Source organism: Cucumis sativus, chromosome 1 (genome assembly GCF_000004075.3).
Source record: "Cucumis sativus cultivar 9930 chromosome 1, Cucumber_9930_V3, whole genome shotgun sequence".
Classification (NCBI taxonomy): domain Eukaryota; kingdom Viridiplantae; phylum Streptophyta; class Magnoliopsida; order Cucurbitales; family Cucurbitaceae; genus Cucumis; species Cucumis sativus.
The window spans coordinates 16846957-16917343 of record NC_026655.2 but is presented as its reverse complement, the minus strand read 5'-3'; the positions used below and the strand labels follow the sequence as shown (position 1 = coordinate 16917343).

Below are 70387 nucleotides of genomic sequence, written 5' to 3'. Positions count from 1 at the left end.
TGCTTGATGCTACGCCATACCATAGCTCTCCCATTTAGGGGTGAACACTAATTTCGTCGTGGATTTCCTAGAATTCTTATCGGTTTGAAAATCAGAGTTAGAGTATCCTGTAAGGATCAAATCTTTAGGTTCATACATAATCATGTAGTCTCTCGTTCTCCTAACATACTTTAGAATAATTTTAACTGTCATCCACTAGTCTAATCCTAGGTTGGCTTGATATCTACTGTCTATTACCACTACATAAAAAATGTTTGGCCTACCACAAAGCATAACATAACATACATTAAGCTGCCACAACTGAGGCATAGAGAGCTCCAAATTAGATTACACAATGTTTTTCATCAAAGTTTCATTGTTTTGAAGTTTAGAACTACCACATTGAAGTTCCTCAATGATCCTAAATTTTGTATCTTCTTTCTTTCTTGTAGCATAAGAGGATTACGGGATATATATGATGAAATTAAAGAGTTAAGTCAAAGTTTTAATAACCTTATTCTTTTTTGTCTATTTGGTGAAAGTGAACCTTTAAATTTTGAAAAAGCTTTGAAAAATGACAAATCGAATATTACTATGGATGAAGAGATAAAATGCATAAAAATGAACGATACATGTGAACTTTATACTCTTCCAAATGAAAAGAAAGCAGCAGGTGTTAAATGAGTGGTCAAGATAAAAAGAAATAAAAAGGGAGAAGTGGAGAGATACGAAGCAAGATTAGTTGCAAAAGGTTATTTTGAAAAAAAGGCATTGCTCATTTGGAAACCATAAGATTGTTAATTGCACTTGTCGCTCAAAGTAATTGGAAGATCTTTCAGATGGATAGCAAATTAACATTTTTGAATGGATATCTAGAAGAAGAAGTCTACTTAGAACAACCTCTCATTTTCTGTGAAAAGCCAAGAGGATAAAGTTTTAAAATTGAAGAAGGCATTATAAGGATTGAAACAAGCACCAAGAATATGGAATAGAAGAATCAACAAATATTTCCTTGATAATGGGTATTTAAGTTGTTCTTATGAACATTCTCTTTATATTAAAACTAATGGTCATGAAGACATTTTGGTGGTTTGTTTGTACGTGGATGACTTAATTTGTACAAGAAATTGTGCAAGTATGTTTGAAGATCTCAAGAAGGCGATGATCTAAGAATTTGAAATGACAGATATAGGGCTAATGTGATATTATCTTGGCATTGAGGTGAAGCAGTTAGAGAAAGATATTTTCATCTTCTAAGATCGATATACTAGACAAATTCTAGAGAAGTTCAATATGATCAATTCTAAGTCTATCACAACTCCGATTCAAATTGAGACCAAACTGTCCAAATATGAAGAAGGAGATATTGATCCTTCATATTTCAAAAGTTTGGTTAGGAGTTTGAGATATTTGACTTGCACACGACCAAATATTCATTTCAGCGTTGGATTGGTGAGTTGATTTATGGAATCTCCTACAACTACTCATAGCTTCTCTAATACTTTTTCCTTTGGAAGCTTATGGTAAGATCAACCAGAGATTTCATCTATTTATAGACTTTTTCTGATGGTATTCCCCATGCCACAATAATTATTATTACTGGCGGCAATGAGAGGTCCAATTTCAGAATGTCACGTGTCTCTGTCATTTTCTTATCATAAATTCAGATTGGGTGTCAAGGTCAGATCGTCCACCGACTTTCTTATGTGTTGTAAGCCCTTCTCGCGGTGAGAGTTCTCGGTATAGTCTCTTCATCGTGTAATGCTTCTTATTGCATGAGGTAACTCGCGATTTGATCCTTACATCATGGCGTTAAGTAAAACACAATAATGATTTAATTATACTCTTTTTGCTGACGCCTTGCATGTACACATTGGGAGTTCTATGGTTATTCTCTCACAACGCTCGATGTTTTAGATGCAACGTCGACAATGAGTGAGGTCGCCGATGCTCACCTGTACACATCGGGAGTTTTATGGTTATTATCTCACAACGCTCGATGTTTTAGATGCAACGTCGACAATGAGTGAGGTCGCCGATGCTCACGCGACGGCATTGGATGAGACCCTATCTCCTGACGCGCTAAATCTCGACACTCAAGAAAAGCGTCAGAATATCTCCAATTTCTTGTATTGTATGATATAGACCTAAAGCATTTTGTTACTTAAACATGGATATTGATTGACACAACATCGAAGTGTCATGTACAAATGGTAATGGTGTTATAAGAAGCCAAAGTATGTATGTGGTTGATGAACTTCATGAATACAAACTGTGACTGATGTCAAGGAGGAGCAAAAAAACATTCGATGAGCAATCCTACACCTTTTTTACCCAATTTTGTCGATTATTTTTTTTATTTGCTTCCTTTTCCAGTTTCTTCTTATGGGTTGACATTATAATATAGCTGAATATTGGTAGAATAAATTTTATCAGCTGGTTTCATGATTTGATTTCGCAGAAAGAGAGAGATAGACAAAATATAGTTTTGAACATAGTAAATGCTTGTAGCTATGGAGTTTGTAGGATCATGGATGAAGCCTCCATTTTTTGTTGATGAAGATATAAGCCAAAAAAATGAAAAGCCTTTGCCTTTCTTGATAGGGTAATGTTATTTCCTTCTTTTCATATATATATGGGCTTGCATCATTAGCAAAAAAAATGGATTTTTTTTAAAAATAATGTGTTTTTGAAAAGTATTTACAAAATTAGGGTAGTTGGGAAAGTAATTTAAAAAATAGGTGACTAAAGTCGTGTACGGGGTACACGACTTCAGTAAATCCCAATGGTGTCGTGGACCGGGCCTACGATATCTGACTGGAGTCGTGGACCCGACCCACGTTTTTTGATCCATACAACTGGCACATTTTGTCGCGTGGTGGTTGAAGTCGTGTACGGGGTACACGACTTCCATACGGTCAGTCAACGGTCAACAATCCAGTCAACCATAAGGTTCACGGGTGGATGTAGGCTTCACGGGAGTAACCACGTGTCGCACATGCAGAAAGTCGTGTATCCCGTACACGACTTCGACCATTTTAAAAACCCTAAAAAACCTTCATTCTGCCTTAATTCCTTCTCAATTTCCTTTTTTTCCTGTTCCTCTTTCCTTCTCCCTCCTTCCATCATCTTTTCTCTTCCTAATTTCTTATTTCTTTTTTCTCTCTTCATCTTTCCTCTTCCTAATTTATTCTCCCTCCCAATCTCAAATTTCCTCTTCCTCTCTTCATCTTTTCTCTTCCTATTTCATTCTCCCTCCCAATTTCAAAATTTCTCTTCCTCTCTTCACCTTTCCTCTTCTCTTTTGTTCATCTATTTTTTCGGTTGTGTATTTTCGTCATAAAGGTTTATTTTTTAAAAAAATTGTGGATCGGGTACACGATTTTGTATTATTTTATTTTTTATTATGTTGATAAAATAATTTAATTTTTGTTGTACGTTTCTTAAATCCTCCATTGTCTCCTTCCGCTTCACATGTATGTTTGTTGCTGCTGTTGTTGGTGTTGTTGTTGGTGTTGTTGTTGGGGTTGTTGTTGGTGTTGTTGTTGTTGTTGTTGCTGTTGTTGTTGCTGTTGTTGTTGCTGCTGCTGTTGCTGTTGTTGTTGTTGTTGTTGTTGTTGTTGTGGTTGTGGTTGTTGTGGTTGTTGTTGTGGTTGTTGTTGTTGTTGTTGCTGTTGTTGTTGTTGTTGTTGTTGTTGTTGTTGTTGTTGTTGTTGTTGTTGTTGTGGTTGTGGTTGTTGTGGTTGTTGTTGTGGTTGTTGTTGTTGTTGTTGTTGTTGTTGCTGCTGTTGTTGTTGTTGCTGTTGTTGTTGTTGTTGTGGTTGTTGTTGTTGTTGTTGTTGTTGTTGTTGTTGTTGTTGCTGTGGTTGTTGTTGTTGTTGTTGTTGTTGTTGTGGTTGTTGTTGTTGTTGTTGTTGTTGTTTGCGTTGTTGTTGTGGTTGTTGTTTTGGTTGTTGTTGTTGTTGTGGTTGTTGTTGTTGTTGTTGTTGTTGTTGTTGTTGTTGTTGTTGTTGTGGTTGTTGTGGTTGTTGTTGTTGTTGTTGCTGTTGTTGTTGTTGTTGTTGTTGTTGTTGTTGTGGTGGTGGTTGTTGTTGTGGTTGTTGTTGTTCCTGTTGTTGTTGTTGTTGTTGTTGTTGTTGTTGTTGTTGTTGTTGTTGTTGCTGCTGTTGTTGTTGCTGTTGTTGTTGTTGTTGTTGTTGTTAATAAAAATCTAAAAGGGAAACATAATTAATGCACCTTTAATGTACTTTTCTTCTTTTTTAATGCACCACCTAAACTTATTTAATGAACCCTAATAACAATAATAATAATTATTATTATTATTATTTAAAAATATAATTATTAATAAAAACCTAAAAGAAAAAACCAAAGCCAAATCATATTTAACTAAATAAAAATCCAAGAGTAAACCCTACATTATTGTGTACACTACATTACTAATAAAATAAATAGATACATTAAATTGGTGATCGTTTTCATATTTAACAGCTAATTAAATATGTCGTTGCGACCTGAAGATTTAGTTATTCTTGAACCTGATAATGATGGAGATAGTGATATAGATGTAGAAGTCGATGAACTATTTGGTAATGAAGAAAATATAGAGGAAGAAAATGAAATGATCTCGTCCGATATATTTACACAAATAGATTGGGACATTGCGAATTCTGTTTGTGAATAAGGCTCTACATTGGCAAATAGAAACGTATTTGTTGACACATCTTGTTTAATACATAAGGGAATGATCTTTGACTGTAAGGAAGATCTTCTGTTGGCTGTTAAAAGGTATTGTGTGACACAACACTATGAAATTGTTGTAGTCGAATCAAACCAACATTTGTGGAATATTCGATGCAAACAGTGGAGTAATGGCTACAACTGGAGGTTACGTGCTACAAAGCGTAAGAGCCACAGATTGTTTGAAATAACTAAGCTCTAAGGAGAGCACACTCGTGTCCGTACTCAAATTTAACACAAGATCACTCACAGCTAGATTCAAATTTCATGAGTGTTCAAATTCAAAATATGGTGAAAGCTGATGTCTGTGCTTATGGAATCATAAAACAACAATACGGTTACAATGTTAAGTATGGACGATTTTGACAAGCGAAGAAAAAAGCTTTGATTGTTGTTTTTGGTGATTGAGAGAAATCATATAATGAGCTTCCATACTGGTTGAGTGTCGTTGTACATTATAATCCGGGAACTCGAGTTGATTGGTTTTTTCTTCCATCCGATGTACCAGGTACAACCATTTTTTGAAGGGTTTTCTGGTCATTTGGTCCTACAATAGAAGGGTTCAAGTATTGTAGACCATTAATTCAGATCGACGGAACCCATTTGTATGGAAAGTATAAGGGAAAAATGTTAACTGCCTTATCTATTGATGCAAATGATCATATATTCCTCTTGCATTTGCTATAGTGGAAGGGGAAAACACGTCTAGTTGGTCATGGTTTCTTCATGCACTTTGCGAATACGTTACTGATCGATATGGTATTTGCTTGATCTCTGACAGATATAGGGGCATTCTTTCTGCCATTAACAATGAAGAGGTAGGTTGGAGTGAACCTCGAGCTATCCATCGATATTGTCTTCGTCATGTTGCTAGCAACTTCAATCAGAAATATAAATCGAAGCAACTAAAAGATTTGGTGTTTAGGGCAGGTAATCAACACCAAAGGCACAAATTTATAAAAATAATGAAAGTACTACAACGATTGAACCCAGAGTGTCTTGAGTTTTTTGAAGATATTGACGTGGAAAAATGGACTCAGTCCCATGACAATGGGTCTCGATATGAGTGGAAGACAAGCAATGCAGCTGAATGTATGAACGATGTATTTAAAGGAGCTTGAATGTTACCCATAACTTCTTTGGTTAGACTAACATTTTATCGCACAATCCTTTATTTTAAACGTCGACGAGCTGAGATAAGTGAAGCACTCGATCGTGGTGATATTTATACAGAATATATGATAAGAAAGCTTAAGAAGTGGGAAAAACGAGCTTCTGCACATTCAGTGACATCCAATGATAGAGAAACCCAGACGTTTGAGGTTCACATGGGTATGAGTATGATTTCTCCATACAAAGACCAACACACACAGGTAGTAAGTTTGATGGAAGGGACATGTTCTTGCAATAACTGGCAGTCGTTTAAGATTCCGTGTTCGCATGTAATTGCAGTTTGTAATTACATGCACTTGACATACGTACCATACATTGATGAATGCTACTTGTTGTCGACATTCAAACGTTGTTATGACGGTCGCTTCCATCAAATCCAACACTCAGATTATTGGCCAGAGATATCATTCACTGAAGTTCGCCCCAATGCAGACTTACTTAAAGGACCCGGTCGACCAAGAACTACAAGGATCCAAAATGAAATGGATTGGAAAGAGTCTAGTCAATCAATCAGATGCACGGTCTGTAAAGTAGAAGGACATAACATTCGTACTTGTCCTCAACGTGCTTCTTCTTCTTCAAGACACTAATATGTAATTATTTTAGGGTTTGATGTAATTATTAATGCATGACTTCTATGTAATTGTTTGATGTATATCTTAGTCTTTGATGAATACTTTAATTATAATTTATTGATATGTAAAATTAACAACTTAAATTTATAATATTGCAATCACGTAATGGAATTTGGGTCAATTGATCCTCGTAGTATTTCGATATTTTTTAGGTTATTTGCATAATGGAACCTGGGCCGAGTGATCCTACACACCTATATCTACAACCATCCCATCGTTCACAGTCTATATGGGAGGCCTCCTCCACAGTTGTTTTGAGTTGTCAACGAAGAGAGGCAACATCTCAGCGCCCGATCCCATTCGATCAACGTATTTTACCATATTTAGAGGCTGCTGGATTTCTAGGGGCTTCCCAGATAGGATTTATGCAGTTGGACTGGCATTTGATTACTGCTCTGGTCGAGCGTTGGAGACCAGAGACCCACACATTTCATATGCCTTGTGAGGAATGCACGATCACCCTACATGATGTTGCAGTTCAGTTAGGGTTACCTATGGATGGTGAGCCTGTGGTAGGGTCGTTATTATATGAATGGAATGTACTCTATGAGGATTACTTGGGAGTTCGTCCACCTGAAATGAAAGGTCAACGGTTGAGCCTTCCTTGGTTGGCAGAACAGTTCACAGAATTGCCACCGGATGCTGATGTAGTGAGCGTTCAAAGATACGCTCGTGCATACATTATGCAGTTAATTGGAGGCTTTCTATTTGCAAACAAATCAAACACCCTGGTCCACTGTATGTTCCTCCCGCTTTTAATTAATTTTGACCAGGATGGTACGTATGCTTGGGGCGTTGCATGCCTCACGTGGTTGTATAGGGAATTGTGTTGAGCAAGTAATGCACGATCTTTAGAGATTGCTGGCCTATTAATATTGTTACAAGTATGGGCGTATGACAGATTTCATATTCTGACACCACAAGTATCAGTTGAGGTGTCAGTTGGTCGACCTTTGAGTTTCAAGTATTTTATATATATATATATATATATATATATATATATATATATATATATATATTATTTTTTAGTAAAATTTGCAGGGTTTATAACTTATTAATGATTCATTTCTCACATTAGATGGAACGGTGTTATACCATCGTCAGAACTGTCAGCAAATATGTTGATCACGTACCGAATGTTTTTTGATCGGCTGATCAACTCTCAGGTAGTAAAATATTATACCAATATTGCGTAGACATGTTTTTTGTTGCTTCCTTATGTTTGATTTTTTTAACAGATTAATTGGACACCATACACGCCCAACATTATGACATTGCTTCCACATCAATGTCATAACGGTCAAGCGACGTGGACATATGTGGGTCCTATGATTTGCTTTCATCTCGTTGAGAAGCATCAAACATATCGTGTATTGCGACAGTTCCATATGCTACAAACACCACCAGAGTTTTGCTCCACAGATCAGGGCCTACACCAAATTTATTTAAGAGGCAAGCACGATCAAGGTTGGAGTAGGATTCATGCAGAGCATATAGCAATGTGGCATTCACGAAATAATTTTTGTGCCGAAGCAGAAGCAACACAAAAGCCGACAATATCAAATAACTACTTTTCCTGGTACACGTCAATTACAAGACCCTTCATGACACCTGATGGCGCTTACTGTTATCGCATGGTAATAGTTTTAATATGATTTATAAATTTAATACAAGCATGAACATTTTTTAATAATATTATTTACAATCGTTCAGAATAATTTTGTTGAAGACGTACGTCAAGTGTCCATGGAAAACAATTTTGAAATTTTTAGACCAATGTGTGACGAAGTCATGGGAGATATAGACCACCTTGTTCAGCAGACTCGACGTTTAAATGTTGCCGACACAGATCGTAGACGCATTCGACGCGACGACGACAAGGCGATGATGTCGTAGAGGGAGATGAGGAAGATTCTTAAGTTGTATAATTTAAGTGTTTTTAAAATTTGCTAGAACTTATTCAAGTTGTATAAATAAAAAATTGGACTTTTTAAAATTAATTATAAATTAGAAGTTGCTAATACGTGATTTAGATGTAGGAGTATTCTTAATAATATCAATATATAATATATTTTTTAAAAAAATAGAGAACCAAGTATTAAAAAAACGTTCAAAATATTTTTTTCTCAATCTATCTTAAGCCACAAGATTTTTTAAATAAATTAACAAAAATTCTTATAAGATATCACTAATAATGTATTTTACCTTTGGTTTTTTGTTTTACCACTTACCATAATCAAAATTTTGTTTTTATTTTTTTTAAATTTGTTTAGAACTCAATTCTTAAATAAACATAAATTACCAAAAATTTGGACATTTAAACAAAAACTAAAATTTTCACATATTTAAAGTTGGACATTTAAACAAAAACATAAATTCCCAACTACCCTAATTTTGTGAATACTTTTTAAAAACACATTATTTTTTTAAAAAAAATCCGTCTTTCACAAATGTTTTTATCCTAAAAATAGTTAATCTTTTAAAATATAATAATTAAAAAAAATTATTTAGGAAGTCATGTACCCGGTACACGACTTCAGTCCACGTGGGTCAAACTCGTCCATACGTAGAGCAAACTGGTCAAATGTGCTGACGTGTACATTCAGGAAGTCGTGTACCCCGTACACGACTTCGTCCAATTTCAAAAAATGTGTTGACTGTACATTCTGGAAGTCGTGTACCCCGTACACGACTTCGTCCAATTTGAGAAAAACACCTATTTTTTAGAATAGTTTTGGAAACAACCTTATTCTTATAATTTCTTATTAAACAACCCTATTTTTCAAAATATTTACACAAAACACGTTATTTTTAAAAAAAATCCCAAAAAAGTTAACTAGTTAAATTAAGATCACGTCACTTGAATTTTTAAATTGACAAATTCAATCAGCCTAATCCAATTTTGTTGATGAGCTTAAAGTAAAAGGTCCAAAACATCCCTCATTTTCCAACAAGTCTAGTCATTTGATTACCTTCACTCATTACCACCATTTAACTGTCTCATTTCCATCATCGGATCACCTTCTTCTTTTTTTCTTTTTCAATTTTAGTTCCGCATTTGATTACCTTTTAATTGTCATCTAATTTTAGTTAGTCTTTTGAAATACTCATGGATTACTTTTGGATTACCATTTGATTACTTTTTTTGTCACATAAATTTTTATGTTAATTGTGGTTGTTACTTGATTTAGTATTGATTGTTATTTAATTGCAAATGAAATTGATTGCTACATCTAATTATCTTACATTTATTTTTTATAATTGTTAAGAATTTGAGTATTATGTCATTGTTACGATTGTTATAGAATTGCTAATGATATCAATTATATATAATTACTCTATGATAATTAGTCAATAATATTGATTATTATCTAATTACTATATAGTACATATTCTTAATGTTTGAAATATAATTTGATAATAATTGATACTTGTCTAATTGTTATTTTGATAATAATAGTTATATTTGATTGATATAGATTACTCGTTAGTTATTCACTAATTATCTGATTTGTTGATTGATTAAAATATGTAAAGATTTTGTTTTTGGTTGAAGTTAAATGGAATTAAAGAAAGGAAAATGGAAGAAATGTAAATGTAGGTTTCAGTTATTATTACGTTTAAAACAGAGTAGTTAAATTTTTTTAAAGAATTGGGTCAGTAGAAGTTTTGTCATTATTTTTTAAGAAGAAAAGAAAAAAAAAAAACAATACAATTTTAATAAAGAAGGGCGGTGGAGTGTTTTTTTTTTTTTTTATATATATAGCTCTTTTAAAAGAATCTAAAACTCTATAATTGCATTAATTGGGTGAATCTAAAACCTATAAACCCACCTAGATAAAAAAAAAAAAAAAAAAAGGTGAATTTTGCTATAAACACAAAATAAAAAAAATTGAAAAATCACGGTTGTAAATATATAAATATGTTTTGCTATAAAATGCAATTTCTCTATAATATTTGTAGTCAAAGAATAAAGACTATAAATGAAGCTTTCTACCTATAACAAAATTATGTATCTACCCCATAAATGAAGCTTCCTACCTATAACAGAATTATGTATCTACCTTTTAAATATGCTTACATTAATCTTTAAGGGAGATGAATTTGAAGAGTACAGTAAGAATGTTGCCTTCCTCAATTGGACTTGAGAATTTAAACCACGATGAATTACACAAGTTTAATTGCTCTTCCAAGTGAAACTCATTTGCTAAAATGTCTTATTCGACTTCACCTTCATGGGCCTAATTTCCCAAGAGACTAGCAGAAAAGTGGTCTACGATGACAGTTATTTAATGTCATAAACGAAATTCGCGACAATTATTTTCAGTCATAAAAACGAGAGTCATGGAAAATCCTTCGATGACAGTTTTTAAAAACTGTGGCAATAAGTTATTTTATGACATGAAATAAATGTCGTTAATCAGAATTCAACGACGTCAAATAACTGTCACATTTTATTTTATGACAACAAATAACTATCATCATTTGTGTATTAACAACGGTTAAATAAATGTCGCAAATTCATTTATTATGACATTTTCTAATTGTCATGAATATGTTAACCGCGACAGTTTTTTTTTTTGTATAAAAATGTCATTGTTTTGCTATTGATGACATTTTTTTCCTGTCACATATAGGGCAATCGTGACAATTTATTTTATTAAACAACTGTCATTCTTTTCGGATTGACAACAATTAATAACTGTCACAAATTCATTTATTACGTCATTTATTTTCTTTTGCAAATTTCTCAATTTACTACAGTTTTTTCCTGTTCTCCTTGCCGCTCCACCATTACACGAACCATTTGAATGACAATAATGTAATTGAGAATGACAATTTTGAATTTATAATATTGACACCCATATAGAAAAAAGTAGCCAACACTTAAATATATATACGATATAATACAATTTATAATATTCGTACATTTCCAATCAAGTGTCAACAATTTACAAGTACGGAATCCCAACCCTTAATCAAAAAATATTTTAAATAGCATTATAATACATCTAACAAGATTTTCTGCAGAAGCATAAACGACCAACCGAGAATGTTCGTCTCTGAAAATGTTCTTTGAAAGTAAACTTATGAAGTTGTCGACTCCAGTTGAACCTACAAAGACAACATGAATATAAGCATCCATCATAGGACAAGAGAGTACAACTCTTATAGAAACTTTCAACATTGAGCATTACCTATCACTACATGCGTCGATAAGAGAAACAACTACATAGCAGAGCACAAATGTAGAATAACAACATCACCGTAACATCCATTTGGTCTACAATATTGAAACTTTTTACAAATTACAACTCTTGTATCATTGCTCTTTAGAAAATTTACCTGGATATAAATAAGTAATCTACAAGGAAATTATTGAATAAGTAATCATAAGTAATAATCGAGATGAATGAAACTTAAGAATCCATTATTAGTTCACTGTCAATAAGGTTGGAAGAAACGTTATCCGACAAGAACCGAAAAGTTTCCATCTTAAGGAGTCAAACACTTTCAAATCTACAAATATCAGAAATAAGACAGTTTTCATGTGTAATCCACTTTAGTTAACGAAGCCAAGAAATATTAAGGTACTAGGAAAATGAAACTAGAACAACTTGTATCATTTATGGCTTAACAGAAATTAAAGGTCTCCTAGTTTCTTATCCAAAAAAAGCTCTACCAATGAGTACGACATAAAATCCATGACAATTTACACAAGTAGCAAGTTAGCAATAGCAATAAGTACAAACATAACACCAATTAAGGTATCTATTACTCTTAATCCTATAATATGAACGACATTAACTAAGAAGGGGCCATTGACATGTACCTGATGTTCTAATTCCATGGAGATCGAAGTCCCGAATGAGCTTCCATAAGTTAACATCCTACAATACAATACATTTTAGTCAAATCATATAGCAACTCATTAAACATATAGAGAAGGACTTCCAACTGACATTTGGAAAAGAGTTGGGTTGATCAATTTTTGTGGCATGGGGAGCAATGTTATCTTGAGCAAATTGTTTAACACTTTCTTTGAACTGCAGTCAATTAATCAAGAATTTTGATATATTGACATTATAAATGAAACTACATACAAATCATTGTTGTAATAAACTAATTTGAACCATTTACTATCATTCAAATAAAGCGAGAGAGAAAAGAGGAAGCCTTAAAAGCAAGATTCTTAATATATCCTCATAAAAAAAAAAACTTGTTCAAGTGTCAAAGTCGACAAAAAAAAAAAAAAAAAAAAAAAACTGCAACTGACAAAAAGGAAAGAACTATGATTATTTGATGATGTTTGGTTCAATAAGTAGGAATGTAGCTTGGAACATTTTCTCATTTTCTCCAACTGCCAGAACATTCAGGACATTTTTTAAAGATTCACAACACTCTATCACTTCACATTTCATGTACTCATTTGCATAAATGTGCTTCCATAGGTCAGAATCTCTAGATCGAAATTCAACAGCCATCTCCCTGTTTCATTTGAAAATTCAGTTTAGTTTTAAAATTATAATTAGAAGGATGCTTGGAATGAAGAATTCTAATTTTTAGGCAAGAGTTCTAATAAACTCTATGGGTGTGTCTCCTAATCCTCTGTTTCTAACTTTATTGTCTTCCCTAAGAGATTTGACTAGATACTTTTATCTGATATTGAAGAAATTTCACCAATTGTGGGCTGCAAATAGTTCAAATAGAACTAGTATTGGAATATATAGAATATACAAAATACCCTAGCCCATACGAAACAAAAGAACTCCAAGACATAGAAGAAGCAAAAGTCATTAAAAGAAATGGATGAAGTGCAAAGATACACAAGACAACTAGCAGTAACTACCATAATATGCTTATGAACCAACAACTGAAGTAACCTAACTAATAACAAAGTCAACCTATCACAAAAGCACAAGTTTTCATTTTTCAACCAATAGAGGTATGCCTGCAAATAACCATCGTCTTTTGTAGACTTTTGAAAGATGTCTGACAAAGCAGACAATAACTTAGAAGAAGAGGACTTAAGTATAGTCCGAAAATATGAGACTACATTTTTCAACTAAAAGGCTAATTCCTTAGACATCATGTAAATCAAGTCCCTTTGGATTGCATAAACATGGTACCAACTCCATTGCTGAATGAATAAAGCATAAACTACCTTAATAAAGCATAAATTTACCCAAATGCAATCTCGTGAATTAATTGCAACATCTTTAGTGAACATAAAGGGGCTATATTGACCTTGGGAAAGACAATTTGAATGAATAAACCATAAACTACCTTAATGAGTTCATCAGATGCAACGTATCCTATCGCTTCTTCAAGACTCATCTCTGCATTTAAGTTTAGAATTAGATGTTAGTGTGAGTAATCATACTTAGGAAAAGATAATAAAGCTTTTCAGCCTACTCGTGTCCTGACGTTCTAGAACTGAATTCTACATCTTGGATACTGGATTCACAATAACACTAAAATATATACAATTGGAACTCAATGTAGAAATAACATACAAGTCGAGGTGGAGATAGCTTCACGTTTTCATCTTTGCAAGCAGAACAGATATTGGTAAGTTTTCTTTAGTTCTTACAAGATTAACCTAGAAAAAAAAAATTGCTTACCATGTAAATCAAGTAGAAATTACAACTTCGATCCAAAGTCTAAACATAAAGTTCTCAACTTACATCTAGATCTGATTCCCTAGAATGTTCTCCAATAATCATTCCATCATAAGTCTGGAACATAAATTATCAGGAAAACTAAGCAGAACATTTTCGAGGACCCATATATTATCTACAATGAAAAGATAGTGGATCCTCAGTCTAATGGAGACAACAAAATATACATTTAGACCAACTCATAGCATAAAAGATAATAGGTCTATGAATCAAATGATTTCAGGGTATCAAAAATAGCTCATAAACAAACGTATATATAATTGAACATCCACGCTTCCTGCCTATGAAAACAAGGAAACAATTAATTCACGAGATGGAACATTTTGAGCAACTTCTATCCAAAAGGAGGATGGAGGGGTGGAAAGTGTACACTAAAAAACCATTATGCACCATATAGATGAATTGACATGACTTAGCTACAAATACTTGTGCAAACTGCAAAATGACAGCAACTAGCACAATAAAAACAAATCAAACAATTTTCTAAATGTTGAATTGCCAATTGCCAAACTAAACTTCATTACAACAAGTCTAATATACTATGTTAAAAATAGGCTTCACTGTGTGTAACAATCAGATCATAGAACACACTCGCACAATGCAAAAGAAAAAGAAAAAAACTTTTAAAGCTTCAGACACATATCGTCAAACACCTTACAAGCACAAACTAATATCATATTTTCTCATAATCTCACAAAAAAAAAAAATCTTGTTTAAGTTTCAAGATAGAATTGATTGATGATGTTATTTTTTAGAAGATTTCAAGAAATAAATAAGAGAATACTTCAACTTTTCTGCATGATTCCAAAATCCTATCAATCAAGAAATCTTGTTGTAATCCCAACAAGGAAAACTTATGTTCTTCCTCCGTCCACAGTACAACAAGATAAAACCTAACGAAAATCCTAAATGTATTAAGTGAAAATCCCCACAAATTATCAGTCATTTACACAACTACTCCAAATCATATCTTAAAATCACTAGGTAAGCACCAATTCAAAGAAAAATGGAGAAAATCAAACTTTGCTAGCATGTAGACGTTTTTGTTAAATATTGAATCCTGAAAAGCCATTCTCAGCACACTAAGAAACATTCATAGAAACATAATATGTGACAATGAAAACCAAGGGCAGAGTTGGAGTTCATAAAAATTTAATAGTTTTTTTTTTAGGAATTTCATTAAACACATGGTGGGTAAATTCAAAGTTGTTAAGGCCATATGAACATCCCAACAGCAAATGCTCTCTTCCCTTAAGGCTACCATCAAAACAAAATCCATATTGTTTTAGAAGCAAATTCAACTTACCTTCCTCCATTTTCTCATAATCCCTCTTCGTGTACTTAGGATAATGAAGCGACATTTGAACACCCACTTTCAAAATTCAAACTTCCACCATGAAAAAAAAAAAAAAAAAACTCGCCCCTCATTCAGTTTTCTTCTTCTGACTTGGGTAAGAAGAAGAGGGGTAGTTGAAACTCATGTATAAAGATATTGGATTGTTGGAATGTTTATGAAAGGGAAATACACAATATTCACAAAGAGAGAGAGAGACAAAGAGAGAAGGAATAGAAGTTTACCGCCAGAGGAGGTGACGGCGGGCACGAATGGCAGCGCTGGAGAAGACGAAAATGATGGACACATCGGAGCGAATAGATGACCACGCCAGAGTGAACAGACGGCCAGGAGTAGGGGCGAATGGTGACGAGGCCGGAAGATGGTCGGATTGGAGATGGAAGACGATCAGATTGGAGATGGAGATTTCGCGGAAGAATTGGGGAAAATAATAAGGGTTTATGATTTGGGGAAATATTTTCTAAATTTCTAATCTTTATTTATTATTTTTTTAATAAAAAAATATTATTTTATGTTTTTTTCTATGACATCAAATAACTGTCGCAGAATGTATTATCCGAAAAATTCCGTCTTTTCCCGCCAAAAACGCGAAATTTTACATTTTGTGACAGTTCTTTTTTCTCTCTCTCATTTTCTGATATACATAACTGTCATAGTAGACAGTTTTTCTTCTAGTGTATGTTCCAAGCTGACTAAATTGAATCTTGAAAATTGCAACATATAAAATTCCGATTTCCTGGAAACTTTATCTAATGCACTTCCTCGAATAAGCTCGATTTGTCAAGAAACAATTTCTCTTGTTGGGATGAACACCTTTTAACTTGGATCAATTATCTCACTCTTGTGTGAATCTGTTAGAATACTAATAAACAATAATAACAACAATAATCAAAGTATTGACACAACAAAATTTAACATGGAAAACTCCTCAACGTGAGGAGCAAAAAACCACGGAACGAAGTCAAAATTTCCACTAAAATCTTTAATAGGTACAAAAAAATTCTCCCTAGTCAACACTAGAGGCAAATATCTCGAGAATAATAATCTTTGCAACAAACGACAATAACAATGAAGAAAAATAGAAATATCTCACAATATTTGGAAGCCAACTATCCACTAGAATCTGGTTGTAGATAGCTCCAAAACAAATCTTATCGTTCAAAATGAAGACCCTTGTGTCAAGAATACATTGTCAATATATTCAATATTTCAATTCGATCGGATCATGGATCGATCCCCAAATGGCTTAGGAACGAAATTGCACCAAAATTGATTTTTCTACTTTTTACTCACAGTTTTTGCCATCACATACGCTGTGTTTATTAGTCAATCGTGTGTGTGTTACATTTTCAAAGTGGATGGAGATTCATGTGAAGTGGAGGGTTTTATTCATTTTTAAGCATATCAATCGACCGTCAAATATTTACGAGGCCCATTCGTGAGACTGTGCTTGTGATCATCAAAATCAGATCATATGTTATTACAAAGAATTCATCTAAAAAAAGTTACATACCCAAACTGGAATGATCCACACAACATTAAAGTGTCGTCTATGGCTTGCAAAACTTTTACTGGATAATGCTAATATAACCATAAGAAGCCGAGTGGTGTATGTGGTTGATGAGCTTTCAAGCAATACAAACTGTCACTGTTTTTCTTCATTTTATATGGCTTTCTAATTAATTTACTAATTATAATTGAATACTGCTATGAATAAACTGGTTTCAGTAAAAACAAAATAGATTATGAAGCTGGAAATCAACTTCATTGAAAGATTACCTTTCTATTGGCAGCTTTTTACCTTTCTATTGAATTGCTGGCGAAGATGAATTCTACAAGTTATTAGCAATCCATTAATGATATGTATGCGTGAGTGGTGTATGTACGTACTCAAAGGAATACTCAAAGAAAGTTAGTGTCTTTTTCAAAACAACGTAGCAAACCCTCGCAATATAAATCAAGAGACAAGAGTAGAAGATTGCTCCCTTTCTCACGCACAAATTAGAATAAATAAGAACTTGAATAATATTTCTTACAAATTTGTTTAATTTCTTACTTTCTTCCTTACGTACCAATGAGAAACCATACACATACTTAAACTCCATACACATACTTATACTAGTAGGAGAGTACATCAAACATCAATAGTAAATGTCACTCTTCATTAAACATACATCAATATATTCCGTACTGGAACTATATATAACGTTATATAAGTGGTCTACGATGACAGTTATTTACTGTCGTAAACGAAATTCACGACAGTTATTTTCAGTCATAGAAGCGGGAGTCATGGAAAGTCCTTCGATGACAGTTTTTAAAAACTGTCGCAATAAGTTATTTTATGACATGAAATAAATGTCGTTAATCAGAATTCAACGACGTCAAATAACTGTCATATTTTATTTTATGACAACAAATAACTATCATCATTTGTGTATTAACGACAGTTAAATAAATGTCACGAATTCATTTATTGTGACATTTTTTAATTGTCATGAATATGTTAATCGTGATAGTTTTTTTGTATAAAAATGTCATTGTTTTGCTATTGACGACATTTTTTTCCTGTCACATATAGGACAATCGTGACAATTTATTTTATTAAACAACTGTCATCGCTTTCGGATTGACAACAATTAATAAATGTCACAAATTCATTTATTACGTCATTTATTTTCTGTTGCAAATTTCTCAATTTACTACAGATTTTTCCTGTTCTCCTTGCCGCTCCACCATTACACGAACCATTTGAATGACAATAATGTAGCTGAGAATGACAATTTTGAATTTATAATATTGACACCCTTATAGAAAAAAGTAGCCAACACTTCAATATATATACGATATAATACAATTTATATTATTCATACATTTCCAATCAAGTGTCAACAATTTACAAGTACGAAATCTCAACCCTTAATCAAAATATATTTTAAATAACATTAGAATACACCTAACAAGATTTTCTGCAGAAGCATAAACGACCAACCGAGAATGTTCGTCTCTGAAAATGTTCTTTGAAAGAAAACTCATGAAGTTGTCGACTCCGGTTGAACCTACAAAGAAAACATGAATATAAGCATCCATAACACATACATTTGTGAACCAACATTACCACAACAAAGAAGAAAATGGAGGACTACCATGTAGTAATGTGAATGTAAAAGAAACATTATATATATTATGAATCTTGTTTCTAATCAAGAACTTACTTCCTAACCATGTACTTGATGAGTGTTTGTAGAATTTAATATCAGCAACCAAAATCTATAAACTAATTCAAGATAGAGCGAGCTTATGTTGTAAAAGAACACCTTAGAATAAATATAATAGAGAAACGCATGAATTTTAGCACACATGACAAAGTAAACTTTTTGAAGGTAAGAATCCTATATAAAATTTCCTAAACCTTGGAGTCGTCTCCCAATTTCTTTTTTAAGTTTCTGAAGCCAAAACAATGCAGTTTAAAATGTTTGAAGAGAATTATTGGTGACGTAAACGAATAAATATAAGTGATATAAGCATTTTTAGGGATATAAGCATTTAAGAATACCTCCATCTCCATTTTTTATGAAGTTAATCTTGCCACAACAACTGCGGCAGCCTCTTGATCCAAACCCTTGCACCAATTCCTGAAATCAATGCCTCAAATATTTAGCTTTTCCCCAACATTGAGATAGAGAAAGAGAACCAAACAGAGAATTCATCTGTTTGTATTGGCTTCTCATTATTCATGGAGACAAAAGAGACAAATACAGAGAGTTCAAGTGTGTGTGTATGTGTGCATAAAGCACTAGATAGTTGAAAAAGCAAGAAGTGAGATGAGATCGAAGCTTCAAGTATAAGAATGCAAAGCAAGTTGTGATAAATTTGGTTAAATGATCTTCTTGATATTAAAGTTGTTATCAAAGGTGGCCAAGACTTGTATGTTCGAATGCTTGCTTCTGAGTTAGGTATGTTTCTTATTCTCTGCCATAATTTGCATGCCATATCCTCTCTGACTCTATTTCAAGTGCTTTCTGATTAACGAAACAACGAAATGAAGACACAACGAACTGCTTTCTTATTGTTTCTGCTACGCTCCTTATAATTGTTGCCCTGGTTTTGGTTGGATTTTACATTATCAAAAGAAGGAAAATCCTTGAAGGTAAACTTTTTGAAACTGAATCATTTCTAACACCGCTGCCCTAACTATCACTCCCGAACGCACCCTTAATTATTTTGATTTACATTCTGGGCTGAGAAGTCACAATTAAGTTGGCCTAGAATATGCTATAGATGGACAATTTTCAATAAAGTCAGATGTATTCAGTTTTGGCATACAACTATTAGAAATTATAAGTGGACAGAAGAATCAAGGATTTTATCGTCCAAACCAAACTCTCAATCTCATCGGACATGTAAATTACATTCTTTCTAGATTTCTCTTAGACCACAATCCTCAACTAAGGGGGTGTAATTTTTCCCTATCTCTTGTGTTTAGGCATGGAAGTTATGGAATGAAGGAAGACCATTGGAATTGATTGACCCCTCAATTGGAGAGTCATATACTCTATCTGAAGTATTGAGATGCATCCCTGTGAGTCTTAAAATATTTGCATCTCAATTGATCACAACAAAATAAGATTGAACATAAATACCCATAAGCAATACCTTTTCAATGTTGATCATTAAACAAACTTCAACAATCTCCTCAAATATGCCAATAGATTAGGGTAGACTTGATACTACAAATCAACATTAATCAATAAACAAACGACACAACAAAACGCAGAAGCTCCAATTTCAAAACATGTTATTAACATAATTGATCAAAATGGTACACTACAAGAACAATGTGGGATAAACAAACCATTGTGTTTTTTTTTTTTTTTTTGTGACTCTCATAAAATCCATAGATATTCACAACAAACCCTAAAGAGAACTATGTACATAAAAGACATGTCTCTAGAAACAAAAGCTAACAAGAAACTACTGTTCAACTTACTTTCCATGGTTTATAAACTTTAAGAAAGATTAAAAAAATATAACAAGATATATATATACACACCTTATATAGGACATTATGTAATGGGACAATGAAAAATAAGTTCAATAAACTTTAATGTACCCCAATCCTTGAGTTCACTCAAAACCTTTAAGAAAATGGACAAATAAAAATATAATCAAGCAAACATAATCATTTTGGTAGGTACATGCAAGATAAACTATTCCACACCAACATATATAATCAGTATACAAATGAAATCTTTGAGTTTCACAAGCTAAACTCAATTTAAACTTTGAACTAACAAGTCCAAACAATTTTCATTGTAATTCAATAGTTAAAAACGTACCTTGGAGCCCTTCCAACCCTATCAAAAAAACATATAAGTCACTTTAACAAATTTCTAGTGCATATTATGCATCTCAACTGATCACAACAAAATAAGATTGAACATAAATACTCATAAGTAATACCTTTTCAATGTTGCATTTTCATAATAATTCAACAATCATTGTCACTCTCTCGAGGATTCTTCAAGCCCTAAGTATGAAAAAATGTTCAATGATTAAATCGTACTCCATTTACATGACAATTTGACAAAGTTGAGTTGATAACTCTCCTAAAGTCCTTAATCCCCCCTCCCCCCAATTTCCAATACTATTATTGGAAAGGAACAACAAGATCTTTCAAAGTAAGGAAAGAACTACTATGGAGATTTTGGATGATATTAATTCAAGCAAACGTTGATATACTACTAATATACCATAATAATTAGACTAAAACACTTTCAACGAGACTAGAATTATACAAAATATACTTTAAACCACAATAGCTGAATATGTATTTTGGTAGGGAGGTAGACACTACTTACTTGAACAAATAACGACAACGTCCTTGAAGTAAGAGAACTTTATGCTAATCCTCAATTCAATCAATTATTCATAATGTCATAAGGTAGTCATAGGAAGAAAATATAGTTTAAAAACGTTGATAAAAAGTAGAGGTAAAAAAAGTGTATAGGCTTAAGTTTCAAAAACTTAAAGCCAAAAACCAAATAGATAACATACAGAAATTCTCTTGGAAAGTGTATAGGCTTAAGTTTCAACATACACATTCATACCTTTCCAATGTGTATAACATACATCGCGGTTTATGTTTCAAGCAGAGGGTGTATTTCAACATTTTCAAATTTACTCCTCTTGGAAAGATCTAGCATGGTAAGTGGCAAATAAAATTCTACCATACAAAATAAATCTTAATTCACCATCATTTTTTTGTTTTTCCTTTCAACATAGAACATGTAGTAATTTTTGTTACTACTATCCTTATTGTAAGAAAGGGAGAGAGAACATACCTATAATTATCAATAATCACTTCCCTCTATCCTTCAATCAAAGCAACTCAATAGCAAGAATAAACAAAATATCAATAGAAAAATCAAAAGTACTAAAATTCACTTGGAAAATGCATAGACAAACAAAAAGACACTACACACCATCAAAGTTTAAAATCTCACATTTCATTTTTCATTCTCTTTTTCTCAAAGCTTCAGCCCATAGCCATGACATCTCCCTTGGCCTTGATTTCCTAATTCGAACGAACAAATATCAATCAAAAATCAACCAAATGCTTCATTGAGGCATTTCATCAAACACATTGTAAGATACCCAAATGTTTCATTGAGGCATTTCATCAAACACATTGTAAGCTACCCAAATGCTTCATTGAGGCATTTCATCAAACACATTGTAAGCTACCCAAATGCTTCATTGAGGCATTTCATCAAACACATTGTAAGCTACCAAAATGTTTCATCACATAGCCAACCATAAAGAAAAAATGTAGATTCAAATTAGAAAAATGATTGTAAACAACAATATTGAATAGGATGGTAGACAAAACAAACACATATCTCATATAAAAGCAAAACTATGAGGGATGTTTTTCATAAAAAAAACCATCTACATTGTGGGTAAAATGAAAGCATTTGAAGTTAATATACTGTATAAATACAAACAATAGAAATAATGGTTGAGATTCACCAGTGAGTCAGCGGTGCAAGGGGTGTTGGGGTGTTGCGTCGGCTGAAGGAGAGAAAGAGAGGGATTTCGCGCGTTGTTGACCGAAAGTCTAGTCTTTTCCGGCGTGCGTGAGAGAGGGAGAGAGATGGTTAGCAGAAGGGAGGAAAAATCGAAGAGGGGCGACGTGTGGATCTTCCACAGAGAAGAAGAAGAAGAGAAGAAGAAGAGAAGAAGAAGAAGAAGAGAAGGAGGTAGAGAAAGTGTTTTGGAGATGTTTTATTTTAATAAATAAATTATTTAATGTTTTTAGAATTAGGAAAAAATCTGATTTTAATAAATTTTTTATTTAAAATAAATTTTATTTTAATAAATTAAATAAAATATTTTTTGTATCTTTTATGACACCAAATAACTGTCGCGGAAAGTAAAATCCGAAAAATTCCGTCTTTTTCCGCCAAAAACGCGGTTTTTTAGCTTTTGTGACAGTTTTTTCTTTTTTCCTTTCAATTTGGGATGTATACAACTGTCATAGTAGACCACTTTTCTACTAGTGTATGCACTACCATTGATGAGAGCATTGAAGAGATGGTTTGTACCTATCAATATATTCCGTATAGGGACTATATGAAATACATTGATGAGGGTACTGAAGAGATGGTTCGTACCTTTTCATTGTTCAATGAGTAATCTTTAGTCTTGGGACATGCTGAAGGTACTTAAAAAATGTCAATCTAGTTGATGAGATATCCACGATACACCTATTAACAATCTTGACTTCTCAATATTTTCAAAAAAAGAAAAACTCTATTACTATTCTTATAAGAGGCATTAGTCAATACTAGGGAATTTCCAACAATATTTAATTTGCCATATGAAACCAGATTGTTGAAACCTCAAGATGTTGAAGTTAGGTTACGAAAAACTTGAAGCCCAAGGAAAATTTCCATTGATATTTCTGTTTATTAAAAGAATAATTGTAATTGATGGCCTTTTAGCAATAATAATTAAGGGTATAACAACATTTTAAAAAATTGCAAATATAGCAAAACTATCGCTGATAGACTCAGTCTATGAGTGATAGACCAATATTTGCAACATGGTCTATTGATTCTAGTCTATCAGTGATAGACCAATATTTGCAACATGGTTTATTGATGATAGACTCTTATCATTGACAGAATTTGACAAATTTTGTTATATTTGTAAGTTTTTTAAAATGTTGGTGTATATTTAATTATTTTGAATCTAATTGCTAAATTTGCAACTTTCTCTACTAAAAAACTAATGAATTTACTTGTACACGGTCTAAATAGACAAAATACTTTTTTATGGTAGATAACCATAAAGTTGAAATATTCTTTTGCTCACGAAGAACTTGACATTGATGCATGTGTTCTTAAATTTAAAATTTACTATAATCAAAATAGTTGAATTGTTTTTTCTAACTTGCATAAATTATTCATTTATTCACTAGAAAAAGAGAAACCGCGTTGTTCTTTGCTCTCCTCTCAAATTAGCTGAACTTTTACTTCTGACCATTTTAGAATTCGGATGGGTTCTTCTTCAGTTAATGGAGCAGAATCATCATCGTCTTGTTCTTCAAATTCGAAGTGGAGTTATGATGTGTTTTTGAGTTTTAGAGGAGAGGATACTCGAGACAAGTTCATCAGTCATCTTGATTTGGCCTTACGTCGAGAGGGTGTCAATTTCTTCATAGATGACAAGCTAGATAGGGGTAAACAAATTTCTAAATCTCTTCTCAAATCTATAGAGGGGTCTAGGATTTCCATCATTATTTTCTCCCAAAATTATGCATCTTCCACTTGGTGTTTGGATGAAGTGGTGAAAATAATTGAGTGTATGAGATCCAAGAAACAAACAGTTCTGCCAGTCTTCTACAATGTTAGTCCGTCTGAGGTTGTAAAACAAACTGGTATTTTTGGTGAAGCGTTTGCCAAATATGAAACAAATCCGTTAATGACCAACAAGATTCAACCATGGAAGGAGGCTTTGACCACTGCTGCTACTTTGTCTGGTTGGGATCTTGGAAATTATTGGTATTATTATTTTTGGACTTTTTATTTTATTTTTCATATTTCTTTTACTTCTTCTCTCTTAAACGAGTGTTATAGGGGAATTTGACTAAACTCGCCTAAGAACTAGAAAAAGAAAAAATCGCCTGCTTTCTAAAAAGTCGCGGGCTTTCCAAACAAGTAAAATTATCTTTTACATTTCTAAGAACATGATTTCCCTTGTTGAGTGAACGTTGTCTGCTCTGAGAGAGAGTCCTGTCAATTCTAATTTTGATATTAAAATACTTAATCTCAACATCAACTTAACTTTTAAGTACTATACATGAGCTTATATTAGCGATAATTGACATGATCTATTATAGTAGACACTTGCAAAAAAGATCAAACAAATTATAATAATTAAGTTCATAGGACACAAATTTATTATTTGAAGAAATGGCAAAAAGAAAATTCAATCCACATATACAAGATGTCACATGTCACAAATGACTTTGTTACTGATACACGTTTAATACACCTAATATCATTTGATACATCAATACTTTTTCATACACTTGGTATATATTTTATACTTCTTAATAACTTTTAGACCTTGATACACTTGATGCACCACAATACTCTTTGATAAACCCGATAGTATTTGATACACCTAATACTTTTGTTACACTTGATTTTTCTTTATACACTTTGATACCCTTTAGGCTTTGGTACACTTAAAACTTCATTGATAAGTTTGGTACACTTGATGCACTGCTAATAAACTTGTTATGCTTTATTAGTACACTTGATGCACTGCTAATAAACTTGTTATACTTCATTGGTACACTCAACAAATTTGATATGTTTGATACACGCAATATGTTTGGTACACTCGATGTACTCTAAAAACACTTATTATTCTTCACTGATACACTTGATTGATTAAATACACTTAATATGCTTGAAGTCATACTTATAAACTTGATATGCCATTCATATACACTTGTAAACTTGATTCATATATATATACTTAATAATGATTTGCTTTACTTACCTGCTGATATGCTTTAATAATATATTATTGATATACTTGATAATGATACACTGAGTTACATCATTCATACATACTTAATAGTACTATAATAAATTGTATAAAAAATTTTAAAAAATAAAAAATCATGTAGTAAGTATATCAAACATATTGAGATGATTAAGACACTAAAATTAAGAGGAGAAAAAATCAATTATTGAAGGGTAGTTTGAGAATAATTAAGATAGAAAATATTTTAAAAAGTGAAAATTTTGTCATATTTATAAAATTCTAAAACAATATACTATATTTGTTATTTCATATTCTCAAAATACTATCATTACAATTTCCCTTTTACCACAGGGCTTTAAATAAAAAAAAAATGACAATTTTAAAAATATTTTTTTTCTTTAGTCAATACAAATGACCATTTATTTATTGGACCCTTGCAAAAATAGCAAAAAATGAATGATAATAAGGTCCATGTTACTACATTTTTTAAATTGTCAAAGTAGCAAAATTAAAAGCCAATAACCCTATAATTACCGTTTAATAACCCTTCGATAGCACTATGATTACCATTTAATAGAGCGGTCTGATATCAATAATTTTGCCATATTCGCAATATATAAAAAATAGGTTTCTTCATATGTTTCTTTCTAAAGATTTTTTTATGCAATCTTCCTATATTTATTTACTATTTCTTATTTTATTTTTCATCACTATGTGTCCGTGTATGATGTGTAATCAAACGATGACAGGAAGAATAATGAAGCTCATCTTATTCAAGACCTTGTTAAGAAGGTGTCTATATTAAAACAAACACAATTACTAAATGTAGCCAAGCATCCTGTTGCAATCGATTCTCAACTTAAAGCTATTGAGGAATTAGCCTCCCATGGTGTGTCAGATAATGGTGTTAACATGGTGGGGATACATGGGATGGGAGGCATTGGTAAGACAACTTTGGCCAAAGCTTTATACAACAAAATCACTTATCAATTTGAAGCTTGTTGCTTTCTTTCAAATGTTAGAGAAACTTCAGAGCAATTCAACGGCCTAGTTCAACTGCAAGAAAAATTACTCAATGAGATCTTCAAGGATAATAACTTGAAGGTTGACAATGTGGACAAAGGAATGAATATCATAAAGGATCGATTGTGCTCAAGGAAAGTTCTTATGGTTTTGGATGACGTGGATAAGGACGATCAACTAGATGCATTGGTAGGTGGACGTGATTGGTTCGGTCGAGGTAGCAAAATCATTGTGACAACAAGAGATAGACATTTACTCGAAACATATTCATTTGATAAAATACATCCTATTCAATTGTTGGATTGTGATAAATCTCTTGAGCTTTTTTGTTGGCATGCTTTTAAGCAAAGCCATCCATCAAGGAATTATTCGGAACTTCCAGAACTAGTACGTTATTGCAACGGTCTTCCTCTAGCTCTTGTTATTTTGGGCTCTCTCCTTTGTAAGAGAGATCAAATAATATGGAAAAGCAAATTAGATGAACTTAAAAACTTCCCCGAACCAGGTATTGAAGCTGTTTTCCAGATAAGTTTTAAGAGGCTTCCAGAAAACCCCCCAGTAAAGGAAATTTTCCTTGATATTTGTTGTTTTTTTGTGGGAGAGGATGTTAGCTATAGTAAGAATGTGTTAAAGGCATGTGATCCTTATCTAGAATCAAGAATTATAATTCTCATGGATCTTTCTCTTGTTACGGTTGAAGACGGCAAGATACAAATGCATGATTTAATTCGACAAATGGGTCAGATGATTGTACGTCGTAAATCTTTTAAGCCAGAAAAAAGGAGTAGGCTGTGGGTGGCAAAAGAAGCTGTCAAGATGTTGATAGAAAAATCAGTGAGTAACCTTATGTAAATTATTTTCGTTTACTTATTTCCAAAGACATTGTGATAAAAAAAATGGGTCAGCTTGGTTACTTGTTAATAATGTTAAAATGACTTCATATTTAACTTTGTAGGGAACTCATAAAGTTAAAGCCATAAAGCTAGACTTGCGCAACAACGGTTCACTGATTGTTGAAGCAGAAGCATTTAGAAACATGGAAAATCTTAGATTGCTTATTCTTCAAAATGCAGCAAAATTGCCTACAAATATATTCAAGTATTTACCTAATATTAAGTGGATTGAGTACTCATCATCTAGTGTTCGATGGTATTTCCCTATAAGCTTTGTTGTGAATGGCGGGCTAGTTGGACTAGTCATAAATGGTGTATCCAACAAACATCCAGGGATTATATTTGAGGTAATTAAATTATACAACTTCTACTTGTGTGCTTGATATCACTGCAAGTGTTTTTAATGATTTTTTCCATGTGTTTTAGGATTGCAAAATGTTGAAGCATGTTGATCTGAGTTATTGGCGGTTATTAGAGGAAACCCCTGACTTCTCTGCAGCATTAAACCTTGAAAAATTATATCTTTTAAGTTGCAAACGTTTAAAAATGATTCATGGATCTGTTGCTTCTCTTAGTAAGCTTGTTACCTTGGACCTCGAAGGCTGTGAAAATCTAGAAAAGCTTCCAAGTAGCTTCCTCATGTTAAAGTCTCTTGAAGTTTTGAATCTAAGTGGATGCATAAAGCTAAAAGAAATTCCTGACTTATCGGCATCGTCAAACCTTAAAGAACTACATCTTAGAGAATGCTATCACTTGAGAATAATTCACGACTCTGCAGTTGGACGCTTTCTTGATAAACTTGTTATCCTGGACCTTGAAGGATGTAAAATTCTTGAAAGGCTTCCAAGATACATCAGCAACTCAAAGTCTATTGAAGTTATGAATCTTGATTCATGCCGAAAGATCGAACAACTTTTTGACAACTATTTTGAAAAGTTTCCAAGCCACCTCAAGTTCGAATCTCTTAAAGTTTTGAATCTTAGTTATTGTCAAAATCTTAAGGAAATTACTGACTTTTCAATTGCATCAAACCTTGAGATATTTGATCTTAGGGGCTGCTTCTCTTTAAGAACGATTCACAAGTCTGTTGGATCTCTCGATCAACTTATTGCCTTAAAACTTGATTTTTGCCATCAACTTGAAGAGCTTCCTAGTTGCCTCAGATTGAAGTCTCTTGATTCTTTGAGTCTCACTAACTGTTATAAGATTGAACAACTTCCAGAATTTGATGAAAATATGAAGTCTTTGAGGGAGATGAATTTGAAAGGTACAGCCATAAGGAAGTTACCCACATCAATTAGATATCTTATTGGGCTTGAGAATTTGATCCTTAGTTATTGCACAAACCTGATTTCTCTTCCAAGTGAAATTCATTTGTTAAAGAGTCTTAAGGAACTTGATCTTCGAGAGTGTTCTAGACTCGACATGCTTCCCTCGGGATCAAGCTTAAACTTTCCCCAACGAAGCTTATGTTCAAACTTGACTATATTGGATCTACAAAATTGCAACATATCAAATTCAGATTTTTTGGAAAATTTATCTAATTTCTGCACTACCTTGAAGGAGCTAAATTTGTCCGGAAACAAATTCTGTTGTCTACCTTCTCTCAAAAATTTTACATCATTGAGGCTTCTTGAACTAAGAAATTGTAAGTTTCTTCGAAACATTGTGAAGATTCCACATTGTTTAAAACGAATGGATGCTAGTGGTTGCGAATTGTTGGTAATAAGCCCCGACTACATTGCCGATATGATGTTCAGAAATCAGGTTCCTCTATTTTAAGATTCATCTAATTTCTATTTTGTTCATATTATATGCTCCTCTCTTGTTTTGTTAACATTGATTTTGAGAATATTAAATCTTATTCTATAGGACCTTAAGTTAAGGAACTTCAAAAGAGAGCTAATCGTAACGTACAGCGAGATCCCGAAATTCTGCAACAATCAAACCACAGAAAGTTCAATAAGTTTTAGCTTTCAACATAATTCAGATATGATTATACCTGCTTTGGTTGTGTGTGTTGTTTTCAAAGTGGATGCAGATTCATTTGTTGCTGAGGCTTTTATTCATTTTCAAGTATTGTTTGATGGTCAAAAGCTTATGATGCCTACTATGGAAAGTTGGTGTGGGTCAAAATCAGAGCATATGTTGTTACTAAGAACTCCTCCATCACAGTTGATATGCTTGAATGAGAATAATCGACACAAAATCGAAGTCTCGTTTCAGGTTCGGAATTATAATAAAAAGGCTAAAGTTATTATAAGAAGCCTGGGTGTGTATGTTGTTGATGACCTTTTTGAGCATTACAAATGATAATTGAGGTCAAGAAAAAAAGGAAAGGGATAGTTCAGTGAGTGATCATACACCATTATTCCCAATTTTTATTGTTTTTCATTTTTATTGAATGTTTTTATAATGTAAGATTTTGTTGTTCTGTCAAGTTTTTCTTTAATTGGTTGTTTTTTTTCTCTTTCCAGCGGGGTTTTAATTTCTAATTCAGTTTCTTGCCTTGGAATCGTACTATCAACCAACCATCTATGTCATATAATATAGTTATAAAGACAACGAACTTCCACATGTCTCTACAATGATATGGTATTGTCCACTTTTAACCTAATGAGTTGATACGAATGAACACACCATATTTAATAATTAGCCTTTGCTTCACACCAATCTCCATCTACTTTGAAAACAGTAACGCAACCAGCCAAAAGCTTTTTGGCAAAGATTAAAATCTAAACAAATGGCCAACAAACCTCAAAATCATTGTTTAGGGCGTTCTCAGTCAATGAATCTCTTTAAGCTATTAAACAAAGATATCTCATGAGTTTCGGTCAAGAGGGGCCAAAACCGAGCTTTAAGCTCCTAAAATCAATACATAACTCTCCTCTCTTACCCAAATATGAAGGCAAACTATTTATAATGGCTGTCAAAGAGCTTTGCAATGCAACTTATGGTGTTGCAATTTTCGATGCTGGAACAAGTTGTTGTAGAGTGTGCGTTCGAGGGAGATTTGTGACGATGTCTCAGGATCACACTAGATCTGACCTTTACTCTCCTTTGAAGCCACTGGAATGTGTGTGATGCTCGAATTCCTACAAAAACAAACATTTAAACTGATTAATAATTCTAAACAAGCTAGAACAGAGGCACTAAGATAGTTCATTTAGGGAGCTATTAATAAGAAACCAAACAAGAAACAACGAATTTGCAACTGTGTATCCGCTAACTCACCAATTGCCTTTGCTGCCCTCTAACGTCGATATGGACGCCAAGAGACTTCACAACTCATGCTCACGGAGCTAAAATTAGAGGGGTCGTTATTAACCACATATTTTTATTTCGATGAAGGCCAAACGGTGATCTCGAAATATTTTAGTGATTCACCATCAATGAAAACATCATATTTTTCATAGAAGCCTTCACTTCCATCAACTTTGAAAATAACACAGGCAGCCAAAATTGATGTCTTTTGTGGATAGTGTTGAAGGCTAACCCTTATTATTGAAGTTGTCATAGTAGTTTGATCGCCGAACCATTCTAGGATCATACCGTTCATTAGAATGAACTTTTTTGCTTCTAAGCCATTTAATTTATCCTCCAGAACAGAAATTAACATGCAAAAAGAGATAGGTAAGAAACTGAGATACACTAGAAGAAATTTTGGATCTCTCAACGTCGAAAGATATGGTATCTGTCGACGCAATACCGTAAAGCGTCAGAAAATAGTGGGGAAACTCCCGACACATTATTGGTGGCATTGGGAGTTCACCAGTCTTTTTTTATTCCCCTCTCTCCGTCTCACTTCTTCTATCTTCAAACCCTTTTCATCTCCTATCTCTGTCTCAACGAAACTCACTTGAACGGCAGCAAAAACCACGACTGATGACCATTGTAATTTCTCCTTTCATGACGAAGACCCACGACTGATGGTGAACATCGACCCACGACGACCATGACGACGCTTTATGAGTTAGACACTGCCTCTCTCTCAACTCTAATTTCAATATGCTTCTACTTTATTGCCTATCAAACCTAAACGTCTTTCCAAATATTTGTGAGGTATGTTCTTGGATTGGTTTGACATTCTGATAAATACTAATCACCGCTTCATCTCTAATCTCATCTGATTCTTCTGTTTTGCTTCATCAATATGCGATAGCCCTATGATATTGGTGGGACATGGACTACGATTTGAAGGAGATGTGTAGGCTATTGAACGGAGTTGTGGCCAATTGATTCACATTAACATTGAGCATTTTGGTACCAATGATTTGCTCCACTATCACTCAAAAGTATGTTCTTATTCAACTTTAGTTAAATTGTCTTCTATTCATAAGGTTTCTTTTGTTATGATTTTATGATTGAGAGAAATCAACCTCAAATATGTACTGTAATTGAATGTCATTGGATTCCATGGCGATTGCATATTAACTTGTTTAAAATTTATTCTCCAAATGTGATTCGTTCACTTTGTTTCGATCTGATTTTATAATTTCAAATGATCTCATAAAAATATGCTTTTATTCTTTGTTGTTTTATGTTTCTATAATGCATCTCTAACGTGAATTTATGGAATGACACTTTTTTCTCACAACTATAGTTTTTACTTTTAGCCAAAAAAAATATAAATGTGGATTTTCTCGAGCATAAGAGAAAAAAGACATCAGAATACAATCAAAGTTGTTGATGGAAATAGTCTCGAGTATTTGAAGTACTTGTCGATGCTTGTATTTGCTAGGAATGCACTAGGGGCACCTTACCTCACCACCTCACCTGTTACTGTGAAGGCTATAAAATTTTGAACTACAATGCACAATTTTTTACAACTCCTACACGATCGTTTAGCTTCCTACACAATTGTTCAACCTTTTACACAATCATTAGCTTCTATATAATCGTTTACCCTCTTACACGATTGTTTAGCTTATGTACAATTGTTTACCCCTCTTACACGATTCTTTATAGCTTTCTAACATAATCGCTTAGCTTCAACCTTCAAACGATCGTGTAGCTTCCAACTTAATCGCTTAGCTCCTTGACCAGTCACTTACCTTATAACCTGATCGCTTACCTTTGTAACTGATCACTTACTTTTAACTCTATTGATTAGTCTTTAATTCCTTGACACTTAGCCAAACTTTCTCGTTTTCAAATATCATGACATACTTTTAATGACATATTTGAGTCTCTTTTAATTTTAACCCCAAAAAGAACCCACTCTTCCAAGTTTTTTAGAAAGAATTGAGCTTCTCTAAAATTCGAAGACTACATAGTTGTTTCTCGATCAAGTTATCACATGTTACTTTGCAAAATGAAAATCAAACATTTCTTTTATCAATCTCTGTGGATCAAAGAAAGTTATAAACTTTCCAAGTTTTAATTAGTTTTGTTTAGTAATAAACTTCTCCGGTTAAAAGCTTTTTAGTTGTTTTTGTATTCTTATATGTATTTGGGCCTTCAACTTAAATTAAGTTACTTGTCCAAGGTTATCTTGCTTTTCGTTTGTGTATATACTAACTCATTTTACGCACATGACCACTTATCCAACCCTTCATCCCAAAAAAACGTATGTTTCAACCCCGAATTTGATTATACAATGTTTTCATCGAAGTTTCATTGTTATGAAGTTTGAAAAAACCACCTTGAAGTTCCTCTATGATTCTAAATTTTCTGTATCTTCTTTGTTTTTATATGTAGTAACAATACAAGAACATAAAAAATTATATGTGACGGTATCCGTATGTGACTATGGTCCATGTTCCATTGTTTTAAAACTTTTTTTATAACTATTCATTTGGTCTTACTGGTATCTTAGGCTAAAATGATTTATGTCATAGATCTTTTTTATATATCAAGTATCCATTATTTTAAAACTTTTTTTTTTATAACTATTCATTTGGTGTTACTGGTATCTTATGCTAAAAAGTCTTTCTTCTTTTTTGCACTCAAATTTCATTATTAATACTTGATTTAAACTAGTAATTGATTTTCTATCACTGTTTTTTTTTTTGCCAAAACAATAAGTTTTCTGTCATCTTTAATCCAACCATCTATAATCTAGAATACTAAAATGATATGTTTTGTTTAAATGAGGATTCATGAACTAAAATTATATGGAATGTATATCTCAATATACTAAATTAAAATGCAACATGTGTATTATATATAATAATCAACCTGAAATCTATACTTCGTTCTAAATACATATGAACAACCCTTCTTTTTCATAAAAAAAAAAAATTGAAACACGGACGAAAACAATGATTAACCATAATTTTGTTTAAAATAGAATTGATTAGAGAAGCATTTTTAAAAATAGTAAAATAAATTAAAATATTTACAAACTATAGCAAAATTTTGAATTCTATCGATGATAGAAATTGATAGACTTATCACTATCTACCAATTCTATTGATAGAAGCAGTGTCTATTAATGTCTATATTATTGATCAAATCTAAAAAAAAAATCTAGTATTTTGTCAAATTTGCTATTTTTGACGACTTTCCTTTATTACATTTAGTTTCTTGTTTTAGTTTCTTCTTGTGCTATTTGTTTTGAGTGGTTAACTTGTTATAAAAATTCTTGACGCTTTTAAAACGTCAAGAACCTTTTTAAAATTTTTTGACGTTTTTAAATTTAAATTAAAGTATTTGAAAGAAATTTGTAGTAGGAGTTTTAGTATATATTTATTATTTATATTTAATTTAAATAAAAAGAAAAGAAAAAGGAAAAAGAAATCTCTCTCTCTCTCCCTCGCGTCTTGTTCTGTCTCCGTCGAAGCCGAGCCACCGTGTGAAGCAGTAACCGCCACGTCCGCCGCTCACAACCGCCGTCCAAGCCAGCCGCCGCCGATCCCTTCTCCTCCGTTGTCTGCACTGCCGCGCGACTCTCCGGCCGTCTGTATACGGTCTCTCCGTCGCACGTCGTCTCTTCGCAAAGCTACTGCTCGATTTCTTTCGCGAAGATTTGGGTAAGTTGTAAAAAGATTCACATTGGGTTGAATTTAAATGACTGATGCCTTGAAGAGAATTATTGAGAAATTGTCTTAATGTTTAGGTTCGTTCTTCATAGACTTCAACGTGGTTAAGGAGCTTAACAAATTTGAAAGTAAGGGATTTTCTACTAGACTCAATTGTGATTGTGAACTGTGATTGTAAATTGTATGTGTGTTGAATGTATATTGTGGGTTGATTGAAAATATATATGAATGTATATGAATTGAAGTAGACTTGACGTCGAATGTATATCGTGATTGTCATGGAATCTATATATGAATGTGTTTGGTTCGAAGGTTTCATTGGGGAATTTGGTGGAAGAGGTCATGGGTGTGAGGGAATAAATGCTTCTTAGTACTTTCTTTCTTATTCTTATTTATGGGGTTTTCTAATTTTAGGCTATAAAAAGCTTTCATTGTATAGCTGTTTTTGTTTTGGGATTTGAGAATATAAAGTCAAGTCCTCTTGCCTGTTGCTTCCCAAAACCCTCCCCTACTCTCTCCCTTTTACTTCCTTTTCTTTTCTTTCTTCCTATGCCATGTTGCTTTCACATGTGAACTTCAATTATCTCAATTTTGGGTATGTATCCATTTAAATGTTTTATTATGTTTTACTTCCACAGTCATAAAATTTAAATTGATGCATACATAAAAAGTTAAATTGATGCTATCCAAAGTTCGGAGATATAAATCGATATTTGTCCCTTTTTTTTTATTTCAACTTTTATCGGTTGAGTCTCTTTTATAATATAAAATGTTGTTGATTAATAAACAATAACTTTATTTCTCATTAGATTTACAATGATGGATAAATCTTGGATGCACAAGAGTAGATTGTCTAAAGATTATGAGTTGGGTGTGGAAAACTTCATCAAATTTGGATTTTCTAATACAAGTAGCTTCTTTATTCGTTGTCCTTGTTTGAAATGTGGGAATTGTGAAATTTGTTGCTTTTATATAGTGTCCACTACATCAAAGGATTACTTTGTTATTCAAATTTGTTGCTTTTATATAGTGTCCACTACAAGTCGGGAGTACTGAGTGTGGATACTACGTCATGAGGTATTTGAGAGAAATTGTGACTAGGGGAAGCATTGTCATATCCGATGCGGTATGTTTTATATCAAACTATATTAATTTTGTGAGTTAATTGGTTTATTTGTATAGTCAGTTAATTCATTTAATTTATTTTGCATGTTTATATATAGATTGATACACGAAGATCATACTCACAGGCAGAACTAGACGAGGTGTGAGTTGAGTTAGCTGACTTTTTGGGTTCTTACATATGACTATGACTAATATTTTGTGATTCTGATCAGTGTTTGACGGTTTGTTTTTTGTTAAAGTTTAAGGTCATAAACTTACATGAAGTAGGAAGTTTTTTGTTGTGTCGCTTCTTTATGACCTCAAACTTTATGTATAGAAACTTTAGCCTATAATTCTTTTGAATTGTTCATATGGAGGGGGGGGGGGGGGTTCATTCGTAATTTGAATTCATGCCAATGTAATGCCATATGAAATCTAATGTAAAGCCTATTTCATTATGTATATGTAAAGTCTTGGAATTGAATATTATATATGGTGAATGTTTTTATTTATATATTTTTGAGATTTGAAACTATATTGGATGAATATCAAATATCTATGAAACTGTTTTTGGACAATTCCAGGACAATTATAGGACAATCATCGTTCCATTACAGCATAATTCAATTACAAATTATTTTTTTAAAAAAAATTAAAAAATGCTTGACGGTTTTAAACTGTCATGAACAATTGCAAGCTTGACGGTTTTAAACTATCATGAACAATTGCATTTTTTACGGTTGACAAATGTCAAGAACAATTACATTCTTGACCGTTTTAAAATGTCATGACTCTTAAAATTCTTGACGGGTTTAAAATGTCATAAATCAGTTCATCCTTGACGGTTTTAAAATGTCATAAATAATACCAGTCTTGACGGTTCTAAAACGTCATGAACATAAGTATACTTGACGTTTATAAAACGTCAACGTTCACTATTCTTGACGTTTAATCAATCGTCAAGAACTTTGCCTTTCTTGACGCTGGCTTCAACGACGGTTTTAAAACCGTCAAGAAAGCCTTCTTTTGACAGTTTAAAAACGTCAAGAGAGCCTGTTTTTGTAGTAGTTAGAGCAGTACTGCCACTTGAAAACCTTCCTATCATTTGAGCTAGAGATTAATTTGTGGGAACCTTGTAGGAAATTTTTGGAGAGTTTTTCTGGAGAGAATACATAGAGGAAGATGAGTATCGGAAGAGTTAACTCTGCACAATTTGTCAAATTCTATCTAAATTTGTAGCAAAATTTGTCAAATTCTATCAATGATACAAGTCTATCACCGATAGACTATGTTGTAAATATTAGTCTATCACCGATAGATCATACAAGTCTATCAACGATACAAGTATACTAGCAATAGTTTTGTTATATTTATAATATTTTAAAAATATTGATATATCTTTAATTATTGTTTATTAAACGGTCATCAATTACAATTATCTTAAAAAACTAAACTAAGTGTATTATTAGAGAAAATTCTCCCATTCAGATCCGTGCAACCAAAGTTTCTTCCTCAATTTATATTACAAAAAAAATGTGTTGAGGAACATGGTGGTCAATATAACCACCATTACGAATTAAAAAAAAATCAATCAACCTAAGTGGAAAGACCAATGGCTATAATTTATTCATATGAAGCGCATATTTGTCACTACAAAAATTTGCACATGCAAATACACCTTTCGTTACATTTTGAATGATAAAAAAGCCCTTTTCCATTAGTATTTATTAATTACTCAATTAGAGAGAAGCCATACCACTCCACTGCTAGTAAAACTCATTGATCCCACGCGTATTCCCACTATCAAACACAGAAACACTCATAAAAAAAAGATTATTCACTAAAATAAAACAATGATTAACTAAACAGCATGTATATTATATATACACACACAAGTATGAAAATATTATGTTGGAACACACAAACATAGAAATAAGATCAACAGCATATTGATCAGTTGTTAGATATCATAATGGCTGGACAGAAAGATGGTTTGTTCATAATTTTGGGAATTTTAATGATGGGTTTGGGAGTAAATGGTGAGCTAAGAAATGGGTTTTATTCTTTTTCATGTCCAAAAGCAGAATCAATCTATAGTGAGAAATACGGTTGAATCGTACATGAATACCGATCCTACCATTGCAGCTGGGTTATTGAGGCTTCATTTTCACGACTGTTTTGTGCAGGTTATTGCTCTTCATCATTTGGTTTTTAATTGTAGTTAACTTACGAGAATCATTGTATATAATAGTAATGGGTTTTTTTATACATATTGGCAGGGGTGTGATGGTTCAGTGTTGATTTCGGGTAATTTGGCTGAGAGAAATGCTTTGCCAAACCTTGGATTAAGAGGGTTTGAAGTAATTGAAGATGCAAAATCAGAGCTTGAAGCTGAGTGTCCTGGCATTGTCTCTTGTGCAGATATTCTTGCTTTGGCTGCCCGTGATGCCGTTGACTTGGTAATACTATGTATCTTTTCATGGCTTAGACTATATAATATTAGATCTCAAATGAAACCTCTACTTGGTTCACAAGATGTGTGGACATTGTTAATTAATAATGGCTATGAATAACCAGAAAGTGATACGACTTTGAGTCAAGCTGAGAGAAACTTTACAAAATACAAGAAAGAAAGATCAAAAGGCTCTCACCATCATTCATCAAGTCATTGATGATTCAAAATGTGAGAATATTTATGGAGCAACTATTGCACATCAAGCATCGCAAATTTTGGAGAATAAGTATAAAGGAGTAGATTGAGTCAAGAATGTTTCATCTTCAAAAATTAAGAGGTGATTATGAGTCGCTGCCTATTAAGAAGTCTGAATTAGTATCAAATTATACTTCAAGATTGCTAGTAGTAGTAAATGAAATAATAAGATATGGGTGAGACAATAAGTGATGAGCAAGTAGTAGAAAAGACAATTTAATTTGTTCATATATTAGACAAAAAATTCAATTTCATCGTTGTAGCTATTAAAGAATCAAAGAATTTGAGTACAATGTCCGTTGACTACTTAGCTCTTTACAAGTCCATGAAGAGAGGCTTCTCAAGACGAACAAGCATACAACTGAGCAACTCTTTTCAATCAAAGTTGCAATTGAAAGATAGAAAGACCACTTAGAAAAAAGGCACAATTGTTATCAAAGGACGTAGTGGCAATCGTGGATGTGGTAATTTCACAGGCCGAGGTTGAGTTAAACTATGGTCAAAGAAAATTTGATAAAGAGTAATTCAAACTCAAATTCATCAAGAGGTCGTGGAAGACAAAACTATTCGTGTTCAGGGTGAGCTAATGCTTGTTGGGTATTTTGGTTTGACACTACTTCACACCCAAAAAGAAGTGAGTTACGTCTGAGTTAAACTTGGAGATGGAAGTCTTCTTTCATTTCTCGACGATGAAGTAAGACTAAGCTTATGAGCTTATTATCCTAGGTCGGAACAAGTTGATAGGATCCCATTTTTTACGTCCCCTGACAAAAGATGGGTTTAATGTTATAGTTGTCATAAATTTAGCCATTATTCCTAAGAGTTGTGCACAAATAGAGTTGAAGAAAATGCAAATTATGCTTAGAAAGATGAAGAAAATAATAAGTCATCACTGCTTCTAGCTTGCGAAAGCGAGGAAGCATGTGAATACAATGCATGGTATCTCGATAGCGGTACAAGCAATCATATATGCGGAAGCAAGTTGATGTTCTTGGAGCTTGATGAGTTTGTTGCTAGCAAAATTTAGTATTCGATGATGCCACAAAAAAATTTCAATTAAAGAAAAAGGTAATTTTTTTTATCAATTTGAAGAATTGGTAGCTTGAGTTTATCTCTAATGTTTATTATGTGTCTAATATAAAGAACAATATTTTGAGTTTGGGACAACACTTAGAGAAAGGTAATATTTTGATGAAGTATTATAGTTTTTTTATAAGAGATAATCATGACAATATGATTGCTAAAGTGCAAATGACGAAAAATAGAATGTTATTATTAAACATTCAAATTGATGTTGCTAAATGTTTGAACTCATGCTTAAATGATCCAAAGTGGATTTGGCAGTTATGGTTTAGACATTTGAGCTTTGATGACTTGAGACTATTGACGTGGAATAACATGGTGAAAGGGCTACTATATGTCAAACATTCAGATCATTTGTGAAGGTTGTATTTATGTATATGGTAAACAATCAAGGAAGAGTTTTTCCACAAGAATCATCTTCAAGAGCAAGAAGACCACTAGAGTTAGTTCATATTGATCTTTGTGGACCGATGAAACGAAGTTCTTTCGGTAAGAGTAATTATTTCTTGTTATTTATTAATGATTTTCAGCTGAAAAACTTGAGAGTTTATTGTGTCAAGGAGAAATCATAAGTATTTGGCATGTTCGAGATTTAAAGCTTTTGTTGAAAAAGAAAGTGATTATTACATAAAAGCTTTGAGCCAAATGAATTCAAAACTTTTTGCGTAGAAAATGAAATTCGTTGACCTATGACAGTTTCATTTACTCCTCAATAAAAGAGCGTTATTGAGAGGAAGAATAGAACAATACTTAACATGGCTTGAAGCATGTTTAGAGCAAGAAGATGCCAAAAGACTTTTGGGCGTAGGCTGTTGAATGTGTAGTGTACTTGTCAAATTGTTCCTCTACTAAAAGCTTGTGGAACAAAACTTCTCAACAAGCATGGCCATGAAGAAAACCACCCATTACTCATTTGAGCGTATTTGGATGTATGGCTTATGCACATATACCTTATCAAAAGTGCTATAAGCTCGAGGATAAAAGTGAGAAACATGTTTTTATTGGTAAGCGGAGATGTGTTTGATGAAAAAGTATCATGCAATTGGAATGACGAACCAAAAGACTACTACAAGTTTTTGTTTTTTCCCAATGATCATGATGAATCTAGTGACATTTCTTTTATATCAGCATCACCAATATCGCCAAACAAACCACAACAAAACACACATTCATCATTTGCAAGTTCAAGTGAAGAGCTTCGTGACATAAGAAGTTTATGAGATATATATGATGAAACTGAAGAGTTAAGTCAAAGTTTTAATAATAAACTTAACTTACTCTCTTTTCTATATTTTGTGACGGTGAACCTTTGAACTTTGAAGAAGCTTCACAAGATGAAAAATGAAATATTGCTATAGATGCAGAGATAAAAGTTATAAAGAAGAATGTTTGCCTTCCAAGTGGAAAGAAAGTAGTAGGTGCCAAATGGGTGTTCAAGATAAAAAAGAAATGGAAAGCTAGGGAGAAGTGGAAAGATACAAAGCAAGATTAGTTTCAAAAGGCTATTCTCAAAGAAAATGCATTGATTACAATATTTGCTTCCGTTGCTCGTTTGGAGACCATAAAATTGCTAATTACGCTTGTTGCATGCTCATAATAATTGGAAGTCTTTTAGATGGATGTCAAATGAGGATCCTTAAATGGCTATCTAAAAGAAGTCTACTTAGAATAACCCCTCGTTGGTTATGTTGTGAAATGTGAAAAGGGATAAAAATCTAAATTTAAGGAACGGGTTGAATGGATTGAAACAAGTGCCAAGAATATGGAATACCATAATCAATAAATATTTTCTTGACAATAGGTGTTTGAAGAGCCCTTATGAACATTCTCTTTGACATTAAGACTAATGGCCACGGACATATTTTGGTGTTTTTTTTTCTTTTCTTTTTTGTATGTGGATGACTTAATTTCTATAGAAAAATTGTACAAGTATGTTTGAAGATCTCAAGAAGGTGATAATCCAAGAATTTGAAATGACAGATATTGGGTTGATGTCATATTATCTTGGGATTGAGGTTATGTAGTCAGAAGAAGGTATATTCATCTCTCAATAACAATATGCTAGAGAAATTCTAGAAAAGTTCAAGATGATCATTTCTAAGTCTATCACAACTCCAAGTGAAATTAGGACCAAAGTGTCTAAATTTGAAGAATGAGATGTTGATCGTTCGTATTTCAAAAGTTTGGTTGAAATTTTGAGATATTAAATTTGAACACTACCAGATATTCTTTTCAGCATTGGATTAGTGAGCCCATTTGTGGAATTAAGCGCCTACAATTATACTCATTTGAAAGTGGCATTTATTCTTCTTTACCTCAAAGGTACGCTTAACTATGCAGTATTTAATCTTCATCTAAAGTATTCAAGCTTGAAGGCTATTGTGACAATGACTAGGCTAGAGATACTAATTAATTAATTATCAAAAGAGCACTTGTGGATATATTTTCCTTGTTGGTAACAACGCATTTACTCGGAGTTCTAAGAAGCAACCTGTTGTGGCATTATCCACTAGTGAGGCAGAATATGTTTTTGCAGCTTCATATGTCTGTTATGCAGTTTGGTTAAGAAATTTGTTAAAGACAATAAAAAATTTGCAAGATGATTCAAATGTGATTCATGTAGACAATAAGTCAACAATTGCTTTAGAGAAGAATCTCGTGTTTCATGAATTGTAGCAAACTCATTGATAAAAAGATTTCACTTGATCAGAGATTACATTTTAAGGAAAGAGGTTCAAGTTGAATATGTAAAAAGATCCTTAAAATTAATATGTTTAACAAGTTAAAAACCTTTGCTTGGAGTTTTTAGAAAACATTTTTAAGGGAGAATGTTGAAAATTAAACATGTTTTAATTTAATAACTTGTTTTATGATACGTTAAAATGTTAGAGTTAATTTAGTAACAATTTCAATATATTATTTAATTGTAGGATTTAAAATAATGAATTTGTATAAGCGCGTGACTAATCCTATAAGTAGGATTAAAATGTTCTAATCTAAATTATGGAAGGGAATAAGAATACACATAAAGTGAGTTAAAAGTCTTTCCAATAAGTGTTTATTTCCTCTCTTAAACATTGATTCTGTTTTGTGATTATTTATTTTGGTGTTCATCACTCACCTTACACAACAAATATGGAATAATCCTCCAGCTAACATATAATTAATTATTATGTTTTCATCTTTTATTAAGGTCACATTTGGAATTCTTAAAAAGTTTTCATAAAAAGAAAATTTTCATTTTGAAAACCTAAGCAAACTTTGTATTAAATTTGTCTACATTCATCCACTTATATTTTTGTTATTTCATTACCAATCTTTTTTATAAGATGAAATTGGATGTTAATCTAATTAGTCGGAAAGAAATAGGGATTAAAATATGCTGATTATTATTATAAATGTTTACTTGCTTACATGTTTTAGAGTAAAGGGCCAAGTTGGTCAGTGCCCACAGGAAGAAGAGATGGAAGAGTTTCTTCAAAATCCGAAGCCCAAAACTTACCTTCTCCACTCGAGTCCATTGCTGTCCACAAGAAAAAATTTGCAGAAAAGGGCCTTGATGAACAAGACCTCCTCACCTTACTCGGTAAAAATGTTTTTCTTTCCACCGTATGAACTAAACTAGATTGACGTACACATCTTTTTCATACCCTAAATCCAAATTAGAGTGTATTTTATTTGCACCCAAAGAATTTTTTAAAAAGAGAAAAAATGTAGAGAAATATGGTCGTTATTCAATATTTTCACTAGTGCGGTATGGTTTATCTCAGCTGCAATTTTTCGTAGTTCGTTTAAATTTTGTTCGTTGTGTAAATAGTTTCGATTTTTTTTTGCTATTCATGATTGTTGCTCTGATAATAACCATTAGATAAAATTTAAATTTTTTTAATATCTTCATATAAAAATTAGTTATACAATTTGAAATCATTAGAAACTACACGTTGTAACAGTTTCATCGAATTAATAATTTTTTTCGTATATATGGTAGGGGCACACACGATTGGACAAACAGATTGCTTGTTCTTCAGATATCGTTTACACAACTTCACAACAACATGCAACTCAGACCCAACCATAAACCCATCATTCTTAACAGAGTTGAAAGAACTTTGCCCCAATGATGGAGATGCAACCAAAAGGGTGGCATTGGACAAAGACAGCCAGTTCAAATTTGATCTTAGTTTCTTCAACAACATTAAAGATGGAAATGGAGTTTTGGAGTCAGACCAAAGGCTTTGGAATGATGATTCAACTAGAAGTATTATCCAAAAGTACATCAGCCCTTTAAGAGGACTTTTGGGGTTAAGATTTGACTACAACTTTCGGAAGTCCATGATTAAAATGAGTAGCATTGAGGTTAAGACTGGTATGCAAGTAGAGATCAGGAGAAAATGTTCGAGATTTAATTAATTAGTGTGGTAATGTGGTCGATAGTTTATTTCCTCATCTCATCATTGTTGAACTAAAATATTGAACATCTTCTACCGTGTGTGCAATTTGCTTTGGTGTTTAATAAAGTGATGATCAATTGAAAAATAACTAAAACTAAAAATGTGTGGTGATATAGACTTCGTTTCATAATTTGTTTTTCACGAGTAGTATTTAGGTGCCTTCCAAGATAAATAACTATATGGAAAATGGAAAAGCACTTAGGTGACTTGTCATACAATCACGAATGTCAAACAAATACCATAGACAACAATTATAAAAAGAAAATACCAATCAAACTGCCTACCTTTGGAGTAAGCTGTGTTTCTGGGAAAGACAATTCAGTTATATTAAAGAGTTAAAGCATTTATAACGTAGTATTTTATCTCCACTACTCAACTACTATGGTAACTAACATAAAGTTCAACTCAAATCACCTAGTCTCCCCTTGTGAGACTCCCACTTCAATGTACACAGGCTCCCCTGAGATCCTCTCACCTTTCACATGCTTAAGCTCCCTTTAAAAGCATTAATATTAGTAGTGTACAATTTTTCTCTCCACAATGTGCATAAGAGACTCTCCTCTAAACATTGTTATCTTTCCTTTATATCAACGAACTCTCTTCAATAATAACGAATCTCAAGATCACCTCTGGGATAAAGAAATCCTTCTCAGTAGCTATGTGATGTTGGGCTCCCCTTAAGCCCCCTACAATCATTGTGATAATCATCAACATGTTGGACAACTAAATATAGTTAGCAAAGAGCAAAAGAGCAAAATACACTGATGAACAATCCAACCGTAGAATAGAAAACATTCTGCTCGATAAACAAATTAAAGGCAGCAATCCTAAAAGCTTACCAAAATAATTTTTAAATAATTGAATCCAAGAAAGTAAACAAAAAGTCATTTGGCAAAGAAAGGTCACACTTTAACGAAGGAAAATATCAGACAGAATAATGCAGTCAAATATTTGTAGATAAACAAAATATTCAGATGTGTGAAACAGACTTTAAAACCTTTATTTAAGACCACCTTAGAAACTAATGCCTTTAGAAAAATTGTGTGAATAGAAAACAAATTATTTTGTTTTTACTTGCTACCACCGCTAAAAAAAAATTTCTTTTTGTTAGAAAATGACTGTTCAACACATTTGACGTGTAGGACTTGTACAACATTTTCAAATTTATCTTATGAAAGCTCCACTATTGAGAGAATAAATTATCACATGATTCAAAGCTATCTCTATCTCAAACTTACACATCCACCAAGGGACGGGTGATAACATAAAGTTGAGTTGTGGAGTAGGGAATTAATGGTCACTTATTCCTACCTATATGCAAATTTCTATTCACATTACTCCAAAAAAGGATTTCGGTGGATGGGCCATTCATTATGATAAAAGAAATTTTGTTCACTTATACATGGGATTAGGAATGCAACTGAAGTCTACTTTTGATTGTGATAAAAGGGGCGAAATATAATTATTAAGCAGAAAATAAAAACCGAAAAGCGTAAAAAAATTTCATACTGTATAAAAATTGGAGACCAGAAAAATATCACTATAAGAAAAATTATTACAATCATATATAATATTTCATTCCCTGGTCTATCCCTAGTTACAACTCTCTCTTCAAAGCTTTTTTCACTACTTTCACTCTTTTTCACTTTCAAATTAGAAAATATAAAAGAGAATTTAGTAAGTCAATACACACAAGCTTAAAGTATATTAGCTAGATTTGGATATTTGTAATCGAAAGAAGTGGACTTCTTTTATAGACTTGGAGACATTCGCATTACTACAAAGTAACCCACGTGAGATTTCCACATCTCACATCTTGTCAAATCCAACAATAATGGGGAATTGACAAAAATAGACCAAAAATGGGGTAGAAAAAGAGTTTTAGGATTGATTGTAAAAAAGTTGAGATTTAGAACAAATTTGGAGTGAAATGACGAAAATACCCTCTTTTATTTTCCTTCCTCTTTTCTTCTTTTTCCTTTTCTTCAACCCAAAGACAGAAGGCCGTTCAAAAGAAAAACGTAAACCTCCCGCATTTGAACTCTCCCGCCTCTGCAGTTATCCCCTTCAACTCTCTCCCGCCTCCGGTGAACGTTTTTCTCTTCTGTCCATTTCTTCTCCACTTCCATCCATTTCTTCTCCACGACTCTCCACTATATTTTTCGATTTCAACTTTTTCACCGAACGTCTCCATTTCTTCTGCACGGGTCTCTGTTTTAGTTTCGACTTCAACTCCGGCGGACGCTTCTCCACTTCCATCCATTTCGATTTCAGCTTTGTTTTCACCAGACCTCTCCATTTCTTATCCACTCCTCTACGTTGGCAGTGCCGTATCCATTATCTTTGAAGTCAAGTGAGTAATAAAATCTTAGTTTTTTTTTTTTAGAGTTAGTATGTTGTATCTTATCTATTATTACAGTATCCATCTTGTTTGTTTAAGTTGTATGTTGAGATGTGAGTTTTTTGTTTTGGGCACATTTTAGAGAAGAAATGCATGTCGTATGCACACAGACATAGAGAACCGTGGGAGCCATTCTGTTTTTAGGAAGAAAAACCATTTCCTTTGCAATGTACTGTAATAATAGAAAAACCATACCTTGGAGTTTAGAACTTGAATTCCAACATATATTTGGTATCCCATATAAACTCTTGCAAAGCTACCAGTACAACATTGTTGAAAGACATTATCATAAGCTGCATTGTTGTAATCTACTTTGTTAATGTTTTTAGTGATGTAGTTCCAATAGAATACAATCTTTAGAATGCATGTTTAGCTAGTCTACTAGGTTAGGCTTTAGGGTTAGCAATTTTATTAGACTTAGCAACTTTGCCTTGAATTTTTCCATCATCTCGCACCTATCAGCACCTATCTCGCACCTTCCAAAATTTTGAGTAGAAGTCCCAAGATGCTAGTGCATCCATGTTTAGTAAGTCTCTTATGCAATTATATTTAATTAGTTTTTTTTTTTTTTATGCAGGTTTCAGTATGGCTTCGACATCAACTAACGGTCCCATGTACAAGATTGACCCTGCTCATCATTTTCAGTCTATAGTAAGTAGTTTATCACATTTAGAAAACAGTACGCGTAAAATAAAGGCTAAATTGAAACCGGATCAATTAACCTTATTTAGAAATACAAAGTTCGGCCACTTTTTGGATCTTAATATAGTCTTTAATGGGCCGCTCATCCACTTATTGTTAAGGGAGGTGGAAGATGAAAGGGTTGATCATATCTGTTTCAAGATAGGGGAAGTTGTGTGCAGTTTTGGTAGGAGAGAATTTAATATGATGACGGGTCTATGGAGTTCTCAACCAGAGCCTATTGAATTGGTTGGGAATAGTAGGTTGTTGGAGAAGTTCTTCGAACAAAAAAAGTGTATTTATATAAGTGACTTAGAGGACACATTTGTGGAATACGAGGGGGATGACGATGACGATGACATAGTTAAATTAGCTCTAGTTTACTTTATAGAGCTGTCATTGTTAGGAAAAGATAGGCGGACGAAAGTGGACCGAACTTTATTTAGGATTGCAGATGATTGGACCACATTTAACAATTACGATTGGGGAGGGTTGGGTTTTGGACGTACACTTTCTGCCTTAAAACGAGCCTTGGACATGCAACATGCCAAGGGAAAGAATAAATCAACTAAGACAAAATATACTGTCATGGGATTTCGGCAGGCGTTACAGGTATGTTACTTTACTTCCTATGCACATATTTATATATACATATATCTTGGGACACTTGCTAAACTTGTTTTGTCGAACATGGAATAGGTTTGGGCATATGAGTCTATACCAACCATCACTGAATGTGGTGTACATAAAGTAAGCAACGATGCAATACCACGAATGCTGAGGTGGGTGTGCGAACTATCGCCGAAGTCTCATGTCCTACAGAGCCAGGTGTTTGACTCACCAATGGTAAGTATCAACAAACAGTAACTTACCGAATGCATGACTTTGTTCCTTTATGTTTTGACTAACTAACTACATTTCCACTTTGTAGTTCTTAATTAACGTGGTAATTGAGATGATGCCTGAAGAGGAGGAGCATCTAAGAATGTCTTCAGGGGAACTTGTTGAGAAAACTCATCCATATAACACCGTTTCTGAGAAGAATGGTGATTCAAAACGACCAGGAGAAGCTAGTAATGATGACAATGACTGCAAAAGAGTAAGAAAAAGAAGAAGTGGAAGTCTAAGATGAAAGAAGTTGTTCGAAAACTCAAATATTGAGTAGCGGTTCTCGAGAATGAACATGGAAGCCTAAAATCAATGCTGTCGACTATATTGAAACACCTTGAAGTTCAAAAAAAGGTTAGGAATCAAAGTTTGTTTAACATTTTCAAAGTTTGTGGTATATTTTCAAAGTGTTCCTTACCAATACATTTTGACATTTCCAAAGGGTGAAGAAGGAGACTGCACGGGAGTTGAAGGTCATGGTGCCCAGACCGAAGATGTTGACACACCCGGTACACCTTCTTGGTTGAGGATGCCAAAGGAGGATGACACAAGTGATGGGGTGAAACACGTTGAACTTCAAAAACAGGTTAGGAATCAAAGTTGTGTAGTGGGGTGAAAATCATCCTTACTAATGCTTTATCCTTAGTAATGCATTTTGACCTTCCATAGGGTGTCGAAGCAAACCGCACGGAGGATGACACAATGGACGAGTTGGATAAGAAGGTTCATATTGATTTGGAGGAGCCAATAGACGTCGTTGACGATTTCAACGAGGAAATTGGAGTAAAAAGTCTTACTTATTTTGATTCAGACGTCATGGAAATAGAACCATTATCCACTAAACGACCACACGTTCGGCCCGCACGTAGCAAGCGTGCAAGTGTATACTTGTCAACCCCTTCACAACTTTAGATAAACGGACTACAAAATCAACCACCACCACCTCTCAGTCTCAACCATCCGTCTATGATCCTATGCACAAAATACCTTACGCCCATTTAGATCGACTCAGAGCTTGGATCACAGACAAGCGTACGAAAGATGAGGTGCGTGAAACTTTTCACGGGAAAAAATCGAAGGAGTTTTTCAGAGACTTGTTCATGTGTCGTCGGTGGTTGGCGGATGAGGTAAGGACTTTTCTTATAATTTCTTATTTACAGTTTTAGAGCACTTAGTACCTTCAAGAAGTTGGTTTGATCGCATAACCGAATTAAATGTTTTATTTTGTTTCTATTAGCATTTGGATGCACTCTTTCTTCTCATTCACTTTAACATTAAGACAGCCATGATACCTTCTGCTCAAAACTTCACAACTGTAGACACACTATTCATGGTTTGTACTCGCAACCATACTTTATGTACTGAATTTGCTTTTGATATTTGTCTTATTGTCTCATTGTATACATGCATGTGTGTTTTTTTTTCCTTCCAGCGACTATTAGTTGCGAAGTGGCCTGAATACCAAGAATGTATTAAAGAGAATCGACCATTTCACTGGAAGGAGGAGTATCGGTTGGTTGACTATGTTGTCGGATCAAAACAAGACTTTCAAGATCCTTGGGTGAATGTTGATTACATTTACTCTCCATTCAATATCCATGGCAATCATTGGATTCTATTATGCTTGGACTTGGTACGTTGTCAAGTTAAGGTATGGGATTCGCTTCCGTCGCTTACGAGTGCCGAAGATATGAGAAGCATATTAGTGCCAATTCAAGAGATGGTGCCAAATTTGCTCGATACTACTGGATTCTTTGTTAGGAGAGGCGGATCATCAACACACAAGGAACCTTGGCCACTTGTCATTGTCGACTCCATTCCACTTCAACGCAACAATAGTGATTGTGGTGTATTTACAATTAAGTATTTCGAATATGAAGCTTCTGGTTTAGATGTAGCTACATTATGTCAAGAAAACATGTCATATTTTAGAAAACAATTGGCATTTCAATTATGGACCAACAATCCCATGTATTGACTTTTAGTTCCAACTTTTGAAGGAATTGTATATGTTCCAAACTATGTACATAAATAGTTTTATATAATGGAATGAATACCATTTTTGTTTTATTGGTATGCAATTTTTATTTCATTCTCTTGGAAAATTGTAAAGTGTGCAGAACTTTTATATAATGTACAACAATGCAGGTGAGAGCAACATTCTCATGCTCTTAGAATTAGGAAGGCCAATTTATCCCACACTGTATGAAAATTTCACCTCTTTGAATGCTAATTGTTTTTGGCAGGTGTCTTAGAAACATTTTTGGATTTCTGATGTATGAATATAGGCATTCTTGATGTGTTACCGGTGGTGGAGCAGAGGTTTGTAGTGGTTGCGGAACTGCAGAAGCAATGGGTTCAGGTTCTGCATCAAAATCAATTAAACTTCCTGAAGGTTGCTGATAGCTCTGTTATCTCAGCAAGAGCCTCCTCTGTATGACGGTGGTAAAGTATTGGACTTGGTCGTTGCATACATTAATAGGTTATGATATGATAAAATGTGGGGGATGTAAGTTTACCATGATACAAGAGTGGTCTAGAGAATTATGCTTGGTATTCAATGCCCATGGAAATAGTTTTAGTTAGCTCCTCGTGAAAAATGGATTTGTATATAGCCTCACGTAGAAGGTTTTCATTATAAAAACATCTTATGTAGGAACAATTGATCCTCATTACCAATAGCAGCATTTTGATCTGTGTCTTGTTATGTACCTTTGTTGTTAACCAGCCGACTTTATACATTACTTATCATTAGCTCAGTCTTGCTACTACCTGAACTTTCAGAGTCAACTCATCGACATTAACTGTCACTCCTTTTAGTGTTATTAATTATTGTTTTTTCCATTGAGATTACTATGCTTGAAGAGGTGGTTCATATGCTTGAAGAGGCTGAACCTTGTAACTTTATTGACATTGTTGTCAAGAAAGAATGTGAAAACTAAAAGTAATCAGCAAGATTTGAATCATTACTACTGCAGTCGCAAAAGGAGAGCAGTTATTGAGTTCTAAAGCACACAATATTATTTACTTCTCACGGATTGTTCAAACATTATTCTTTACAGCTTTGGAGTTGTTCTAAAGGAAGTACCAACATAAAAGAAGCCCATTTTCTAAGACACCTGCCAGGAAAACAACAGAAAAGCAGAATGAGATATCTAAAAGGTAATCTGAAAGAGATGGTAGATCCCAGCATATCATAGGCTTAGGTGGAGAACGCAGTCAAAGTGGTAAGGATCGCACTTCGCTGCACGACTAAGATTCCATCTACAAGGCCCTTCATGCAAATGGTGGTTCATATGCTTGAAGAGGCTGAACCTTGTAAAAACTAAAAGTAGCAAAAGCTTTGCATTTATTACTACTGCACACTTTAAGTAATCAGCAAGAGGCTTCAAATGCAGCAAGGGCTGAACCTTTAAGTAATCAGCAAGGGCTGAACCTTGTAAAAACTAACAGAGGCTGAACCTTGAAGATGAATGTAAAAACTAAAAGTAATCAGCAAGATTTGCATCATTAATACTGCAGTAGCAAAAGGAGAGCATTTATTGAGTTCTAAAGCACACAATATTGTCATAATAGGATTTCAAGTCTTTCTCAAAAAGCTTGAAATGCCAAAGGAGTAAATATTCTATAAACAGTTCACAGTAGGATAAATAAAAAAAGAAGGAAAGTCTTGAAGTTGCAGAAGAAAAGTCTTCAACTTAGAATTGTCAGTGAGATGACTTTAGTGATCTTGCAAACAACACAGGACACAATTTTATAAGCATCTTCCACCTGCATTAAAAAAATGAACCTTTTTTACATCGTGATCATGCAAACAACGCAAGCACAAACCAAGCAAGTATAAAACTATTACTACGTACCAAGACGGGTACTAATCTTGTATGCTCGACTTCTGGATGTATGAAATTGGATTGGTACACGTTAATCTATTGTGGCCTGTTTCTTTACATCGACCACATTTATGCAATTTTGGTGCTTCACCGACACTTGGAATCCTCTTTTTCTTCGGTCGACCAACTCTTTTGACTACTTTCGGAGGTAAGACAGTCATATGTACATATTCTTCGGTTGTCTTCCATTCCGACTGATTCCCAACTGGGTAGACGGCCTCCGAATATGCTGCCAACAAACATTCATTAGTGTAATAGTTAGCACATAAGCTATAAACATTTATATTGCGATCCCGTGCAACAGCAATGGCATGTGCGCATGGTAGTTGCTCAGCTTGAAACTCCTTACAAGTGCACTCTTGAGTATGAAGATTTATGACCTCCTCTTTATCTAAATCTTTAACATGGAATTGGTAACAATCAATTGGGTTGACTTTCATTGTCAAAGCTCGTTCTTGTTTCTTTTGTAGAACTAACTCTGCCCATTTAGTCAATGTAGACGTCACTTTAATGCCTTCTTCTCGACGCTCCCAAAACCAACGTTGTAGCAAAGCTCGAACATGTTCAAGGAATGAAGCAATAGGCAAATCTCTAGGTTCTTTCAGTATAGAATTCATGGACTCTGCTATATTTGTTGTCATCATATTATATCGTCTTCCTGGACAGTGAAAACGAGACCAACGTGTTATTCCAACATCGTTTAAATATTTTCCTGAATCATTAGGAAATGCAAGAATACTTCTCCACGCTTCTGAGAACGTTGATTCACGATATGTTCTAGATGCATTGTAAAACAAAGTAGCTATAGTGTCATTCTTGTATTTATCATTCAAATTTTGAGTCAAGTGTTGGACACAAAGTCCATGGAATGCGGAGGGAAAAACCGATGCAATACACTTAGAAAAACATGTTTTTCGATCTGTCACGAAGCCTAGATTAGGCACCTCTCCTATTGCACCTTTCAATTTCTCTAAGAACCACTGTATTGAAGCATCTGTTTCTCTGTCCACCACTCCAAAGGCAAGAGGATAAATTTGATTGTTACCATCCAAGCAAACAGCAACTATCAACTGACCCCGATATTTGTTCTTAAGGAATGTTCCATCCATGACTATAACCGGTCTAATGCAGTTTAAGAATCCTCGAACACATGGACCAACAGCCATAAAAAGATATTTGAAGAAACGATTATCTTCAAGTTCCATGTGAAATATTGTACCTACATTTGCAAGTTTGAGAGCTTCACCATATCTAAGCAATAGATTATATGACTCTTCAGGACACCCGCACACTCGTTCATACGCATTTTCTCTAGCGCGCCATGCTTTTTCATAACTCATATTTATGCCATAGTCTTGCCTCATGTCTTCTATGATATCACGTGGTTTGTATAGACGACCGACTCCCTTGAACTTTGACTTTATTAATTCTCCAACAACCCAAGATTTTGCTTGCCTATGGTCACGATTCAAAACGTCAAGAGAACACGAATGAACTTTGACATACTTTTTAATCTTAAATATATTTGAATCCTTCAATCTCATCGCTCGCAGTCTCCAACCACACTTGTTGTCAATGCATCTAACAAAGAGAACCTCTTTTGTAGACTTTTTTACTACAAACTGAAAATTTTTTTTCATTGCCAAGACACTTAATCTCATTGACAAATCTTTTTTGGAAAAAAATATTTGTCCTACATCAAACTCCTCACTTGTAGAGCTTTCTTCGGACCAATCATTCATGTCTGTCTTCAACTTTTGGCTAGAAGAGCTGTAACGAACTTTAGATTTTCCTTTGCAATCTTTTGTAGGACCATCTCTATGTTGTGGGATGTCAAATGATTCACTATTCATCTCTACTGGCTCCCATGTAAAAGTCTCATCTTTCGAATCATATGACTCATATGATTCCCATATAGCCGAAGTGGTCCCTATCACGTTATCACACAAGCCAACTTCAACTTCACGAACATGAACTTCATTCTCATTTAATGTATCCATTACAATTGGAGGATGAGGGTTTAAGTTATGAGCTTGGTTGCTGCCAGATACTGAATTGTAATCTTTGCTTAACACTTTTTTGCTTTGATTACTTTTAGGCTCAAATGAGACGTATAAAGGGACCTTTAATGGATTTTCACTAAGAAGATAAAACTTCAAATCACGGTCATTGCTTAACTCAAATGTAGGAGCTTCGTGTTCCACTTTTATCTCATATATGCATCTTATCATTACGTCGAACTTTGAAGGGTCAACTTCTGCAAGGTCATATAATTCTGCCTGTAAATCTTTATGTGTTATTTCTTTACTGACAACGATGCCTTTTAACATGCCTCCTTCGTATTTTCTTCGCCTCTCATCCCACATACCACCGTAACGCACTAACATGGGAACATGTGACATCCTTAAACCACCTTATACTTTTCAATTGCTGCAAAAAATGATTTGAAGTTAGATTTGACATATCACATAAACAAAGTTTATTAAAAAACAGTAGGTAAATACTAAATAAAACGTGCATAGTCACACCCTACATGTTTACGATATTGACAGCTACAAAATGTTTAGGATATTGCGAGATACAAAAAACAATAGCTAAAAGTCACCCTAAATCAATTCATTTCAGATTAAACATTTCAATTTAAGAACCTGCAAGATGTCTGCGAGATGTTTGCGAGATGTCTACCAGATGTTTGCGAGATAAAATAATAATAATGATAAATTGCTAACATCATTTGAAACATCTATAAAGCAACCTTAAATCAACCCTAAATCAACTTGAAACAATAAAAAATAATATTTGATTTATACATTTAAGATGCAAAAATATATATACATATAACACAACACAATTCAGATTCGGATTTAAAAATTAAAACAAACCACAATGCGTGAGATGTTCGCCGGAGTAGATGATGAACGACACCGGAGTAAAGCGGAAAGTTGACAAACTTTTGAGAGAGGAGAAGAATCGCAAATGGTTTTTCTTTTTTCTTTTTCCTTTACATAATCTATGAGAAGGAGGAAGAAATGCTTTTCTTTTTTCTTTACGTAATCTATGAGACTGCAAGAGAAGGATTTTCTTTTTTTTTCCCTTTACGTAATCTATGAGGAGAGGAGAAGAAGGCTGCCTTCGAAATTCTGTTTTTTTTCCTTCAGGTGAATGACATTGAAGAGAGAGAGAGGGGTTGGAAAAGAAGAGAAGAGCAAATGTGAATTGAAATTAAATGAGGGTATTTTCGTCGTTTCACCTCCAATTTGTCCTATATGTCAACTTTTTTACAATCAATCCTAAAACTCTTTTTCTACCCCATTTTTGGCCTATTTTTGTCAATTCCCCAACAATAATCAGTGAGGGATACAATAGTAATCGATATAATATCTTTTCAGCCAAACCAAGAATAAAAATACAAGGTATATATATGCTTAAGGTGGACAATGTATCCATTGTAGAGATAAATGAACAAATGTATCCAACATCCAAGATAAATGGCTTCAAAACATACTTCAATGTCCTTGTGATTTTCTTCAAGATATTTGCTCTAAAGACATGCTCTCTATATTGATCATCACTTTTCACTTTTCTTTACCAAATCTTTACATCAACTATGCAATATAATAAAAAGATCGTAAATATAGATATACGATTAATTGGTCGTTGGACGTTATGTCGTACCATGAAACACCACTATCTTAAAAGTAAATTTGGCACAACTTCGATGCAGAAAACGTAAGTGAGTAACTCCTTAATGTTAACACAATACTTATCTCAAATGTTTGATCAATTGGTAAGAAAAATGGCACTCGGTAGAGAAATATTGGAATTAAAAGGATTTTTGTTTAGAACAATAGAAAGGGGAACATATGATAAAATGGTCAAGACCGCTTATATTTGAAGGTCAGTTTTGGAGAAAAAAAATTTTGTGATTTAGACGTTTAAAATTGGATAATTATTTATATAAATGCAATAAAACTAAAATATATTTACGATTCATGTAACAAAAAATTAAAGCTCATGAAGTTGTCATTGTTTTTCATAAATTTTAGATTTGTCATTTGTTAGTTTTGAATATTGTGGGACCATTCTTGACTTTACTTCTTTTTCCTTTTTTTGTGATTTATTCTTCTCATCTTCATATAATTAATTTCTGCATATTATATTACTTCTTGTTTTTCATATTCACACTTTTTCTTGTTCGTGATTTCTTCATTTTCTCTTTTAGATTTTCTTCTTTCTTTTTCATCTCTAATTTTCTTTTTTTTCTTCTTGGTACAAGATCTAAACGATCATGTACCAATATTTAAACGATCAGTTGTCTATCCTAGATAGACAAAGATAGACTACTATCACTAATAGAAATCGTTTATATTTGGTAAAAGATCTTTTAGGCTGGATACAAGGTTACAAGATCATTTAGACTAGATACAAGATTGTTTAGATTGTGTACAAAATCGTGTTTTCACGAGTGTATGACCGATTAATCACTTAAGTATTTTTGTTATTTCATGCTGTGGGCTTGTAGACTTTTTCTTTTTTCAAAATTATTTTATACGATGTAAATATTTTTGCACATTGTTTTATTTTTAGAAAAAATGTGAAATTAAGACAAAGATGTTTTTAGATTTAAAAAAAATCACGAGAAAATGTTTTAAAAAATATCTTTTTGTTCTTGTGAACATGTCGAGTGGGAGCATCATGCATAGGAGGATTTAAAATCTAAAATTAAAGAGGAAAATGATAAATTACAAACATTACCCTTATCATTTACAATAATTGCAATAAACCTTAAACTTTCATTAATAATAGCTAAACATCTAAAATTGTTAAAATTGGACTCTCAAGCTTACAATAATGATAAAATTTTGATCTATAAATGACAAAAATTGAATCACCTAACATATACGATCAAATACAATTTTATACTATTAAGTTCGAATGTCCAATTTAATTTTTTATAAATCCTTTAATTTCAAAAGTTTGAGGGTAAAATTGTTGTCTTAGAAGTGGTTTTTGAGATTTATCTTTTTTTTTTCTCTTAAAGAGAAGTCAATTTATACGTTTGAACTTTGAAGCTTATATTAATTTAAACTTCAAACTAATAATTGTATCAATTTAAATGTTGAACTTTGAGAGTTGTATCAATTTAAACTTCAAACTAATAATTGTATCAATTTAAATCTTAAACTTTTACATTTGTGGTCTGAGCTTATATAAATGTATTAATTGAAGTGCTTAACTGAACCCACTTGTAAAAGTTAAAGAGTTATACTAATTTTTTATAAAAATTTAAAATGTAAATGAATACAAGTATTAGTTTAGAATTTAAGATAATATAAGACGTAAAGTTTGTATATGATTTAAATAAGTGTATAATTGAGTATTTGCTCTTCTTTTTGTATAATTTAAGATTTGACAATTGAGTTACACAACCAAAGAAATAGTGGAGGACAAGTGAGAATGGTTAATTTGGAACATTGACGGTGCACATCAACCAATAATGTCTAATTGAGTGATTGATACTTGACATTGAACATCAACTAAAGAGACAACGCCAGTGTCCACACATGTGCGCTTCACTATGAATCCATCAATCTAACTGGTTTGATCAACTTTGAGCTGAATACAACCACATTGCACCTCTACTTTCTGTGTCTCTTTGTTATGGTCAGTGCCCAAAGTGGTTGTAACTCATTTTCCATCCATAAAATTATTTATCCACACCACGTTTTGAAACGAAACTAAATAAGGGTGTGACACTGTTTTTTTTTTTACTTTTTATTTTATTTTTGACGATCACAAACGTGTATATATAAAGAAAAATAGAATTACCTTTTAAAAGTTTAGTATATGTTATATTAAAGTTGGCACGTGAACAAGGATTATATGAATGAATCCAGAGCCAAAGTCAGAGTAGAAGTCTTTTTCAAGCCATTAAATGAGGTCAATCGCATTAGATAGTCTTTTCATTCGGTAAGTATTCTCTTCACTACTCCCACAGCCTTATTCTACCGCTAACGTTAATATATATATATATATTACATACGGACCAGTTTAGATAATCAACAATTACAAGTGCATTACAAGTGCGCGAGTGGCCAGTGTTGAACCTACTTATATATCATGATTGTTTAGAAGACGAATTCCACACATGCATGTGGTCGATTGATCGAGTATTGACTGAGGCATTTTTTATATTTTTCATCATGGACACGTGGATTATTTTTCGTTTTCAAAATTATTCTATATAGTATAAATATTTTTCGGTTTATTATATTTTTTTAAAAACTAATATAATATCAATTTCAAAAGTTATTCCAATAATAAAATTATCTCCTACCTCCATAGAGGTTCAAGTCTTACTACCCTATAAAAACATCAAAGTTATATCACTCGTAACTTTTTGTACTGCTCATACCTTCAATTTTATCCACTCTAAAACAAGAGAACCTAATTGAAAAAAAAATTAACCTTGGTTAACACAACTAAGCTTCAAATATTTCTAACTATAACAAGTTTAAACTAAAGATATCGACCCCGTTTATAGTTATGGGAGTCTATCATTATTTTTAAAAGCTTTTTTAAGGTAAAATAATTCAACTTCTAATATTCTGCTCCCTAAACACGTTATATGACGACTGGAAGAGAAAAAAAAAAAGGAAGCGTTTTAAAAAGGTAGACAAAAACCTTTTCAGATTTTTAGTCATTTTAATTAAGATCGCAAAGATATTAAAAGCAGAGTAGGAGGTTTTGAGTTTGACGAGTGACGAAAGAATTCTGAAAATCCTTCTAACCACAAAAATATATGAATCAAAAAAAACAAAAACAAATTGGACATATCCCCATAAAACTATATCTCACTTTTAAAAAAGAAAAAGGAACCCAAAACAACATCCATTCTTAGTTGAGTTTTTGGAAAACACACCTTTGCTTCAGGTTCCAAATTCCAATCACACTCACAAATCTGCTTCAGCTTAAATTTTAAGCTTTTACTCCTTTTTTTTTTTTCCTTTCTGTTCTCCATCAACAAGAATCTTACCACAATTTCACGTAATTTAGCATCTTAGAACACTCTTCAACCTATCATCTTTATAAGCACCGTATCCTCCTCTAGTTCATCAACTAAATCGTCCCACCCCCCTTGCCTTGCTGCTCCTACAAATCCGTTGCTGCCCTCGCCCCACCATATTCAAATAGGTTCAGTTAGTTTGATTCATTTGTTTATTTGATTTAGCTGTTTGTCTATTGTTTTGAATGGCGAAAGTTTTGGGATTCTATACCCATGCATGAATTATCAATTAGAGATTTGCTGATTGCTATACAATTGTGTGCAGAAATTATCATTATCGTGGTCATATTTTGGATACCATTGAGCAAAACAAGTAAGTTGGTTTCTCATCTATTGTTGTTGTGTCCTCCTAGATTTTAACGCACTAAATGTACTGAAATACGTACTCTCCTTCAATAATTTTCTTACAATCTAGTTAAGTTAACTAGAGAATTAGTTTTACCGTTCAAGTGAGTTTCAGTTAGTTTAACACTAATGCAATAGTACTAAAAATATAAGTAAATTTGAGGTTAAACATGTTTTTAGTTTCTAAACTTTAATTAAAATAACATAATTTAGTTTTTGAATTTAATTAGTTCATATACTTAAATTTTGTTAGAATTTAGAGTTTAGAAATTTTAGTAATTTAGTCAATGTAATTTAATCTCCAATATTAAAAAAAAAAATGGTCAATTTTTATTATTTTATGATATAGAATTTGTATTTTAAAAAAATATTGAGTCTCTAGCTAATAGTTCATTTGGGGAAGAAATCTAATTAAACCTTAATACTAGTTTCTATTGAAAGGAATTGAATGGTTACAAAATTTAAAGTAGAATGTAGCAACTGTTAGGGTTTAATTGTATCAAAATTAAAAATATATGAACAGAAATCAGAATTGTTATAAAAGTAAAGTCATGGGGGAGTTCTTGTTTAAAGTATTTTTTTAACACTGCTTTTTAAACTTTCATGGGGTTGGTTGTAAAAGGGTCCAATACAGTAGGTGAGGGAGGTTGATTGAGGTTTATTTTACAAATAAATAAGTTTTGAATTAGTTTGAAATCCTAAAATTTGGAATTCTTAGAGAGAGCATCCAAACCATATTTACATATTTGGCTTCTAACAATTTGATGCAGAAAAAGAAAAAAAAATATATATTGGGATTCTGATTACTTTTGTACACTTTTAGTGTCTTCAAAAGATATTTCTTATTTTTTTCACTAAATAAGAAATTCTCTTTCTTTCGTTCTCTCTGTTTCCTGTTATGCAAATATAAAATCATTTTAGTTAAAATATTGTTTTGATGATTTAGTTTTAGTTTTTAAAATAGAAAATTGCATTAAATCACATCAAAAATGTAGAAAAAAACACTTCATGATACTTTTTTTTTTCTACTTTTTTGCAAACTCTTCCTTTATAATTATCTAATTTTATTTGTTTGAATTATAATAGATCTTATATCTAATGCATCAAAGTCAAAATTTAATTAAATAATAGTGATTTCCATGCCATCCAAAAAACATAAACTAAATTGTTTTACATCATAAAACTATTCAAAATACATACAAATATAGCAAAATTTTATAATTTATCCATGATAGACATTTATTAGTATCTATCGACAATAAATAATAGTAATATATCAATATCTATCAACTTATATCAGTAATAACAAAAAAGAAAAAATGTAACTAAGGCATAATAAACAAATTTTGGAAAAAAATTTAGATTTATTAAATATATAGGAGCTAAAATTGAACCAAAATAACGATTTAACGAATATTTTTCAACGAGACTTCAAGTTGTATGATTCCCACGTGATGTTGAATCTATCTTGGATAATGTCAAATCTCTACTTTGCATAACCATTGTATTGGTAGAACCTCTATCGTAAATATAACAAAACTTTAAATCTAATCTTGAAAGTTTATTGGTGATAAACTATATAATAGAAATTTTATATATAGTTTAGTTTATGTATGTTAGTGGATAGATTTTGTTATGTTTTAGTTTCATAAAAGTATGAGTGAATATAATAGGAGGCAGTATTATAGAATCTGACTCGTAAATGTTGCTATAGTTGCATTCTTAAAATTATTATTAGCGTTGAAAATGTTTGTTTATGCAATTGCCTCAATACTTTCTTTGTTTGCATATTCACTTTCTATTTATATATTAGAAAAATAAGTTAAAGACTTTTAAAAACTAAAAATATAAATGTGAAGAACTGTTTTGTTCAATAGACATAATTCAAATGTTTTTGGATGGGGAGATAAAGGAAGAAACAAACATAAATTTCATTGGTTTAGAACTAAAAGAAAATGGTTATTAGCACAAGGGCCAACTTTGTAATTTACTGATATTCATCATCCTTTTCTTGTGGGGGTAACAATCAAACAAACAAATCACAAATCTCCCACTCCTTAAATTTCTTCTCTTTATTCTAAAATCTCATCTAATATTAAACTATTTATATAACTCCAATTTCTGGGTTCTTACGCTTGAAACTACGAATATTGTTTTGATATATAGCTGCTTATTCAAATGAGGAACTCCATCATAGAAGAAGTACACGAAATTGAGACTAATGAAAGTAAAGAAGAAGACAAGACTCAAAATGAAGCAGAGGATGTTAAGAAAATTGCACCTTGGACAAGACAGATTACAATCCGTGGTGTAATTGCAAGCATAGCAATAGGAATTATGTACAGTGTAATAGTGATGAAGCTTAATCTTACAACAGGTTTGGTACCAAATTTGAACGTTTCAGTTGCTCTTATTGCATTTGTGTTTATAAAGACATGGACTCTGTTGCTTGAGAAAGCTGGATTTGTATGCACTCCCTTTACACCACAGGAAAACACCGTCATTCAGACTTGTGCTGTTGCTTGTTATAGCATTGCTGTTGGAGGTGAGATAGCTATTGAAATGCTTTGTCGTTTTTTCTGTTTGAAATGTCTTCAATCTGCTGTCTGACACAGTCCACAAGTAGGAGATCTATGGATGTAGTTAACATACGTATACGATTAATGAACCACATAGTCTCTTTGTTCATCTCTCTACTGATCTTTATGTTTTTTGACAGCTGTGTTTGATGATTTTGTGTAGGTGGCTTTGGATCCTACTTGTTTGCTTTGAGCAGGAAGACGTACGAGCAAGCGGGTGTCAACATGGAAGGAAATGCTCCTGGAAGCACCAAAGAACCAGGAATTGGTTGGATCACTGGCTTCCTCTCTGTTAGTAGTTTTGTGGGACTTCTTGCCTTGGTTCCGCTTAGAAAGGTATATTTCTTTCTCATAGAAGTTATGTGTTTACTAAGTGAATCTAAATTTGTTTGTGTACATGTCACACACTCAATGTTATAAACAAACCGAGAAACAAGATGATTAATACAACAGATATAATAAAGACAAATAAACACATAGATTTGTAACTCCATGTGGTGCAAAGTTACTTACGTTTGGGATAGTGTGCTCAGTAGAAAGGAACTTCGCTAATGAAGTTTCACAATTACAATATAGTACTATAGGTAAAAAAATATTTACAAATGACTCACGAATACTCAACTCTTAGTAAAAACTTACGCTATCCATAAGCTTGAGATTCACTGGCTATTCACTGGCTACGAGAAATGCTCTACAGTTGACAGGAGTTTGAGTTCTCCTCAAACTAACTTACATAGGTTGCTCTTATGTATGAGCTCCTCTCAACTTCTCGCCGACCGAGATAAACAATTCAACTTAGGTAACAAAATGCACTCCAAAAACACACAATATGGCCAACCCTAAAAAGGAAGCAACATCTCAATATAGGTTGCTTAAAGACATTCTGAAGGTAAAAAATCATCTCCACGAAACAAAATGCTTTTAAAAGAAATTTCCAATCATCTTGCAGTAACATGATGGAGTTGAGAACTCTAGTTGGTTTTATTAATGGTGTCTTGAATTGTATTGCAGATCATGATACTAGACTATAAATTGACTTATCCAAGTGGAACTGCAACAGCTGTTCTGATTAATGGTTTCCACACACCGAAAGGAGACAAAGCAGCAAAGTATGCAATCCCTTGCTAGTTCTTCTTCATTTAAAACGAAATCGTGTGTTGAACACTTGATTTGAAAGCAACTCTAAAGAAAATTCTTCTATTCATTTCTTTGCCAGGAAACAAGTTCATGGATTCATGAAATACTTTTCATTCAGTTTTTTCTGGGCTCTATTCCAATGGTTTTATTCTGGAGGAGAAAAATGTGGGTTCTCACAGTTTCCAACATTTGGAATAAAAGCTTGGAAAGATTCGTGGGTGCTCAAAATCTTTCCTATTTTCATCTTCTTTGCCATTCTTGAACTTGGTTGGTTTCTTTCATTAAACTGATAGGCATTTATCTTTTGTAGGTTTTACTTTGATTTCAGCTTGACTTATATCGGAGCAGGGATGATATGCCCCCATCTTGTGAACTTGTCATTGCTTCTTGGTGCTGTTCTTTCTTGGGGCGTTATGTGGCCTTTAATGAAGGAACTTAAAGGGGAATGGTATCCTGGATCTCTTCCAGAGAGCAGTATGAAAAGCCTCAATGGTTACAAGGTATAAAATTGGAAACAGGCCATGAAATTTGTAGGGAATTATGTTTTATTTTATTTTGTTAGGTGTGAAATGTCTTAAATTTATTATCTAACCCTTTAAAAAACAAAGCACTGGTTTTCGTTGCTCCGTTAGCAAGTCAAGGTCTAGGGGCACTGCGCTTTAGTGGGACTCAGAGGCAACACTGTCAAAGCCTAATTGTATTCACACACATATATATAGTGTTCGCGATTTTGGCCATGGTTCAGAAGAGTGCGCTATATAAACTTTTTCACTGTGGTGCCACCTCTTAGATCTTTTTATTATTATTTTTTAAACAAAAATAACACTCTTTTTACGATGAAATGAAATCAGATTCATGTCAGTTTTCTTACACATTGTTTCGTGCAGGTATTTATATCAATTGCTTTGATACTTGGAGATGGGCTTTACCATTTCCTCAAAATTCTATATTTCACTGGTTCAAACATGTACGCAAAAGCAACCAACAAGAAGTTGAAAACATGTAAATTGATGATTCCTGATGTGCCATTCCCAAGTTTTCTTTCATTCATTATGACATGATATTTATATGGATGCAGTCCCTGATGATTCAGTCCCAACTTTCGACGATCATCGACGAAACGAAGTGTTCTTAAGAGACGGTATTCCGGTATGGGTGGCAATCACAGGGTACATCTTCTTCTCCATTGTCTCTATCATTGTAATCCCAATCATGTTCTCAGAGGTCAAATGGTACTACATAGTTGTGGCCTATACTTTGGCACCATCTCTTAGCTTTTGCAATGCCTATGGTGCTGGTCTAACTGACATGAATATGGCTTATAACTATGGGAAAGTGGCTCTGTTTGTGCTTGCTGCTATGGCTGGTAAAAATGATGGTGTAGTTGCTGGACTTGTTGGTTGTGGTTTGATCAAGTCTATTGTTTCCATTTCCTCTGATTTGATGCATGATTTCAAAACTGGCCATCTTACACTTACATCTCCAAGATCCATGCTTTTAAGCCAAGCTATTGGTACAGCCTTAGGCTGCATTGTAGCTCCTATCACATTTTATATGTTCTACAAAGCATTTGATCTCGCCAACCCAAATGGTGAGTACAAGGTCCCGTATGCAATCATATACCGAAACATGGCTATCTTAGGAGTTGAAGGCTTCTCAGCTTTGCCTCAGCATTGCTTGCAGCTATGTTATGGATTCTTTAGCTTTGCCATAGTAGCTAACTTGTTGAGAGATCTTACACTTGAGAAATTTGGGAAATGGATCCCATTGCCAATGGTCATGGCTGTGCCTTTCCTCGTCGGTGCTTATTTTGCAATCGATATGTGCATGGGGAGCTTGATCGTGTTCGTGTGGCATTATCTAAATCGTGAAAAGGCTGGATTGATGGTTCCGGCTGTTGCGTCTGGTTTGATATGTGGAGAAGGATTATGGATTCTCCCTTCTTCAATTCTTGCTTTGGCTAAGATTCATCCCCCAATTTGTATGAGTTTTTTTTCTTCTAGTAAAAGTTAAATCTAGAAAGTGCTCTTAAGTATAGAATCTTATGCATGTTCAAGATGTAGAGAAGCTGCAATCTCTTCATAAATTTTAGAATGCAGCAAGTTTCAATATAGTGTTACTGTATAAGTTAAAGGTTAATAGAATACTTTGAGAGATTGAATCAAACTACATCATTAAAACATATTCTTCACCGTAATATTGGATGCATTCAGAAATTTTAAGACGTTAACTCATTGTGGAAACTTTCAGCTACTATGGTAAGACTTCTCAAAGTTACCAACATGAACTAGCTTTTCAATGACAATTAAACAGGATAATGTAAAAGATAAGAAAACGGTGGAGATGATGAGTATTAGAACAATTTATGGGAAGAAAATGTTTTAAAATGTTTGCTGGAGAGTTTGGCAGATCACCAACTTCACTCAACAATTACTCATGAGATCGAGATGAGAGAACCACTTATCTACTTAACCTTGTTCAAGAAATTAGTTAAAAGAACGTTTGAATTTCATTTTGTAAAATTATGTTTTTAGTTTCGTATATTGTTACAACTTTTGCCATCATAAAATTTTCCTTTTGAAATTTTGTTAATAAAAAAATTCTTATATAATGCGTTTGATAAATATTAAACATAATGTAATAAAAAGTTTAATGGAGTGAAACTCCCCAAGAACAAACAGTATATAGGGTCGAATCAATATTTCCAAATTTATGAGTTAGGAAAGATTATATTTAGTAAAATTACTTTAAATAACAAAACTTCTCAAAATATTTATAAATATAACAAAATATCATAGTATATATGTGATAGACTAAGAAAGACTAGTATTTGTGTATTTGTGTATATCATAATCCAGAGATAGATACAAATAGTAGTCCATCTTAGCTTACAGTGATCTATAGTAGATTTATATGATGATATTTTGCTATATTTTGTAAATATTTTTGTTCATTTTGGTATTAAAAAAATTGTCTTACCATTGTCTTACTTAGACTTTATTTAATTTTGGTTGAAAATCATTAGTTTTATGAGTTTTACTTTGCTTTTTAATTTTGGTGGGATCAATCAAACCTTGGGTAAAGGTAGCCTCCCTTGGTTGTTTGGTTCGATTTTTAAGGTGATAAAATTAAAAGTTAGTTATTTTGAAAAAAAAAATCATGGTAACTAAAATACATTTTTTTTAAAATTGAGTTTATAAAATAAGTTTGTTTTAGAAAAAAATAAGTTGAAACAAACTTTTAGAAAAAAACAACTTTTAAGTGTTTGATGGTTAGTCTCTTCGTGATTTGTATGAAATACTCTAGCCACCAACTCTAATAATCATGTTTGGCCACCGTCTCCAACAATCTTCTCGGCCAACCTTGGAACTGATGCAATTGAATCTAAGCATTTTATTGTTTTAACTCAATTTTGTGATCACAAGGTTTTATGCTAAACATGATTTCTCCAGTATTGAAGGGGAGAGAAGTAGTATGATTGTCGATCAAATTCTCAGATACCTTCTCCCAGCAGTATTTTAGATCCACCACATGATCAATGCACGAGAAAGAACAAGTATCGACCTTCTCTAATATTCTCTTCAGAACAAAGAAGCTTGTAGAAGCTTTTATGTTTTTTGAGTAAGAGAAAGGAATCACAAAGAACTATTGGCGCTCATATGTTTTATGAGAGTAATAGAGTGAGGGAGATCAGATAGTCTTCTTAAAAAAATATGTTATATATCTTTTTAGTCTATTCTAGAGCGATGGATTAAAGAAAGAAGCGTGAGGGGAGTTAACTCAAGAGCTTGACTTGAGACAATGAATAGGAGAGAGTGATTTGCGTGAGAGGGGGAAAATGAGTGAGATAACAAAAGACAAGGGGTGGACAGCAAGAGAGTGAATTAGGCCAATTTGAGCGTGCGAGGTTCCATATTTTATAATTTCACTTATCGACAAGAGTTTGCCACCAACTCTGCTTAGTCAAATAGTTTTGTTTCTTCCTTAAAATTTAGTAGTAGCAATATGGGTCGAATATAGGGGTGTCCACATGTTAAGTCATGAGTGGGAGTTTTGGATTTAATTGATTGCAAGTAAATAAATGTCATTAAAAGAAAATAAAGGAAGTATGTTGTGTTTCTTACAACATAAAACATATTACCTTATGGAATTCTCCTCTTGTTTTATTTTTGGTATTTGTAAAAATATAGGAACTCCTTATTTTGGTTTTCCTTTTTCTTTAGATATCATATCTGTAATGATTTCCTTTTCTTTTCCCTTTTGTATATTTATTTCCTTTCTTGTCAAAGTCTATAATGCCTATATATTTTATATCTAACATTGCTTAATATACAATGAAGAATATTGCCTTGTGCCCTCTATCTTCATCTTCTTTTCTTTTCAACTTCTCTTTATATTTTTTCTCCCGGTATCAGAGCATCAAAGGCCAATGTCATGTATGATCTAGCTGAGAACAACACCACCACTAAAAGCTAAAACACTTTGGTGACTAATGCTCTGACGTATACTGCCATCAACACTTCGTTTAGACATCCTTTGGACACATCTCTCTCTGTTAAACTTAATGACAAAAATTTTGGACTATGAAGAGGCATGGTTCTTCTACTTCAATTATTAATCCAGCGTTTGAAGAATGGACAGCAACAAATCAAGCTCCTCTTTGATGGTTATTTAGTTCAATGACTCTGTCTGTGGCATCAGAGGTCGTTAGTCTGACAACATCAAGAGAGGTATAGTTAGCTCTAGAGGAACTTTATGGTGCAACCAATGTTTTTAAAGGCTCATGGTTCGTCTACATGAAACATTAGTATTTGCTCTTAAGGTACTAGCTCTAGAATAAAATGATGGTTCTTTTGCTTCGACAGCTTTTGAAATATCACCCCACGTTAAAGAATCGTTGTCAAATACCAACTCATCCTCCTCCTCAGAATCGTCATCCAACCTTCCAATCAACCATTTGTTACTATCATTAATATCTTTCAAGGAGATGGAAATGGGAATGAAAAACAAGAGATACTTTTTCTCGAAATATGGACCAATGGAAGTTTAACTCCTAAAGAAGCACTTCATGAAGCCTCTCGGAATTTGATTGATTTATTTATTCCTTTTTTACATGCGGAAGAAGAAAAAGAAAACTTCCATTTAAAAAATAATAAAAAAAAAGTTACTTTACCCCTTTTTACTTTTCATGAGAAATTGGCGAAACTAAGGAAAAAGAAAAAAGAAATAGCATTAAAATATATTTTTATTGACCAATCAGAATCGATAATATCTCGTAGGTTGTATTGACGTTTTAATGTTCTATTGTATTTGATGAACACTAGATCATTCAAACGACTTTGAGCAAGCCTATTTCATTTCTTGCTATGAAGCTGCAAAATTAGAAAGTTTCGTTGTCAGTGAATCAACCAATTTTGATTCTCATTCTCAATGTACTTAAGGAGAGGAAAGGTAACATGTTCAAACACACTCCAATTACGCTCCCATCCAGAAGCACTACAAGTAAGACCTAAAATTCTTACAGCAAACTTTTGCAAGTTTGTAGTTGATTGTCCAAAATTATCCCATCATTCCTTTATAGGCACAAACAAAAAAATATATATTAATATAATAGCTTGTTGCTAGTATCGTTGAGTAATCGTTTAGTTGAAATTTACCTAGAGATATTTTGTCCCTTTGTCTGATTGCTCTTATACTTGCTTAGTTCTGCAAGTATTTTGTCTTATACTTCCAATGAAACAACCATTTTCGTTATGCATGAGTAGAGTCCATTAACTATTTTGTCATCCTCCTGGATGTTAGGATTAGAATAATATAATGATGGGTTTAAATAATACCCCGCTGCATGCAGAGGACGATGCAACTGAAGCTCCCATCTTTTATCAATTATGGTGAAAACGTCATTGTATTTTTCTTCATTATTATTGAAGGATTTAGCAATAACTTTCTTAGCTTTATCCATGGCCTCATAAATATATCGCATAAGTAGCTTCTTCTCGCCATCAACCAATCTAAGAACTCGGACTAGTGGGCCAGATACTTTAAAAGCGAAAACAATTGTTGTTCAAAAGCTAGCCAACAGAAGAGTCTAAACTACTTGTTTCCCTTGTTGCTCCTTACTCCATTTGATATCCTTCCATTCATCTGAAGTATAAACATCTTCCTCAAGTTATTCTTTTGACGATGTATACTTGATAATATAATGCAGGCAGTAGCAAAATGAGTCTTAGTTGGTCTAACTAACTCCTTTTGGTTAGAAAAACGTCGCATCATGTTTAATAATATCCAGGACGAACATATATGGAGTTGCTAATCTTCATGCCTCTTTTCAATGCTTTGCGAATATTAGAGATCTTGTATATATCCTCCAACAACAAATCTAAGCAATGAGCAGCACATGGAGACTATATTAACTGTGGTCGTTTTGCTTCTAACAATCTCCTTATTAACAAAGAAGATAAGTACAAATTTAGGGTAGAACTTAACTAAATCTAACAAGTTAAAGTTATAACTTGTAAGTAGTCTACATTCTTACCTACCATCACATTTGCTGAGGCACTATGTAACTACTTGTACAACATTCTCTTCTCTAATTCGGTCTACAAAATTGTCAAGTAACTCGAACATCTTCTTTCCATCTTTCACATAAGATGAAGCATCGATGCACTCAATAAACATGGTGTCTTTAGGACTGTAAACTAAAAAGTTAATTAATGTCTTATTTCTTCAATCGGTCCATCCAACAGCCATAACAGTGCATCCAACCTTGGCTCACTCTGCCTTATTGCTACTCATCAACTCATTTGTTACTTCTAATTCCTTCTTCAAACACGGAACTCTTAACTCATGATAAGATGGTGGTTTCAATCTAGGATCGAATTGCCCAATTGACTCAATCATAGGGGTAATTCTATCATATGTGCAAGGATTCAAAGGCACTCTTGCATAATAAAACCATCGAGCAATTCTTTGGATGGTATGCTCTATCATTTCCTTCTTGTACGTCATATTCAACGAAGTTTGTTTTCCTTTGTCCTTACTATTTTGAACCACGATTTCTGAGTTGGGAGTAAAAAATGCATCCATTGGACCCTTTTACCTTGGCTTCTTCAAGCTCGGGTCACTTGGTGTTTCTCTATTATTTACACTAACACTCCATTCATCTTCATCATCGATATCATAATCTTCTACATCAATGTCCACAATCAGATTTCTTTGTTCTTTAATCTCTTTTTTCTTGGACATGTACTCTTTAATTTCTTCCTTCACGTGATCCGAACATGTTTTACATACGGTGATATTTCTATAACCACCAACGAGGTGTTGTTTCATTCTATATATCCCTCCTTTTGTTACTTTCCAAAAAAAATCCACAGACAAACGTATTTATATCTTGGTCATTTTGCAATTGACCATATTTCCATGATGGATCCTTTCTCGAACTTTCATCAACAGTCTATGATCTAAGTTATCAAAATAAGTATTCACAAATTATTTTTTAAAATTAACAAAAGAAAAACATATCATT

General features: G+C 33.1%; 8 protein-coding genes, 3 long non-coding RNA genes and 1 other non-coding gene across 28 annotated transcripts; 8 read left to right on the top strand and 4 right to left on the bottom strand.

Moving 5' to 3' along the window:
* Positions 1–11488: 11488 nt before the first annotated feature.
* On the bottom strand, positions 11489–16026 carry LOC116401824 (isovaleryl-CoA dehydrogenase, mitochondrial-like). 12 transcript variants are annotated; one of them, XR_004214225.1, is made up of 6 exons: positions 15785–16024; positions 13812–13864; positions 12488–12571; positions 12358–12415; positions 11723–11889; positions 11489–11639 (listed from the first exon to the last, which is right to left on the bottom strand). XR_004214225.1 is itself a non-coding variant. In XM_031880448.1 (6 exons), exons 3-6 carry the CDS (start codon positions 13860–13862, stop codon positions 11500–11502), a joined length of 333 nt encoding a protein of 110 aa, XP_031736308.1. In that variant the 5' UTR covers positions 13863–13864; positions 14213–14321; positions 15785–16026; the 3' UTR covers positions 11489–11499. The 12 variants fall into 12 exon arrangements, 5 of the variants coding, with proteins under 5 accessions (XP_031736308.1, XP_031736307.1, XP_031736309.1 ...); XM_031880448.1 differs by lacking the exon at positions 11723–11889 and adding an exon at positions 14213–14321 and having other exon boundaries at positions 15785–16026; XM_031880447.1 differs by having other exon boundaries at positions 11723–11808; positions 15785–16025.
* A 2539-nt stretch (positions 16027–18565) lies between these two features.
* On the bottom strand, positions 18566–22840 carry LOC116402167. 4 transcript variants are annotated; one of them, XR_004214607.1, is made up of 8 exons: positions 22593–22840; positions 22067–22137; positions 21905–21950; positions 21024–21090; positions 20900–20917; positions 20217–20290; positions 19117–19195; positions 18568–18619 (listed from the first exon to the last, which is right to left on the bottom strand). It is a non-coding gene; the product is annotated as an uncharacterized LOC116402167 (long non-coding RNA). The 4 variants fall into 4 exon arrangements; XR_004214608.1 differs by lacking the exon at positions 20217–20290 and having other exon boundaries at positions 18566–18619; XR_004214609.1 differs by lacking the exon at positions 21905–21950.
* A 1282-nt stretch (positions 22841–24122) lies between these two features.
* On the top strand, positions 24123–27500 carry LOC116404197 (TMV resistance protein N-like). Its single transcript, XM_031886479.1, has 2 exons — positions 24123–24628; positions 26375–27500. The coding sequence occupies exons 1-2, from the start codon at positions 24123–24125 to the stop codon at positions 27498–27500; spliced, it is 1632 nt and encodes a 543-aa protein (XP_031742339.1).
* A 145-nt stretch (positions 27501–27645) lies between these two features.
* LOC101217390 lies at positions 27646–29981 on the top strand. Its single transcript, XR_004215454.1, has 3 exons — positions 27646–27888; positions 27968–29308; positions 29414–29981. It is a non-coding gene; the product is annotated as a disease resistance protein RPP5 (transcript).
* A 255-nt stretch (positions 29982–30236) lies between these two features.
* On the bottom strand, positions 30237–31282 carry LOC116402810. Its single transcript, XR_004215455.1, has 2 exons — positions 30776–31282; positions 30237–30636 (listed from the first exon to the last, which is right to left on the bottom strand). It is a non-coding gene; the product is annotated as an uncharacterized LOC116402810 (long non-coding RNA).
* A 184-nt stretch (positions 31283–31466) lies between these two features.
* LOC116402811 lies at positions 31467–32021 on the top strand. Its single transcript, XR_004215456.1, has 2 exons — positions 31467–31603; positions 31704–32021. It is a non-coding gene; the product is annotated as an uncharacterized LOC116402811 (long non-coding RNA).
* Positions 32022–37600: 5579 nt separating this feature from the next.
* LOC101221881 (peroxidase 25) lies at positions 37601–43966 on the top strand. The gene is given in 5 exon segments (XM_031886478.1): positions 37601–37717; positions 37719–37814; positions 37908–38087; positions 42845–43007; positions 43410–43966. Coding segments are annotated over 5 exon segments (978 nt in total). The 3' UTR covers positions 43832–43966.
* Positions 43967–46752: 2786 nt separating this feature from the next.
* On the top strand, positions 46753–48086 carry LOC116404166. Its single transcript, XM_031886477.1, has 4 exons — positions 46753–46924; positions 47558–47566; positions 47654–47800; positions 47886–48086. Exons 1-4 carry the CDS (start codon positions 46793–46795, stop codon positions 48084–48086), a joined length of 489 nt encoding a protein of 162 aa, XP_031742337.1. The 5' UTR covers positions 46753–46792.
* Positions 48087–48154: 68 nt separating this feature from the next.
* Positions 48155–48754, top strand: LOC116404163. Its single transcript, XM_031886472.1, has 3 exons — positions 48155–48196; positions 48285–48428; positions 48512–48754. The coding sequence occupies exons 1-3, from the start codon at positions 48155–48157 to the stop codon at positions 48752–48754; spliced, it is 429 nt and encodes a 142-aa protein (XP_031742332.1).
* A 362-nt stretch (positions 48755–49116) lies between these two features.
* Positions 49117–49826, top strand: LOC116402888 (ubiquitin-like-specific protease ESD4). Its single transcript, XM_031883318.1, has 2 exons — positions 49117–49175; positions 49275–49826. Exons 1-2 carry the CDS (start codon positions 49128–49130, stop codon positions 49818–49820), a joined length of 594 nt encoding a protein of 197 aa, XP_031739178.1. The 5' UTR covers positions 49117–49127; the 3' UTR covers positions 49821–49826.
* A 1492-nt stretch (positions 49827–51318) lies between these two features.
* LOC116402165 lies at positions 51319–54164 on the bottom strand. Its single transcript, XM_031881332.1, has 2 exons — positions 51703–54164; positions 51319–51613 (listed from the first exon to the last, which is right to left on the bottom strand). Exon 1 carries the CDS (start codon positions 54132–54134, stop codon positions 51714–51716), a length of 2421 nt encoding a protein of 806 aa, XP_031737192.1. The 5' UTR covers positions 54135–54164; the 3' UTR covers positions 51319–51613; positions 51703–51713.
* Positions 54165–58606: 4442 nt separating this feature from the next.
* LOC101214757 (metal-nicotianamine transporter YSL3) lies at positions 58607–65041 on the top strand. Of its 3 annotated transcripts, XM_031880335.1 has the most exons (10): positions 58607–58926; positions 59064–59111; positions 61310–61520; positions 61602–61688; positions 61886–62058; positions 62734–62831; positions 62939–63073; positions 63170–63359; positions 63747–63861; positions 63938–65041. In XM_031880335.1, exons 3-10 carry the CDS (start codon positions 61322–61324, stop codon positions 64870–64872), a joined length of 1932 nt encoding a protein of 643 aa, XP_031736195.1. In that variant the 5' UTR covers positions 58607–58926; positions 59064–59111; positions 61310–61321; the 3' UTR covers positions 64873–65041. The 3 variants fall into 3 exon arrangements, with proteins under 3 accessions (XP_031736195.1, XP_004150025.2, XP_031736196.1); XM_004149977.3 differs by having other exon boundaries at positions 58608–58926; positions 61310–61688; XM_031880336.1 differs by lacking the exons at positions 58607–58926; positions 59064–59111 and having other exon boundaries at positions 61378–61520; positions 61634–61688.
* The last annotated feature ends 5346 nt before the right edge of the window (positions 65042–70387 follow it).

Coding starts and splice junctions, on each gene's coding strand:
- LOC116401824 (XM_031880446.1), bottom strand. CDS start 15,848: ATGTGTCCATCATTTTCGTCTTCTCCAGCGCTGCCATTCGTGCCCGCC. Junction 12,572..13,811: donor CATCTGATGAACTCATTAAG/GTAGTTTATGGT, acceptor AATTGACTGCAG/TTCAAAGAAAGTGTTAAACA. Junction 11,640..12,357: donor CCATGGAATTAGAACATCAG/GTACATGTCAAT, acceptor TTGTCTTTGTAG/GTTCAACTGGAGTCGACAAC.
- LOC116404197 (XM_031886479.1), top strand. CDS start 24,123: ATGGGTTCTTCTTCAGTTAATGGAGCAGAATCATCATCGTCTTGTTCT. Junction 24,629..26,374: donor TGGGATCTTGGAAATTATTG/GTATTATTATTT, acceptor AAACGATGACAG/GAAGAATAATGAAGCTCATC.
- LOC116404166 (XM_031886477.1), top strand. CDS start 46,793: ATGTTTAGTAAGTCTCTTATGCAATTATATTTAATTAGTTTTTTTTTT. Junction 47,801..47,885: donor AGGTGTTTGACTCACCAATG/GTAAGTATCAAC, acceptor TCCACTTTGTAG/TTCTTAATTAACGTGGTAAT.
- LOC116404163 (XM_031886472.1), top strand. CDS start 48,155: ATGCTGTCGACTATATTGAAACACCTTGAAGTTCAAAAAAAG. Junction 48,197..48,284: donor ACCTTGAAGTTCAAAAAAAG/GTTAGGAATCAA, acceptor ACATTTCCAAAG/GGTGAAGAAGGAGACTGCAC. Junction 48,429..48,511: donor ACGTTGAACTTCAAAAACAG/GTTAGGAATCAA, acceptor GACCTTCCATAG/GGTGTCGAAGCAAACCGCAC.
- LOC116402888 (XM_031883318.1), top strand. CDS start 49,128: ATGATACCTTCTGCTCAAAACTTCACAACTGTAGACACACTATTCATG. Junction 49,176..49,274: donor CTGTAGACACACTATTCATG/GTTTGTACTCGC, acceptor TTTTCCTTCCAG/CGACTATTAGTTGCGAAGTG.
- LOC116402165 (XM_031881332.1), bottom strand. CDS start 54,134: ATGTCACATGTTCCCATGTTAGTGCGTTACGGTGGTATGTGGGATGAG.
- LOC101214757 (XM_004149977.3), top strand. CDS start 61,322: ATGAGGAACTCCATCATAGAAGAAGTACACGAAATTGAGACTAATGAA. Junction 62,832..62,938: donor AAAGGAGACAAAGCAGCAAA/GTATGCAATCCC, acceptor TTTCTTTGCCAG/GAAACAAGTTCATGGATTCA. Junction 63,360..63,746: donor AAAGCCTCAATGGTTACAAG/GTATAAAATTGG, acceptor TGTTTCGTGCAG/GTATTTATATCAATTGCTTT.